The sequence below is a fragment of the Elgaria multicarinata genome, chromosome 1, assembly GCF_023053635.1.
Source record: "Elgaria multicarinata webbii isolate HBS135686 ecotype San Diego chromosome 1, rElgMul1.1.pri, whole genome shotgun sequence".
Classification (NCBI taxonomy): domain Eukaryota; kingdom Metazoa; phylum Chordata; class Lepidosauria; order Squamata; family Anguidae; genus Elgaria; species Elgaria multicarinata.
This window is the reverse complement of record NC_086171.1, coordinates 26668094-26740182: the sequence shown is the minus strand read 5'-3', so window position 1 is coordinate 26740182 and position 72089 is coordinate 26668094. Positions and strand designations below refer to the sequence as shown.

The 72089-nt window shown below is 44.4% G+C and overlaps 1 protein-coding gene across 1 annotated transcript; it reads right to left on the bottom strand.

The window, feature by feature from the left end:
* Positions 1–43841: 43841 nt before the first annotated feature.
* On the bottom strand, positions 43842–66126 carry MTPAP (mitochondrial poly(A) polymerase). Its single transcript, XM_063125375.1, has 9 exons — positions 65954–66126; positions 64419–64591; positions 63267–63500; positions 61985–62209; positions 56231–56442; positions 51166–51392; positions 48057–48149; positions 47897–47970; positions 43842–45808 (listed from the first exon to the last, which is right to left on the bottom strand). Exons 1-9 carry the CDS (start codon positions 66114–66116, stop codon positions 45458–45460), a joined length of 1752 nt encoding a protein of 583 aa, XP_062981445.1. The 5' UTR covers positions 66117–66126; the 3' UTR covers positions 43842–45457.
* Between the last annotated feature and the right edge of the window lie 5963 nt (positions 66127–72089).

Genomic DNA, 72089 nt, shown 5'->3' with positions numbered 1-72089 from the left:
CCCTTCCACAAGCCGTAGGGGCTGCTTGTGGAATGGAAGTGGTGGGACTGGCCAGGTGCACAAGGGTTGGATTCTGGAAGCAACGCGTGTGTGCGGAAGTAGTTTGGTGTAATTACTCAGCACTAGGTAGGGTGACCATATGAAAAGGAGGACAAGCCTCCTGTATCTTTAAGGGAATTTCAGCAGGTGTCATTTGTATATATGGGGAACCTGGTGAAATTCCCTCTTCAATCACAACAGTTAAAGCTGCAGGAGCCCTGCCCTCTTTTAAATCTGGTCACTCTAGTATAGCTTCTGTACCTTTAACTGTTGTGATGAAGAGGGAATTTCATCAGGTGCTGCATGCACACAAATGACACCTGCTGAAATTCCCTTTTCTATGCAACTGTTAAAGGTACAGGAGCCCTGTCCTCCTTTTCATATGGTCACCCTAGCACTAGGGATGTTGGTGGAATCCGTTTTGGGGGTGGAGATCAGTGAGTTTTTGCTGGCTCAGGCCCCGGGAGGCCAGTTCACAGATCCCTGAGCTGGCTCAACTCAGCATGCACCAAGTCGGGCAAGCTTGTAACTTTCGTGCAAAAACGTAGCCATAAATAGCACAATTTGTGCAAAAACTGCAGGCATAAATGGTCCTTTATGCCTGTATTTTTATGCACATTGTGTTATTTATGGCTGTGATTTTGTGCAAATCCTGATTTCCGTAAATATTCCCAGTGGATTTGTGCAAATTGTGGCTCACGGATGGGGAAAAAGGATGCAAGCTCATGCTGGGTGTCCACAGACCATCTGGCAGTTCACCCCACATGTATGCCAGCAGGTGTCCAACAAGCAGAGGGTGAACAGGACTCAGGGGGAGTTCACCCATCCTCAGGGCACTGGGAGAAAAACACTCTGTACGTGATAAAAGGCAGCTTTCTTTAGAGATACTTTGCAAGTTCTACAGCTAGGCCTGGAAACTGAGCATTGATACTCCTAAGACAGAGCAGCGCTCCAAAGTGCCTGCAGTTGCAAATCATTCAACCCTTGACTCTTTCCAGAGCCATGAAGGAAGTTAAATCACAAGAATGTGGTGCTTGTCCCTATCAGGCTGATGACAGAACACCAAGCTAAAGACCTGCTCATTGCTTATTCCCACCCCCACTTCTCATGACTCAGATGGGAGGAAGCATTCCTGAAAAACAGATTACTTATCCATAGTATTCCAGATAATTTAAAACAACTACAGCTGGAAATAATAAATGTGCCAAGAACCTTTAAAAAGCCCAACACTGTATAAAGATGAAGTTAAATTATAAAAGTTTCTTTCTAGGAGCCAGTTCATATGGTCACCTCTGATATGGTGAGTGTAGCATGCGGAGTTCAAACATGCTGCATAGGAGGCGCTAGAGAGAGGCAGGGCGGACTGGCGGCCCACCCCTGGTCTATCTAAGGCCTAGAGCTCAGTCAGTGTCCAGATGATCCTGGGATCAGGGAGAACATCTGGCCCGTTTCCGTGGCTTGACCCCGCTCTGCGCGATTACTCATGAAGAGCCGGGAGCTGCGCCCATTGGGGTTAGGGTGGGGGGAGTGGGGAAACCAAATTAAATTTTTAAAAAGACTTCCCTTTAGCGCATGAGCATTCATGCACTACATCCTCCCTTTTAAAAAAAATTAAAATGGCGGGTGCGACGCCTCTCTTCCTGAGGTCATCGCGCCTTACATGTAAATGAGGGAGAGATCTCACGTTAATCCCAATGCGAGATCTCCCCTCCTCTCTCCTGGAACAAAAGGTAGGTCTAGCTAAGGCCTCAGGCCCCCATTGAAGGAAATGTTTGTCCCCACATTGCCCTTCCGGTGACCCCTTCTTGTGTTTTGTTTTTTCTGGTGCTCTGGGGACTCACCCCTTTCCCCAGATCACTGACTGTCCAGTGGTTTCCTAAATTCTGCACCATTCCACCCCCCACCCCCCAGTTCTAAGGGAGCAATCCTATGTCTCCTAGGGCCTAATATATTGATGGTGCTATATAAATAAATAATAATAATAATAATAAGCAGGATATTGCACTATGAAAGCAGTCTATGGTGTGTGTCAATGGGCCCCAACAGTTGTTGGTGCACTTCAATACTGTTATAAAGCAGTCATGTGGCTCCTGCCTTTTTATATACCACTTTCATAGTGGAATATTGTGGTTGGTGCAGATCTGGCCCTAGACAGTATTTGAAGGGACATAGGATTGTTCGATTTCCTGGCTGTGAGCTTGTAGACAGAGCTCCAAGCTGGGAGCCAGGAGATGGCGCTCCTCACTCTCCCCCCCCCCCCCCATAGTTGGTGTAGGGAAAACTGCACCAGTTACCTCTCTGCACTAGCAAAACAGAGCATGGAGATTGGGAAGAGGAGGAGACTGGCTGACTACATCACGCTGTTTTGAAAGGCTGCCCAGACCTCCTTCCTTCCCTCTCCGAAGCACTGCTACTAAACGAACGAAATCGCCCATCTAGCAGATATGCAGGGCAAGCCGGAGTGCAGAGGCCAAATTCGCTCTGCATAGGAGTTTGGAGGCTGATGGGAATTGCCATGGGATGGCACCCTAAAAGGCTGAAATGCCTCTCCTAAGGCTTAGGGCCTTGCTAGACCTACCTGTTAATCCGGTGGGGAGTAGGGGCGAGGCTGTGCTGCAGCTAGCGTGGGCCGTCACCCCAGTCTACACGTGACACATGACGGGGTAAGGGAAAGCCTGTCGTGTCGGCCATTTAAAAAAAAACCTTAAAGGGGCCATGTGCGCAGGAGCACACCAATGATAACGCAAGTCTTTTTTTAAAAGGGTTCCCTGCTCCCCCTGCCCTCGATTCCCCCAAAGTCTGATGCCCCCCGCATGCTCGCCCATCCGCCCCCGCTCGCTTGCCCCCCCGCTCACTTGTCCACTCTCACGTCTGCCCCCCTGCTTGCTCGCTCGCCCATTCACCCCCCCTTGCCCATCCGCCCCCACTTGCTCGCTCGGCCAGCCTCCCTCGCTTGCCCACCCGTCCCACCCTGCTCGCCATGTCCGATGCCCCCTCCGCCCCCCCGGCTGCAATCTCCAATCCCCCCCGGCTGCGATCTCCCCACCCTGGCTCCGCTCTTCCCCCCCATCTCTCCTGCCGGGGCCGCTCTTCCCCCCTGGCCCCCATATCTCTCCCCCACGATTCCCCCCCTCCAGCCCGATGGAGCACTGTGCCCAGTGCGCAGCTTCTCCTGGCTACTCACGAGTAAGCCGCATAGCTAGCAAAAGCCGCAGAACTAGCTAGACTCCAGGCTCAGCCCGGAGCTGCGGAAATACCTGGCCACAAGCGGATCCGGTTATCTCGGGTCAAGGGAGGGTTTAGCCCAGACTGACCCTGGGATCCCCTGTGCGTCATCTGGATGCACAGGGGTGAGCCCAGGTATCAGCCCGGGCTAAACCCTCGTCTAGCAACGGACTTAGTTACTGGCAGCAAGAGCATTAAGTTCATATATGCTGGCATTTCTGTATAGCCCTGCCCACTTTTTCCTTTGGCCCTGCCCACCCACTGGAATGCGCCCCCCAAGAGCTTCTCGGGAATTCAGCCTTCGGGTGTAGACAACACTGGACTAGGTGGAGCAATATTCTAACTCAGCACAAGGCAGCTTCCCCAGTCCATATATTCCTAACTTTGGCCACACATTGCAAGGAGATATGGGTAATGGTGGGCAAGTGGTCATTCTGGGAAACCTGTCTGCCATTACTGCTCTTCTAAAAAAAAAGAACCTGATAAGTTTCTTGGCAGCCTCTGGCTTCCACAGAACATGATATGGAAACTACTGATCTATCTTCAAGTAAACAAGATGATAAGTCGTTGTTGGATGTAAGCCCTAAAAGATTCTTAGGGAACCGTGAAGAGGGTTGTTTTTCTTGAGCTCACTCTGACAGAGTTTGAGATCCTTATCTGATTCAACATAAAACTCAAGAGGGTGTTTCTCAAACTGCAGTTCTCTCTCTATTTCTTGCAAGCACACACACACACAATTCCTGGACATTAGCTTCCTCTCCTGGCCCATCAACAGTGGTTGCCATTGGTTTACGCAATTATTGGAGGAATGACACCATAGACTTGAGGCTCCTTATAAGAGCTGTTGTAAGTGCTCTGACCAATCAGAGAGGGGGCTTCCACACACAGTCTTTGGGGTGCCCCGAAAGTGCTTCAGGGCGCCCCGAAAGTCCTAGTGTAGCTACCTGGTCAGAAGAGGTGGTGGCGGCGGCGGCGAAAAGTTCCCAGGGCTCGGCGGCTTCCTTGCTGCCGAGCCCAACTCCCTGCCGGCCTTCTCCCGGGTGGCTCTTTTGCCGGCAGCAGGAGGCCTACGGGGAGTTGGGCTCGGCGGCAAGGAAGCTGCCAAGCCTTGGGAACTTTTTGCCGCCGCCGCCGCCGCCTCTTCCTCCGTCTCTTCTGACCAGGTAGCTACACTAGGACTTTCGGGGTGCCCTGAAGCGCTTTCGGGGCACCCCGAAGACTGTGTGTGGAAGCCCCCTCGGTGGACAGTACTATGGATCCTGGTGCATCTGGTGTTTCTCAGCACGAAACTGCCTGTTGGTGCTGTGTGGCTGTTGTATGGTCCCTGGGGGTGTTGAAGTCAGGGCACCGCACTGGTTGTGTGAGCATATCAGGGTTCGTAGATCATGCCCTACATTTCTAAACTTCTAATGCGACCTTGGTAGTGATCCTCTCCCAGTCTCTCTTCACAGTCTTGGATTGACTCACCCAGCTTCTAAGCCAAACTCGCCTCTACCACAGTGGCCCCCTTCCATGGGATATAATGCCACTTCCCCTCCAATATTTAACTACAAACTAATGTAAAACAACCACCATGAAATGAAATGAATACTAAACAAAAACATTCTGCCTTCTGGTCTTCTCAACCCACACTTACAGAATAAGAAACCACCCAGTGTGTTTTGCTTAATTTAGAGACAGGTTTCGGGTATCTGTTTTGATAAGTCTGCTATTAAATATCTCCCTTCCGCAGAATGAAAATATTTTTTTATTTTATGTGAGACCTTTAGAAAGGAATTTTGGACTCTGACATACAGTTTTTTAAAATTAATCACTAGGAAATTCAGGGGGGGGGGGAGAATGGGGAGGGGGGAGCCCTGGTCCGAGGTAGGCTGCAGTTTTCCATGCAGGTGAGTATCTGCTTTAAATATGTTTTTGACCTTATTAGTACCAACCTACTCCATAGTTCCACCTTTTAAAGTCACATTTCATCTGCAATTTCTGAAGTTTCACACATTAGGAAATGCTGATAAATAAGTGCTGCATTTATTTGGATGTATTTCAGAAATGCTCTATGTTTGATAGCCACCAACTTGAACAGCTTTAAAGGAGAACCAGACAAATTCATGGAGAATAAGATTACCAAAGGCTATTAATCATGATGGCTATATATCGAGCTTCTTCACACAAGCAAAATGAGGCACGCTTATGACTGGCTGCTCACAGAAGTTCGCGGGTCCTTTTGATGACGTCATTAACCTCCAGCACGTCACCTGCACCTTCCCCTGGTAATTTCATTCTATAAAGAAATGAATATCCTAATTCTGCTGAAATATCTCAGGATATCCTACCTTGTGCAGGGGCATATACAAAGCAAGGAATTCCTAAAATGACCAACTACTATGACCCCATGGACCTCAACAATATGCATGGGTCACATGAAAATAAAATTAATCTGCTTCTTCTCAGAGACGAGAGAATGTGAAATTTGTTTCTTTTGGCAGCTTTGATTTCACAGGTGACACTAGGCACATTTTGGAGGGCACCCTTGCACAATATGCACCAAAATAGGTCGTGTGAGTTACTCAAGCCTTTTCTTCATCTTTCCAGTGTGGGAGATGTCTAGCTTACAACAAAATTTAAACATCCAAAAATATAAAACAATCTAAAACAGCTAAAAACAATTATCAGTAAAATACCAAGACTCAATTTTTTGTCACTTCCTGTAACATATGAACAAGTCCTTAGTTTCATTTCTAGGGACAACTTACCAAACTCCTACAGTTGCGGAGGAACACCTGCTTCAGACAGGAGAATTCTCTTCCTCAGAAGGCTGTTGGTTGTTTCAAATGCTCTGCATTTCATAAATTGAAAACATGGCAGCCAACTTGAGTTCACAGAGTTTTTTCAGCCTTTTTCCTCCACAGAAGTGCTTTCTTCATAGTAAATGCATAACATTTGAAATAGCAAGGTTAAATCTGTGCATTTTTCAGAAGCAGCATAAGAACGTCTTATTTGCTCTTTGGTAAGCCGGATCAATCTTTTAGCACACATTGTTTTTGTGGGTTTTTTTAGGTTGATTGTTATCTGACATTGTTATTTAAAATTGTAACCCACTCTAAGCCCTAGGGATGGGACGGGTTAGAAACAGAACTACATAAATATATAAATTATTCTGTCTGCATAGCTAAAGGAACTTTATGGAACTTTATGAACCATAACCTAATTCCACAAAATAGTGGTGAAGACATACTTTGCCAGTCTGTGTACTTTGTTATCCTCAGTGGAAAAGCTCTGGTCATTACCGAACCACCAAGTTTATTAATACAGATGAACTTGCCAGAGTTCATGCCTGGTCCATCTCAAGACTGCGAGAAGAGCATTTCTTTACGTAGAATATTTATACCTACCCCAAATGAGTGCTCTCTTGGGCATATTCATGTGAAAGAGAAAAACATCACTCAATTTTTCATTTGGGAGAACCGTGTTAAAGTTTAACATTGTTAAGTATCTACAGGAAAAAGAAATGACTGAAGCTCATTATTTTAACTAATTAAAACAGTACCATATCCACAACTGCTTACACATGCAAAAGGAAAGTAAACACAAACCAAATACGCATACCCCTCAAAACACAGGGGTAACAATAAAGAGGGGTAGCAATCTAAAAAGGGGACATATAGCAATTTCATTGCTTCTTAACCCAATTATTGGTTTGTTTGGTCTAGACATAAAGAAAGAATTGATTAAAAAAAACAATGAACTTTGTGGTGATCAGCTCATCACTAACACATTTCAATTAATTGTTTGGGATGCTTATTGGCAAGGCTGTTATATGTACAGCAAGGCATCCCATAATAAATACATAAATTTACCTTCATATAACTAGTCTATCACATAATTATAATCACTATGTGAAGGCCTATAGTATGAATGAATGTACTTTTAGAAGGTGGTGCACTTAAAAAAATTATTGTGTCCCTACCAGAAATCTCACAAAAAATAGATAGCAAATCTCACACAAGCAAAATAAGATGTCAGGCCACCAATTTAAACTGTAAATTAAATATACTCCAATGATGCTAGTTATATGAGGTAAAATGTGTACATTTTGTGTTCATGAGACCAAGATTTAGGAACAGACCCCAGTGTTTTCAAACAAACTCAAGGTGCAATTCCATAGACTGCGCCCTCGCTGATCAGAAGCCAGCAGGGCAGGAGGAGAGGCGGAGATGATCTTTGGCTCCCTGTCCTCCATTCTGTGCTGTTTTTGCTAGATGGGCTTTTCAGCCTGTCTAGCAAAGGTGCTTTGGAAGAGGAGGAAAGGAGGCCTTAGGAGGCTCAGGATAAATTGCATCATGGCCTCTCCAATTTCCTCTCCTCCCTTCCCACTGGAACGTCCCCTTTTCCCAGGTCTGAGGTCAATTTTCCAACCTCAGAGAGACAGTTGACGTGGTTTTCCCCACACCATCCTTGAGGGGGAGCCACTGTGTAGATTGCTGAGTCCCCCTCTGAGGTCTGAGCAGTGCCTTCAACCTCAGAAGGAGTTTTTCAAGCCATCCTATGGTCCCGGGATACTCGCCAAGGGACCGTAGGATTGCTCTCTTTCTGACTTTCAGTACAGTAGATCAATATGAGAAAAAGAAGTGTTTCTCTGTCAAATCTACATGCCACCTTATGAAACCCCTGGAGACAAGAGCAAAAACATGCATCTGTCAGGGAATCATAGAATCATAGAATAGCAGAGTTGGAAGGGACCTACAAGGCCATCGAGTCCAACCCCCTTCTCAATGCAGGAATCCACCCTAAAGCATCCCTGACAGATACTTGTCCATCTGCCTCTTGAATGCCTCTATAGTGGGAGAGCCCACAACCTCCCTAGGTAACTAATTCCATTGTCATACTGCTCTAACAGTCAGGAAGTTTTTCCTGATGTCCAGCTGGAATCTGGCTTCCTTTAACTTGAGCCTGTTATTCCGTATCCTGCACTCTGCGAGGATCGAGAAGAGATCCTGGCCCTCCTCTGTGTGACAACCTTTTAAGTATTTGAAGAGTGCTATCATGTCTCCCCTCAATCTTCTCTTCTCCAGGTTAAACATGCCCAGTTCTTTCAGTCTCTCTTCATAGGGCTTTGTTTCCAGACCCCTGATCATCCTGGTTGCCCTCCTCTGAACATGCTACTGCTTGTCTGCATCCTTCTTGAATTGTGGAGCCCAGAACTGGGATATTCTCTCGTTTTTCTGCTGGTAAGATGTGCTGGCAATACAAATCCATTTCTAGCTCAGCACAGTGTGCAATCCTCTGAAATGCAGTATTTCCAAACGAAAAGCAACCTTGAAGAGAAGGTTTCAGGAGAGCTAAACTGCATCTCTATTTAGGCCACAAATCGAATGCAGAACTTTTCTACATAAGGCAGTTAATTGGCTGTTAATCCACTGTATCTACTTTCTGTTTTGTTGCAGAATTGAGATTCGAGCACTAAATGAGGAGCATTTTCTCCCTGCCTTTCTGCTACATAACCTCTAGAAAGCTTTAGATTAGGACACATGAAAAGTCACCCGGGAAATGTCTAATTCAGAATAGATTATACAGTACAATTTAACGGTAACCAGTTGACTAAGCTTTTGTATGAGAAGTCAACCTAAGTGGTGAACATACTGAATTTCAAAGCAGGCTCTCCAAAATACTGTACCTTTGCAAGTATGATAACTACAGTTGTGAAATACATGGAGAGAAGTTTAGAGTATATTTGAGACCATCAAGATTACCACAGGCATACAGAAAGTCCAGTAGAAATATAGTTGCGGTACTATAAAATAACACTGCCTTATTTTCATGCCCCCCGAAAATCGTGTGGAATTTTTGAAGAAATAATATACACCTCAGACATCCTCAGCCTTTGGATACAGTGGTCCATTTAACAACACCAAAGGAAGGCCCACAGATGTAATTTCAGCCTTCAAATTTCCTGAGTTTGGTGAGCTTCAGCCAGATGTTCGTTTGTTTTTGTGAGGTAGTAATATACAACATCTTTGATGCAGGAATGATTTTATAAGGGAACGGTATGTTCTTTGTATATAAAATACTGCCTTGTTACAGTTAGTGAATATAGGAGACTATGCAGAAAAGAGTCTTCAAGTATGATCTTGTAGGGATAGTATAAACTGGTGAACTGGTGTATAAACATCAACATTTTCATGGTGCCGTGTGGCATGGTGGATAGAGTTGGATTGGGCCACAGAAATACAAGTTCAAATCCGTGTTTAACCACAAAAGGCAGCCTTGGGCCTGTAGACAAAGTCAGGGTCCACCTGACAACCCTGCAAGGTAGGCTCCTGGACCAAACGTCCTGAACTCCCAGGTAACCCACCTCCCTGCCTTGTCCACAACCAGCACGAGCCAGATATTCAAGGGAATAAAACACAGACACACATTTAGGGACCAAAGCAATTTTATTGCAATCACTAAAATTAACACGTAAGGCCTTGGTCGGTAAAACAGCCCCTTTTAAAATGGGGAAGGGGAAAATAAGGGGGGGAAGGGGAATGTGGAAAAGGGGGAGTGAAGAAAGAAGGTGAGGGAAAGCTCTAATACTTAGCCATTACTCCAAGAAGCATTCATATATCTCCACACCCAGCCGAAGTCCGGCTGGCCTTCTCCAGAATACCCACACATGTTAAAACATAAAAAACCTTTCTAACTCCGGGCAACCTCCGTGGTTGCCAAGGACCTGACCTTCCCACTTGACATACGCACGCACCTTCAAGGAAGATGGAGGATCTTTTTCATAGATCTTTTTATCTCATTTTGGGACCCCCTGTCCCATGACTTAGGTAAACCAACCAGTGCCCTTCCTGGGCAATAGCCCACCCCGCTCCCATAGGGGCCAAGCCCCCTCTTTTTCCCACAGCTGAATCCCATTAGTTTGTCCACCGCCCTGATAATCTCCAGGTGCCGGTGGGAGTTGGACTGGTTCGAGGCAGGGATGACCTTGGCTGGCACCCACCAAAGCCTGGCACAGCCAGTTTGAACAATAGACCATAGATCATACCTAGGGGCAGATCTTACAAGCCTACAGCAACAGCAAAATTAAAGGTACAAGTTTGCACCCCTGTCCTTCACAGGGCCAATCACTATATCTCAGCCCAACCTATCTCACAGAGCTAGTGTGAGGATAGTATATATGCAACCCTCAGCTCTTTGGAATAAAAATGTAATAAAAATGTAATAAATATTTTCATGGCTTCTGCTTCATTGCCTCCCTCAGTCTTCTTTACAAAATTCTCTATGGGCTTTTCAAGATAAGGCATTTATCCTGCACTTGTCATTCCCTTCTCATGGTTGTTTACTGTTTCTTTAGATGACTTCATAACCCCCCAGTTTTGCTTCTGTGTCTTAAAGAACACTTTTGGTGATTTTTTTTTTTTTTTTGAGCAGGGAAAGTGTATGAAAGTGAAAGAAAATGCTTTTTTAAACTTGTGTATTTGTGCTATTCCATTATACCACAGTGCCACCTAGAGGTTATGTAGCATGAAAGCAGGAAAGGAAATGTTCTTCGTGTAGTGCTTGGATCTCAATTCTGTCATGAAACTGAAAATGGATACAGCAGATTAACCATCTTGTACAGAAAAGCTCTATAATGAAACAAGGAGTTTTGCTTTGAAGAGAAAATGTATTCCCCCCCCATGTTTAGTTTGGCCAAAAGTAAGTAATCTGAGAAAGGAATCACCGGTGCTTATTTTTAATACTAGGTCTCAGACCTTGAACTTGTGAAATAAGGGGAGAGGTGATCTGAGAACGTGCAGAGTTTCTTCCTCCCAGCACTGAGTAAGCACAACAACAAGTCATACCTAGGCAGGATCTACACTACTGCTTTAAAATGGTTTATAACAGTAGTGACAACTGCTGGGGCCCCAGACACACTCAACATGCAGTTTTTGAACCGTTTTCAAAGTGTCGTATCCTGCTTGGTGTAGATCTGGCCCTATTTAGGATAAGGTGAAATGCCCTGCCCACTTTCGTATCTGTTCAAGAAGACAGGGCTTCTGCAGCTTTAACTGTTGTGATGAAGAGGGAATTTCACCAGGTGCTGCATGCATACAAACAACCCCTGCTGAAATTCCCTTTTCTATACAACTGTTAAAGGTACAGGATGTCCTCCTTTCCATATGATCACCCTGCTTAGTTTCCCCCTTCTTTTCTGCATAGCCAAAACTTGATACAGTCATGCAATCTTTGAAAAAGTAATAGATGAGTATTGCAAAATTATCCAAACTCTACTTCACCCCAGGGTTTCTTTTACCATCTGCTTTTTTAAAATCCAAGTTCGTAAAAGTGTATTGTTGATGCTAACAAGCATCAGGGTTGCTTTAATGGAATTGATAATTACCCCTTACAAATGGGTGATGGTTTTAGTGCCTTCCTAGAGGAAAATGTGTCATAGTTTAATCAAGGCAAATTCCAGGCAGCAACAGAGTCAGAATTGGCTGGAGTAGAAACAGAAGGCAAACCTAAAACATTTTTCCCTATGTAAACAGAAGTCCTATTACAGCATAGCTGAACCTAACTTAGCAGGGGAGAGGTCTTTTTGACGGATAAATGTGTCACCAAGAGAGCTAAATGCAGAGGGTGCTTCCAGCAAGGCTCTTATGATGCTGTCTCCATGCCTTGTTCACAGAAGTTTACAGGGGGTCCAGATGACATCATCTTTGACTTGTAACCGTCCCGTGTTTTCCCACTGCTTCTTCTTTTTCCTTACTGAAGAAAAACTCTTGAGGGGAAAAAAAGATGGAATGACTGTACATTGCCTTCTGGTTAGGGATGTCTCGAATCCCCCACTTCATCTGGGCCCCTTGACCTAGTTGGGCTACTGCAGCATGAGCACAGACCTGTGCTTGAGCACTCACACGGCCCTGGCGGGTGCTTGGCAACCATCGGCCCTCGCTGTTGAAATTGTTCACTTCTCCCTGCTGCATCAATGGGACCTTCACAGCCGCCATTAATATGGTGCCGGGGGGGGGGGGGGGAGGAAAGAAGTGGGCAATTTCTGGAGCCTCCATTGTAATTCAAGCACCAGCTTATACATCAGAATAAGACTGCCAAAGGGGTGAAAGTTTGCGAAGAATTTCTAAACGAAACCATTTCTAAAGACAGGGGCATCCTTGAAAAATATGCTTCCTCCTGCCCAGTTGTTGAGCTCTTCTTCAGATGCTTCTTCCGATTCTGGGTTATGTCACTTTTGGGGGCGAGCGACTATCTGGAACAGGGCCCTTTTAGTGGTGGCATCTCATATCTCCTCATATCTATTCTACTGGCACCTGTGTGAATGGCTTCTGGGAGCTTTCCTCCTAGGGCTAAATAGAAGCTTTGGGATGGGGTGGATTTTTATCAGAATTCCAGGGGTGGGGGACTGACCGCCCCTGCATGTGTGCCTTCAAAAAGGATTAAATATAAGGAAAATCAGTTGCTACCAAACATGATGTGCAAATGTGCAAGCTCCATCTTTAGAGACAGTACACCTGTACCTGTAACAGCTGGATCTTCACTGAAAACCGATTGTAGGACATTTAGTTGGTCCTAGTTAAGAGGTTACATGCTGTGGACTATTGGTCCAGCTCACCATGGCAATCCTTATCAGTTCTGGGCAGATTTCCAGAAACGTTCATCCCATTGCATCAGTGAGGGGTTGGCTTTCTTGAAACTACGGTTCCAACAGCAGGAATGTCTGGCTCACTTCTTGCATCGTAGACTGTTGCCTCGTCATGGATTTGAGATATTATTATTATTATTATTATTATTATTATTTATTTATATAGCACCATCGATGTACATGGTGCTGTACAGATAACACAGTAAATAGCAAGACCCTGCCGCATAGGCTTACAATCTAATAAAGTTGTAGTAAACAATAAGGAGGGAAGAGAATGCAAACAGGCACAGGGAAGTGTAAACAGGCACCGGGAAGGGTGAAGCTAACAGTATAGAGTCAGAACAAACTCAAAGTTTAAAAGCTATAGGGAAAAGAAAAGTTTTTAGCTGTGTTTTAAAAGCTGTGATTGAGTTGGTAGTTCTCAAGTGTTCTGGAAGAGCATTCCAGGCATGAGGGGCAGCAGAGGAAAATGGACGAAGCCGAGTAAGGGAAGTGGAGGTCCTTGGGCAGGCGAGAAGCATGGCATCAGAGGAGCGAAGAGCACGAGCGGGGCAATAGTGTGAGATGAGAGAAGAGAGATAGGCAGGAGCTAGACCGTGAAAAGCTTTGAAGGTCAACAGGAGAAGTTTATATTGGATTCTGGAGTGAATTGGGAGCCAATGAAGAGATTTCAGAAGCGGAGTGACATGGTCAGAGCGGCGGGCCAGGAAGATGATCTTAGCGGCAGAGTGGTGGACAGAGACCAGCGGACTGATGTGAGATGAGGGGAGGCCAGAGAGAAGGAGGTTGCAGTAGTCCAACCGAGAGATAACCAGTGCGTGAACGAGAGTCTTGGCAGAAGAGACAGACAAAAATGGTTGAATCCTGGCAATATTATACAGGAAGAAACGACAAGATTTAGCTACTGCCTCGATATGAGGAATAAAGGAGAGCGAGGAATCAAATATAAAGCCAAGGCTACGAGTTTCCTTGACCGGAGTAAGCGTGACATCGTTGACAGTAAGAGAGAACGAGAGATGAGGAGAAGGTTTAGAAGGAAAAACAAGCAGTTCAGTTTTTGCCATATTGAGTTTCAAACGGCGATGAAGCAGCCAGGCTGAGATATCTGAAAGACATGCTGAGATACGATCGTGGACATCAGGAGAAAGTTCCGGAGATGAGAGATATAGTTGTGTGTCATCGGCATACAGGTGATATTGGAGGCCATGAGATTGAATAAGTTTACCCAAGGGCTGCCCGATGAGACGTTCCTGCGTAGCCGGGGTTTTTGTTATAGCAGGTAAAGACCGATGTGCTTCAGGGTGTTTTGGTGAACAAAGAGAAATCAACAGAAGGCAATTTCCTCAGCTGCAAGTGAGCACTAGAGGAAATGTGGTTTGGTGACTCAATGACTCATACAATGCTAGCCAAACAATTGGAGGAACTCTCTAAAGGAAGTGACCAAAATAGCCGTGCAGAGCCCTGCTCGAGACTGTATAAATAAATAGAAGGGTAAATAAAAAGCCAAATTCTGAAGGGGACGAAGTACAAATAAAGGTTTGAGACCTCTTTAGTGCAGCTTCCCTGTCAAGCACCCCCCAAACTTCCCTCAGGAGTCAGCAGGGAGCTTATTTCTTCTGCGTCGGAAGGGGTGTCCATGGAATGTTCAGGGCTCCGTGCTAGAAGGGTGAGCGGAGGCTGCTGGTACGGCATCGTAAGCTGCAGCAATGTGTTGACAGCCACAGAGGAAAAAGAAGAAACAGCAGGAGCTGCCCCGGACACCCTATCAAACAGGTGGAGGATGGGAGGCACAGAGCCTGCGCAGGCCAAGGTTTTGGGAGCAAATCGGTGTGACTGCTAGGCTCCAATGCCCCCTAGCACTCTAGTTCGGAAGCTATGGCTTCAGGCAGAGTTGCTTGAGGCAGTGCAAGCGGCTGGGGAGGCTGCAAGGGATGCATAATAACCAAGAAAATAGAGGATTATCTTCGTCATCCATTTTTCACTGGACCGCTGGGCACCTATTTCATTTATTTATTTATTTATTTATTTATTTATTTATTTATTTATTTATACATTTGTATCCTGCCCTATACCAAGAGGATCGCTGGGCAGCATGCAGATAAAATTATACAAACAATATAAAACAAGAAATATACACAGCCAAAACAAATTAAATCATTAATCGAGCTGGTTTAATTAATCAACCATTAATTGAACCAGTATAGAATTTAAAAGCAGTAAAAAACAATTTAAAACAGTTAAAACAATGTGCAAACTTGGTGGATTTAGCGTCAAAGGCTTTGTTAAAAAGCCGTGTCTTTACTGGGTGCTGAAATGGAGCCAGTGCTGACACCAGCCGGGACTCCAAGGGGAGGGCATTCCACAGTCGGGGTGCCACAACAGAGAAAGCCCTCTCCCATGTCCCACCATAGCGAATGTCTCACATTGGTGGGACGTGGAGGAGGGCTTCTCCAGCAGATCTCATGTCTCGAGCAGGCATATGTAGGGAGAGGTGCTCCCTTAAGTATCGAGGTCCCAAGCCATTTAGGGTTTTGAATGTCATTACCAACACCTTGAATTCCAACTGGAAGCAAATAGGCAGCCAGTGCAATTCCTTTAAGACCAGTGTTATATGGTCTTTGGGAGATGTATTGGTCAACAGTCTAGCTGCTGCATTTTGCACCAGCTGCAACTTCTGAGTCGTCTTCAAGGGCAGCCCCACGTAGAGTGCATTGCAGAAGTCTAATCTGGAAGTTACCAGTGCATGGACTACTGTGGCTTCGTTGTCCCTGTCCAGGAAAGGCCATAGCTGGTGGATCAGCTGAAGCTGACCCCAAGTACTCCAGGCTACTGAGTTCACCTGGGCCTCCGGTGACAAGGATGAATCTAGGAGTACTCCCAAGCTACGCACCTGCTCCTTCAGAGGGAGTTCAACCCCATCCAGAACAGGTCACTGGAAATGGACCATCAAGTGTGTATGTTGCTGTGTTCATACTCTCTCAGGTATCCTATAGTTCAAGGAGTAGAGCCTTCACAAACACATTATGATCATGATTATTCTACGCTGCAGGAAGGAGCACACAATCAGGGCACAGCATTCATTGGTATGATGCTGCTCCAACATGCATGTTCATCACTCTATGACTGGAACATTGGCTGTTAACTTTCCTGTGTGTATAATCCCGCAAGGATCGAAGGACCATGGAGAGGGCTTACCTATCACCTCCCACCCCCTTAGATATATAAATGCTTTTCAGTAAAGTTAGCTCACACATTCATCCAGTGTGTGTGTACCGTGTGCAAACCATCCCCATGATTAATCTTTGCAATGACTACATTGTGGCATTGTTTCTCAAGAAAATAAATCATCATGGTGTATGACACAGTGCGGCCACACCAGGAACCTCTTCATATGCGTGCCTCTCTAAGTTGCTACCTGTTACCAGTTGTCTCCTTACAAAAAGCTTTTCCCGGGCAGCAATTTGCTGTGTTAATCAGGTTGATGGTGGTGGTGGGGAGAGAGTGCCTTTATGACACTCCAGATGTTTGTGGAGCAAAAAAAATGAAAAGAGGGCCTTCTCAGTGTTGGGCCCCCTACCGTGGAATGAGTTCCCCACAGAGGCCTGCCTGGCGCCAACCTGAACTCCTTGGGGGAAGGTTGGGATTCAAATATAAGGAATGGATGTGGTGGCTATTTTGTGTGCAACTGTCCAAAGGATGAGAACTTTGTTGATAAGAATGTACTCGTTTTTATTATTGTGTTTTGCTCTCTTCTACAGCTAGTTGGCAGTATGGAAGTCATGCAAGGCTAGTATGAACATCCAAAGCACTTAATCAACGTATATTAATAATACCTATGCTAGTGGTTGGTCCATGTTTAAACTGAGAACAAAACAAAGTTCTTTCAACTCTCCTCCCGTTATGAGTGAAATGACCAGCTTCATAACCCCACTCTGATCAGAGTATCCATGTAAAAAGCAAAAAGCTCAGCTCGCGCCCTTTCGTTTAGCCAGGACACTGGCAGTTTAGATTTTATTCAGAAATCCACTTTCTGAATGGCAAAAGGGCTTTCAAGGAGTATTCAGTTAGGAAAACAATATATTTTTGAAGCATCATTTCTCTGATCATATCCTTTTCATCCCATGCTTCAAAGAAGCCAAGGATAATTACACAAAAGCACAAGAGTTCACTGAGTTTACTTTAACACATGTGCTGTCATAAACAGGGCTTCCAGTAAAAACAAAAGGATAGCATTGCTTCTTCCTTTGTTTCACTGGAGGTTCGTAATATAGTTCTTCCCTCCAGCTAGACTTTAAACATGCTCACTGCTCTCTCTCAAAGGTTTCCTATATATAAAGCATAAATATATGTTATTGCCTTTGATCTCCTCACTGGCAGCATTTGAATTTGATCCAGACCTCTGTATAGTTAAATGTTATCATATGCTATGTAGTATTTCCTGTGAAATGAATTAAAACAGAATGTGAAATTCAGATCTACACCTTGTGTCAAATCATTACAAATGTGGAATAGAAAGCAGGAAATAACACTATGGCCAGATCTACACCTTGTGTCAAATCATTACGAACGTGAAATAAAAAGCAGGATATAATACTATGAAAGCGGCATATGGTACAGGGAATGTGCCCCAACAATTATCAGTGCACTTCAATACTCCTATACAGCAGTAGTGTAGCAGCTCCATCAGATGTGTGTGTGTGTGTGGGGGGGAAATCATGCTTGCCTCCTGCGGCTTCTCCGCCCCCACTTTCATTGCTCGATTCTTCTTCTGTCTCTCAGGGAGAGGAAAGAGGAAGTAAAAAGTGCACGTGACCCATTCAGTGGGCCGTTTTGATTGCGCTGCTTCTCCTGCACACAGCAGGAGATAGCAGCAACTTACAACTTTAAAAATAAGTTGGGCTTACTGGGGTGTTTTATTGTGGTGTGAAGAAGGCTAGAAGGGTTGGGAGGTGCACAGGAGACATACAACATAGTGAGAGGGACCCGCGAAAATCCATGAGTGCCCAGCAACGAGCGTGCAATAAAACGCTTGTCTGATGGAGCTGTAGATCTAGCCAGCGGTATATGGAATGTGGATTGTGCCCCAACAGTTACCTCAATTCTTTATTACAGTCAGCAGACCAATAAAACATGTAAAAACGCATAATAAATATTTAAAATACATGGAATTAAAACTGAGTACATGGAATACATGGAATTATCACTGTACTTCAATATCGCTATAAAACAGTAGTGTAGATCCAGGGTTGCTGTAAAGTGCAGGGCGTGAGCTGCACCTTGCTTGAAGTTCTTTGAATCATAGAATAGTAGAGTTGGAAGGGGCCTATAAGGCCATCGAGTCCAACCCCCTGCTCAATGCAGGAGTCCAGCCTAAAGCATCCCTGACAGATGGTTGTCCAGCTTCCTCTTGAAGGCCTCTAGTTTAGTGTAGGACAGACCATGACCTCCCTAGGTCATTGGTTCCATTGTTGTACTGCTCTAACAGTCAGGAAGTTTTTCCTGATGTCCAGCCAGAATCTGGCTTCCTGTAACGTGATTCCATGTCCTGCACTCTAGGATGATCGAGAAGAGATTCAGCCACACCTTGCTCACATTGCAGTTGCCTGGTTCTGATCCGTAACCCAGTGCTGTGCTTTAAAGTGACATAGTAGCCCCCTTGATTGAAGTGGGGGCGGGGGGGAATCTACTTAAGTCTTAAGTCTTTCACATTTCAATAGGATGGTGAATGGGGCCCTACGGATGCCGATTATTGTTACCTCCAGTGACACTGAGACCTTTCAGCAGCAATGGAAAAAGCTGAACAAATACATCAGCCCCAATCAGCAGCAGCTATTAAAGTCTTTCTGATCCTTATTAATCCCTCGCCCGTTTGGTTACGTTTAGCTTACAAAAACTACGGAGGCTTAGAAAACAAAGACTGATTAAAAAGAGAACTGCAGCATTGTGTGAAAACCCTATTTCCGGCCGACCCTTCCAAATTCTGACATAATACCTAAGTCACATTCATAAGCTGAACCTAGTGATGGACAACTGGGGTGTGTGTGATCCATACGCCGCCGCTTTGCCAGCTGATTCCCCCCAAAACCTGCAGCGCCCCACGGCAGGAGGGAGCACAGGCTGTCCAGCCAGGAAAACCGCAGTGCCATTGTCAGATGGGGGGAATGGGGAGCAAATATTGAGGAACTGGAAAACCTCGAAAACTTTTTTTTCTGGCAACTGCACGACTTTGAAAGTCTGTCGCACTGCGACAGTTCATTTAATTTCTCTCTCTCTCTCTCTCTCTCTCTCTCTCTATATATGTATATATTAGCTGCCGTTCTTTTCATTCCCCAGAGTTTCACATCGCCATGGCAGCCATTCCTGGGCTTGTCAAGCCCGCCCCCTGCCCTGCATTCCTGCGCTTAACTTGCACCGGGATCCGCCCCTAGTTCTTAACCCGAACTGAAGCCACCACTGACAGATAAAGAAACAACATTCTTTCAGTCTCTTCTCATAGGGCTTTGTTTCCTTACCCCTGATCATCCTCGTTGCCTTCCTCCGAACACACTCCAGCTTGTCTGCATCCTTCTTGAATTGTGGAGCCCAGAACTGGACGCAATACTCAAGATGAGGCCCAACCTGCATTGAATAGAGGGGAACCAGTACCTCACATGATTTGGAAGCTATACTTCTATTAATGCATCCCAAAATAGCATTTGCTTTTTTTGCAGCCACATCACAGTGTTGGCTTATATTCAGCTTGTGATCTACAACAATTCCAAGATCCTTCTCATTTGTAATATTGCTGAGCCAAGTATCCCCCATCTTGTAACTGTGCATTTGGTTTCTTTTTCCTAGGTGTAGAACTTGGCATTTATCCCTATTAAATTTCATTCTGTAGTTTTCAGCCCAGCACTCCAGCCTATCAAGATCACTTTGAAGTTTGTTTCTGTCTTCGAGGGTATTAGCTATGCCACCCAATTTTGTGTCATCTGCAAATTTGATAAGTGTTCCCTGTACTTCCTCATCCAAATCATTAATAAAAATGTTGAAGAGCACTGGGCCCAGGACTGAGCCCTTCGGTACCCCACTTGTTACCTCCCCCAAGTTTGAGAAGGTACTGTTGATAAGTACTCAAAAACAACAACAATTTATTGCAGTCAATAGACCATATCAACAAAAGTTACATACAAAAGCACTTTAGCGTACAGTTAGCTATTAAAAAGACAAGTCATCATAGAGGATGTAATAGAAATGGCCAAGTTCAAAAACTTGGCCACTTGCTTGGTGATTGATTTGTCTGTGTTCCGAAGTAATAGGGACATTAAGAATTCTGTTGGGTGACCAGGAAAAGGTTGTAAAATGGGGTTCAGAAAATCATTCCTAGCCCCTTGATAAAATCACAGGACAGTAACCGTGTGTTATGGTTTCCACCTCGGTATTTTTACAGGGACAGTATCTGTTGAGCAGTGGGATTTTGTTGTATCTGCCATCTAAAAGTTTAGAGGGAAGGACGTTAAGTCTGGCTAGTAAGAATGCTGTCTTGTATTTGCGGATTGTTAACTGGTAGGCCTAGGGACTGGGGGACCATGGACCCCGACCAGCATTTTGAATGTCTTGCATGTCTATATCGAGCAGCCTGTTTCACAATTGATTTGGCACTAGCTAGATCCCTTTGAGTCCGATTCTGTAGCCAACTGTGGATCCACCTAATAGTTGTTCCATCTAGCCCACTTTTAGCTAGTTTGTTAATCACAATATCATGGGGCACTTTATCAAAAGCTTTGCTGAAGTCAAGATATATTATGTCCACAGCATTCCCACAGTCCACAAGGGAGGTTACCCGGTCAAAAAATGAGATCAGATTAGTCTGACTTTGCCTAACCTTGTAGAGGCACCACACGGCTCCTGAAGGTGGAAACACCATGCGGGCAGCATGCTGGGAAGGCAGGCACACACACAAAGAACAATCGGCCAGCTGGCAGCTAGGCTTGCGGGGCCAGCGAGCGGAGTGGAGCGAAAGGGGAGGTGTGGCATGGTGCAGCCGGTGAGGGAGGGAACAAATGAGCAGCTACTTTTTGGTCCTGCTGGCTGCCTGCATGGCCAGCTGTCTGGGTCAACATGCAGGTCGCCAGCAGGACGAAGAAGCGGGAAGAGAGCGCCACACTTCCCATACTCAACCGACTGCTGCACCAGCTTCATATCGCTTCGTGGGAGGGCTGGCCCTTCCCTTCCCCAGCTTAGTACCCTCCAGATGTGTTGACTACAAATCCCATCATCACTGATGCTGGCTAGTGCTGCTGGGAGTTTGGGTCCAAACCACCTGGAGGGCATCAAGTTGGGGAAAGCTGTTCTATAATTCCCAGAACACCAGACAATACCAGCTTACTTTCATAAACTGCACAAGCCACTCTGTAGGGAGTGGGAGCAGCAGCAGGGTAATGAGCGCATCAAGCCTGCAGTATGAGAAAAAGAACCTGACCCTTCTTGCCCTCCTCCTTGTTGTGTTGCTTGGCTCATACCTGCTCTGGTTTTACAGTGTGGGAATCCTTCAGATTCAACAGCACATGAAAAGAGAAACCAGCGGCAAAATAGACCTGCTTCTGTCTCACGAATGCTTTGGGCCTAGCGGTGACACATCTTGCTCTTGGGGAGTTAAGAACATTTCCTTCCCCTTGGCAGGCTTACAGGAGAGTTGGCAAAGTCGATACTCACCCGTGCCTCTCTCACCCTGGGAACAGCTGGGATTTCCCCTCTGGGCCGGGCCGGGCCGGGCCGGGCTGGCAGAAACGGCTTCCTTGGAATGGAATGGCTTCACTTTTTTGGCTTAAGCAGCGTTTTTGTTGTCCTGGTAGGAATTTGTCTTCCCTTTGAACATTTTCTGGAGGTTGCTTGGGGCTCCTTTTCTACACAGTAATTGTTTTCTAGGGAGGGCAGTTTTGACAAGCTCTAATTAGCATTGTCACGTCGTTAAATGTTTTTAAAGTTCACCAACTGTTCAGCTTTGAACCTCCTAACTGATTAATTAACTCCTTGAAGGGGGAGGAACAACCACAACCCAAAACAGTATTACAGATTTTGAGGGGGAAAGTAAATATTCCCTCCATTTTTTAACCAAACAATTAAAATAATTCATTGTCACACACATACACAAATCTTAATCCCACAACCCCTCTGTATTGAACAGACAAGTTTTAAACTTTATCCAATTACCATTTTAATCTGCTCAAATGTTACAGGACTTTCATGATACTTTTCTTCCATGTAGTTGTAGGGAATGATGTAGCCCAGTCTTTCCCAACCTGGCACCCTCCAGATGTTTTGAATTACAACTCCCATCATATTTGCCAATTGGCTGTGCTGGCTGGGGGTGATGGGAGTTGTAGTCCAAAGCATCTGGCAGGCACTAGGTTGGAAAAAGCTAATCTAGCCAAAGTTAAGCATGTTTCATTCCCATTGAGTTCAATGTACCAGAACCAAGTATGTGCTTATGTCTTCTACTGAAATCAATTGATCTTCAGTTTTTTAATGAGTATTTTTAGTGTTTGTAAGCCAACTTAATTTTTAATTCACAGACAGGTGAGATTAAATAAATAAATAAATAAATAAATAAATAAATAAATAAATAAATAGTATTGCAAGTGAATATCATTAGTATGTCTTGGACATGTAGATATTGTGATTGTAGCAAGTACACTAGTGAAACACCATCAGTGTGGCTAGTAAACGCTCTTTGATTAGGGACACACGACTTTATGGTAACCAGAATGCAGAGAGGCAAGTTTCTTTTCCATTCCAGAAAGGTGGAAAATCTCTATCTTGGCATTCATTCTCTTGCTGAGAGGAAATGTTTCCCCATTCTCCCAGATATCTCCTACTTCCCACCACCACAAACCAAGTCTGGAAAACAAACGGGAGGACAACACAGAAAACACTAGAATGCAATGGGCTGACAACAATAAAGGGTGTTTCCAGATGGAGGTTTCCTAAAAGTAAAAATTCAGTTATTTCATTCTCTCCCTCTCTGTCTCTCTCTCAAATTATTTCTAGTCTGCCTTTTCTTCCTTGATGGTTTCCCCCCCCCCCCCCGTAAGAAAAGTGATGTAAGAAGCAGTAGGAAAACATGCAAGGGCTATACATTGAAATTACCATCTGGACCCCTGATAAAATTCTGTGGAAGAGGCAGCATAATTGCAGCATTATTATTATTATTATTATTATTATTATTATTATTATTATTATTATTATTATTATTATTATTTATATGCCACCCCATAGTCAAAGCTCTCTGGGCGGTTTACAAATCATCATCATCATCATCATCATCATCATCATCATCATCATCATCTTCTGGACTCATCAGCCATTGCCTGCTCTGGATTCTTTAGGAAAAAGCAAGTTCAGAAAGGAGTGCAATTCCAGAGAAAAAGGCTAGAGTGGAAGCAACCAAAGAGATGTGAGAGTTTCAGTTTGTGGAATTCATGTGCTTTGCAGCTGTATTGGCTAGCTCTCTGGAAAGTTTCAGCCATTCAGTTTAAAAGACAAAACAGTCATCCAAAGTGTCTTCTTGCTGATCAAGTAGGAACCATTTATCTGTCTTTTGTCACCTAGCTCCAACTTTGATTTTTCTCTGTGTTTGGAATACTCATACTAATGGCTGAGAGGGGAATTAAGCTGTAGGAGAGAAGTTACGATTCTGGGATTGGTATTTGAAATCAAAATCAGCTTTAAAGTATCGAAGTTTCTCTGGACTCGTTAAAAGACATTGACATTCCCAATAAGGAAGGTCACCTTGTGGTTATTACTACAAATGTGTTGTTTTCCTGGCTGTTGAAAGCTGAAACTGAAGCCACCTGACTGTGCTGCAGACATGCAACAGGCAACTTCTGAAGAGCAGTTTATGAAACAAGAGTCTGTGCTGAAGCCCTGCCTTCGTAAGATAAAAGGCAGATTTGTTATTAATACTTATATGATGACCTGCTTGTTACCAGATGAAGAGATCACCAGAAAAACAGGAGAGGTTAGAAAGCACAAAGTGTTCCAAACTGCAAATAAACATGGCTTATTTATTTATTTATTTATTTATTTATTTATTTATTTATTTATTGTATTTCTATACCACCCAATAGCTGGAGCTCTCTGGGCACTTAATAAAAAATTAAAGAAAATGACCCTGTTCAGATGACACATTAAAAGCCATGATGATTAAGCATTTTGAGCTAAACATTAGGGCTTAGCATGTAGCGTGAACTATGGCTTAGTGTGTTGTGTGAACCATTCCCAGTCATGTTGGCTACATAAGCACATTTGCAGCAAAAGGGTTAGTGGGTTAACCATGGTTTAGCGGGCTAACCATGGTTTAGCGTGTGGTCTGAACTGGCCCATAATAAGCTGCATAGGAGAGAAGTTACTATGATAATTGCTGTGAGGTATCAGTGTTTCTACAGAGTTAACCTAAACTAGGTTAACTAGGTTGTTGGTATTTATTAATTTGCGTGTTTGTTTAACCTGTGTAGTACATCCTCATTTGTTCTTTGGTTAGTCCATGGTATCGTCAACATACATAAGTGTATCCACATTTTGAAAGCTTCAATTTTCCTCAAATTGTTCTTAGGGGTCCAAGCCTCCACTTCATAAAATAACATTGCAAAAATGTAACATCGTATGATTCGAATCCTTAGTGTAAGAATAAGGTCCCAATTACAGAGCAGTTGTTTCATTCTGACAAACGCTGTTCGTACCCTCTCAATTCTTGTGTTTGTTCATTACCTTCATTGAGCCAAGTTCCCAGGTATTTATATTTTATGACCTGCTTGATCAGCACATTGTTTATTGCAATCTTTGGATACAGTAGAAAACTGTGCATTCCATGTTCATATAAAATAAAGCAGGAAAATATTGCAAAATCAGACGAAAACAAAGCATACAGGTCAAGGTTATCTGAAAATTGTAGTGTTTTTTTTTTTTTACAGATTACACTGAACGAATGGGGGAGGGGAGTGAGAATATGTGTGTGATCCCTGCTCCTGACCTCTGTGCACTCAGTTAATGTGGGCATTGACTCTATGCACTGTATGATCATAGGCCTTTTTTCTATGTAATTGAGAACTCTGGCCTGGGCATGTACAGCAGTATCATAGAATCATAGAATAATAGAGTTGGAAGGTGCCTATATAGGCCATCTAGTCCAACCCCCTGCTCAATGCAGGAATCTACCCTAAAGCATCCCTGACAGATGGTAGTAGGTATATGGTATCAATGCATCCATTATGATGTACAACATGTGTGGATAACTGCGTGATCTTTCTTTATCCCAGCCCACTCTGCATTCATTCACTGTAACGGACAAAAAGTGCAGGACATTTCAAGCCTTTTCCTAACACCTGGATTATATTGGAGTGGTGCTGATGACAGGCTTCACACTCTCAGTCCCAACTAGCACAGCAGCACTGATGTGGCTTTTGTTGCATTTCAGCAGGCGTCACAACAGTGTGCCAGGGTGCCTTTCTAGTACCTTCCTTCAGTGGAGGCTGGTGTCTCCGGTGTCAGTGGGGCTGAAAATCCACCAAAACCCAATCCCCAAAATGGGTTCAGCACCTCGGATAGCTGCTTTAGAGTTCTGACTAAAGCCCAGAGCTGATTCACAGCTCCACTGACATCGGGGACACCAGCCTACACTGTCTTCCTTAATCACTGTGGTGACTTTGACGGGTCATCTCATCCCCCTTGAGAAACATAACGGATTGCTGCTCTAAACTTCCTGTCAGGTTTCAGGTCACGGGGAGGGTGGTGGTGAGGCAAGGCCCTCCTTTCTCTGCTCTCTGAACCTCATTGGGACATACTTTGTCATCCAGTATCTTGACATGCCAGGATGTGGCCTTACTGGTGGCTCTTGGTTTTAACCGTGCAAAACTGCTTGTCTCTACCGTTTGTTTTCTGCCAGGAATACAAAGAAACAACTCATCGTTTCCTGCATTTTATTCCCCCAGGGGAAGGGGTCATCATTATGGGGAAACATTGATTCAGGCCTGCTGCATGAGGAGGAAATGTGTATGCTAAAATAGCAACGGCAACAAAAAATCAAAGTGAGGCATATCCAATATAAACCATAGTGCCGCTAAATAGCAACTGTTGGCCTTAACACGTTAGCACAGCCAGTCTTCTAGTTTGGATTGCTGGGTCAAACATTTACAAGATCTAGATGTTCTGGAAGGGGGGAGCATTTTTCCTCCAAGGAGGGGGGAGGCTTACTAGGGGAAATAACTTGTGGAAAATATATCCAGCAGGAACTAGAGCAGGCAGAGGGAAACTCTGGCCTGTAGAGGATTTCCCATCCACCCCCACTCCCCACCCCGGCTTCTTACCCTGGCCCTCTCCCCAGGCCAAAGGTCTTATCTCTGATGAGTAGATAGTCTGGGACAACGGTCTTCAACTGGTCCAGACCCAAGACCCACCTCAGACTCCCAACCTGCAACATGGGACCCACTTTCACAGTTTCACAATTGGCCAACACGGCGGCAACAGTTTTGCTGTAACCTAGGCCACAGCTAGACCTAAGGTTTATTCCAGGATTGTCCTGGGGTCAAACCTGTTCATCTAAGTGCCACGCAGGGCATCCAGCGCTCAGGCAGGGATGAACCAGGGATGATCCTGGGATAAACCTTGGGTCTAGCTACAGCCCTAGTTTTGGGTCACGAACCACTGGTTGAAGACCACTGGTCTGGGCTATGCACGTGTGGAAATTCTATGGATGATGTGAGAGTGTGTGAGAGAGAAAACAGGGGTGACCTGGTCATTCTTCTCCGCATTGGCAATATGCTTCTATTTGAATTATAGTAATTATTTCCAAATGTGCATTTAGACATATAAATCAGCAGATGGAAATGCGACGCCAAACTGCATCCTCTGTTGTCCCCTCTTTGGTGATGCTTTCCCCTCTTTTTTGGCGATGCATAAGAGTGGCCACCCGGCCCGTTTCCCTACTTTGTCTCTCTCCCACTCACCTAGCAGGAAGCAACTGCAGTTTCTAGCAGACGTTCTTTGTATTCAACAAACCTTCCTCTCACCAACAGCTGGAAATTGATCTTTTTTTGCGTAGGATCATTTGCCGGGAGGGATACTAATATTCCTCTTGGGCCTGCCTCGCTTTTGCCTGGCTACATCATTAGGCAGGTCGAGACTTTGATCTTTTGGGCTTTGTACTTCTGTTTCACTGGGATTAGATGCTTGTAAAAGGAGAGGCCTATAAAATGGTCAAAATATCTGCTCTGACTTAGCGTCTATTTTAATACTCCTGTGCTAATATTCACTGCAGAAGCTTTAAGGAACTTGTGAGGAAACATAAGGAGAGTTAACCCACTAGCAAAACACTCTGAAATCCACATATTACCCTGTAGCATTTCCAGGTGTTCCAGGTGTATTGTTATTTTAATCATCCTTACAACAGCAACAACCCTAACATCAGTATTTTTATTTATTTGTTACATTTATAGTCCGCCTTTCCTCCAAGGACACATGATCCTTTCCATTTTGCCGTCACAACAACCCTGCGAGGTAGGTTAGCCTGAGAGACAGTGACTGGGCCAAAGTCATCCAGTGAGCTTCATGGCTGAGTGGGGGTTGGAACCACCCACGTCTACCTAGTTCCAATCCAACATGCCTACCACTACACCACACTGGCTCAGTAATATCCTATATCACTGATGGGAGACTGAAGCCAAGAGACTAGTGATGGCTTGCTAAGGCTTCCTAATAAGAGATCATTAGGTGGTGAGGTGTCCTACTTTACAGAAGTCAGTCCTCCAATGAAAGATGCCCTCTATTTGAAGGGCGGTCCAGTCAAGGATAAGACGGAAGAGCAGCAGGGGCTTTGAAGTTGTCCATCCACAGGTAGCACCTGGACAGCAGACTATGCAGCCACATAGCTCCCCTGGTCACTGTCTTCCGCACTATAGTGAGATGTATAGTATTTCTATTAAATTATAGTTTTTTTAAAAAAAAAATATGCATCTAACCTATACATTAGCATATGCAGATCTTATGCAAATTGATGAGGCCGTTCCTCTTTTCGGCCAACACATAGGCGACCACCCTAGAGGTCATTGGTGATGAGCCAAGATGTGACCTTCCTACTTCATACCTTGGTCAGTCAGCCGCTACTCTACCTTGAAGATGAACGCCTTGAGTTCTTCATAACCTTCTAAAGATGGTTGAAAAGGGAAACTCTGTGCACAGCTGCAGAAAGGGCGCGTACAAAATGAAAATACACGCCTCAATAACAAGTGTGCAATGAAACAGAATTGTCCATCCTCAGGGCTGTTTGGCTTCAGATGAACTCCTGCTCCATTTGTTTGAGTTTGTGGGCGTGCAGGAGGCTATTTTGCTGGCCCGGGCTCTTGTTTTGCCTCCGAGAGCAGCCGGATACTTGCCAAGTGCAACCCTGCCTGCTCATAAACATGTCCAAAAGGGTACAGAGGGAGGGAGGACAAACACGCCGGTGGTTGCACATAAATAAATAAAATCCCACTCTCCGGCCTTTGTTAGCATAGGGTCTCCAGGGAGATCCCTTCCCATTTTATGTTTCTCAACTTTCAAAGCTTTTGTTTTTCTTTTCGGTTTTTACTCTCTCGTTTTCAAGGGAAGATTTTGCTTGGCGAGGTGGGGCTGCGGTGGTTTTGAAACACATGAGGCCTGTGGGAAGTTTTGAGACAGAGCCAACGTGGCCCAGTGGAATCTAGGTGCCGCCCTTCTGCATCAGATGAAGGTCCCTCAAACGTTAGCGTTCAGTTTCCAATAGCAGCTTGCCTCTGAGCATTCACAAGCAGGGCATGGAGGTAATGGCCTTCTCCCATTGTTTGCCATCCCATTAGCATCCAATAGAGCAGGGCCACAGAACCTCAGGCCTGGGGGCCCAAATCCAGCCCATTGGGGGTTCCCTAAAAGACTCCACTCCTCTCCCCAACCCCAATCATTGGGGGGTTTCCTGTCTTTTGTGCAATGTTTCCCCCATTCTAACAGGTTGAAATGCCTCTCCTAGGTTACTGGCAGTACAATCTGCTGGTATTTCTGGTATTTGGGCCCCATCCCTTTTGCCTTCAGCCTTGCCCATCCCTGGAATGTGGCCCCTGAGAGCTTTGGTCCTCAGGCTGAAAGAGGTTCTGCACCTCTGCAATAGCGATAGATCACGTGCCGCTGCGGGGCTATGGAAGCGTTTTGTCGCATGCAAGATACAGCATACAATTTTCACCAGTTGCAGCCCTCTGCCTCTCACCCCATGGATGGGGGTGATGGGAGTTGAAGTCCAACACATCTGTGGCAAGTTGGGAAAGGATGGGCTATGGCATTTAGTTGTTGTTGTTGTTGTTGATTACATTTATATCCCACCTTTTTTCCTCCAAGAATCCTAAGGTGGTGTACATAATCCTCCTTCTCTCCATGTTATCCTCACAACAACAATCCTGTGAGGTAGGTTGGGCTGAGAGCCTGTGACTGGCCCAAAGTCACCCAGTGGGTTTCCATGGCCGAGTGGGGACTAGAACCCAAATCTCCTGACTCCCAGTCCAACACGTTAGCCACTACACCACACTGGCTCTCTTAGTTATCATAGCTAATAGGTATAGATGCTTAGGCTACATGAATGGGTCTAAAGTGCTGTGATTCCAAACCCTCCTGCTGAGATGTGAGACAATAGAGAGGTCTGCTGTGCAATCTACAAAGCTTTATTCAGTAAATAGACACCTCTTCACACCTAAAGGGAGTGTGAAGCTTAGGAGCTATCCTCTAAGCTTAATTATCCTAATAAAGCAAGGCAGTTGCTTATCAACTAAATGAATGGTTTCCCACTATGCCCGACAGACTTTTACCAGACCCCTCCTTCAGGGAGGGTCTTCAAGTTGTAACCCCTGTTGTGTGCTTAGTTAAATTATGGAACTCACTATCACAAGACATAGTGATGGTCACCAATTTGGATGGCTTTAAAAGGGGGGTTGGATAAATTCCCGGAGGAGAAAGCTATCAATGGCTACTAGTCCTGACAGCTATGTGCTACCTCCAGTATCAGAGGCAGTTAAGCCTATATGCGCCTGTTGCTGGGGAACGTGGGCGGGAGGATGCTGCTGCACCGTGTCCTGCTTGTGGGTCCCTGGTCGATAGCTGGTTGGTGTCTGTGTGAACAGAGTGCTGGACTAGATGGACCCTCGGTCTGATCCAGCATGGCTCTTCCTACATTTTCTAGGCAGCTGCACGTCTCTTTTCTTCTGAGATAGCCAACTGTGGAGGAGGAGACCCAAGAGTGGAGGCTCTTCCTGTTTGTTGTGACTTTGGGAGGGGAGGAAATCAAAATTTGGGGGATGGGACAGTGGGCAGGGAGAGAAGACGACATGGGTCTGTTGGATCCACAAGTCTTTCAGCACCTGTCCCAGCCCACAACAAGGTAAGAGAATTAGAGGGACTCCCTTAAGGTACATTTAAGGAGGAAAGGGAGGCAAAACCCCTCTGTTGTTCTCTCCCACCTTGCAAGGCCCTTACTGGCAGGGCACAGGATGCATGGAGGGCTCGAAGATCATGTGAGACCATCACAGTATCTGATGAAACCACCAACACCCCCAACACAACACCCTGGATTACTTAAACATAAGTGTGACGGTGAACTTGAAACAGCCACCTTAAGCCAGGATAAATCTTGGGCAGCTGAGGTGGGTAGATTTTGGAGCACCAACATTTTGGGTGAGCACCAATCACCACTGAATTATTTATAGCCAGAAATGTTCCTCTTCAAAAAGCAAGATTTCATTTTTCAAATGGAAGCTGTCATGTCAGAAAATGTGAAATCAATAAAAGGGGGGGGATCTTAAGTGGGGCTCTGTCAAGCATTCACCCCTTTCCATTTTCTGGTCAAAAATACGTTTTTTGTGGCTTTGGTGTTAAGTGTGTTTAAGCTGTTCACTGTAGCTGTTTACTGTAACTCAGGCACAGACAAAGTGTGGCTCTCCTGATACTTTGCCCTTTAACTCCAATCATCCCTCATCATTGGCTATACCAGCTATGGCGGCTGTGAATTGCAGCCCAAAAGAAGTTGCTCACTCCTGCTCTATCTGCTGTTGCATGGGAGAAAAAAAACTTTTCTTTTCTTTTTCTTCCCTTGCTTGGGCTACATTCTCATCCTAGAGTGCTCCCAACCAATCTGTCACTTTACTCAGCAATTTTTGGAAATACAGCCAGAAGCATGTCTCTTGATGCTGATGAAAACATTAAAAAAAAACCTGCACACATACCCACACACACCAGTTTTGATTCAGTCGTATTAGCGTGCCCCAGTTTGGGAATTATGAGTCTAGGTGGAGAGATTTGTATTGTTCTAACAACGAACAAACAACAATGAAATATGCATGAAATAGTGGGCTCAGATTGATCTGATGCTGCTGCATTAAACTACTGAAGGTATGTTGAAATCAGACTGCAAACTAATCCTTACTCTACATGTTCTTTTGTAGGTGAGTCAATCGACCCTCGTGTCCACTGGGGGCTTTGCTGTTAATTACACACAGGATAAAAATACTGGACTTGATGCCCTCTCTTGACCACTCTGGGTAACAACAACACTCTTCTTCCTAAGTGGCTGAAATCTTCTCCTCTCCCAGCAACCACCCAAGACAGCAGAAATGGCTCAACCTGGACAATTGTGAGAAAGCATGCCACATGGCCAGCCTGCTGCCACTGTGCCGAGAAAGGCTGCCAACTCAGGTGGCAAATGCTGGCAGGTGTAGGGGCAAGGGTAGCAGTACCCCCTCCACTGTTCCTCCTGCCTTGGGACATCCCTCTCTGTTGAAGGCAAGGAAGTACAGCTTTTGTTAAAAACTGTTTCATCTGCATTTAATGGATTGTCGGGAGGCTTTCGTTTCATTGTCCACTCATAGAGGAAATCCGATTTTTCCCATTTCACCAATTTGTGCAAATTCACACTTGTGTAAATCCACATTCACACAAATTCACAAATTCTTATCTGCGCAAATTTGCACTTGCTAAAATGCACAAATCTCCCCCTTCCCCAAATATACGTTTTTGTGCTTTTGCCTTTGGGGAAAATATGCATTTTGAGCCAGTTTTTTTTAAAAAAATGTTCTTTTCTACGACTAAATTTACATAAAACTCCAGAAAGTAAAAACCTCTGCAAGTACATGGAATTGTTGTTACTCGGGTAAAGCTGGTCCTCTGTGGAACCCATTGGGTCAGATTCCTAGAAAGCTTAACTCATTTGATGCCATTGCAGGTTTCTCCAGTGTCCATAGTTGAAGGACAGAGCTGTGGGGCCATGTAGGCTGCTCTGTGCCCCTAAGGGGACCTGTTGCTCTCAGCTACCAGGGTTGACCTTAACGTTCTACTGCAAGTGCAGTCAGCTTCTACATGTGGAATAGGGCATACACAGTGGCAGCTCTGAGTCTGGGGGCAATGGCGGCAGCCGTGGGGGTGTGGGGGCTTGGGGAAGAGGCCCCTGCCCAGAACCATTCTTTGGAACACACAGTTTTCCACTCTAACTTCCCGTCCACAGACGCCAAAGCTCAGAGACAAGGAACTTGCCCAAGAAACTGAATTCAAGGCAGAGATAGGATCTGAGCCCCAAATGCCAAATCACATATTTATCCCTGCAAAACACAACACCTCTTTCACAAAATTGGTAAAGCTCAGAGAAACACAAACCCCTCCAACCACACACACACCTGGCAAAACAGACACCATGCTCAAACCAAAACCCCCCCCCCACACACACATACACACATGCAAAACACATACAGCTCATAGGCAAAACATCCTCCCTCACTTCCCACTGCACTATTGTGTCCCAGGGTGCTGCCTACCACCCCACTTTTTCTTTTATTCTCTGCAGCCACCCACATTTTTATTGCCTCTGGGGCCCATGTGGGGCCCAAATGCTTTGCAGCATGCCAGCCTCCCACTTATTCATTTTTTACAATTAAAAAGATGTTAACAATAAAATAAAAAGCAGGAAGGGAATCTGGTCACCAACAGAGATGTCTGTGGATACATTGGTGCCATGTTGGGGACCCCAGGAAGAGCTGCAGAGCCATAGTAGCTTCTTCTCACAGTATATGGATTAGGAGCTTAATGTTTCAAAAAGGAAACTCAGTGACATGATTCCTTACTTACATAGATGGCATCTTGCTAGAGCCTAAAAATGACTTCACATAGCCCTTTCATGTGGCAATAATCTCTGGGTGGCAAAATCTATCAGTACTATTGTATGTGAAATGTGGTGTGAACCATGAGAATACACATTATCGTCATTACACTCTTTATGGAAAACAATATGCCATTTTCCAATGCAGCTATTATGCAGTAAAACTGGAGTGTAAAATAGCCCCCAGTGATTGCTTGCCTGCATTGCTTGAGCAATTGGGCCAACCCAATGCCTGGGAAAATGCCTGCATGGATTGAAAATTCAAACAAGGGGAAGGCAATAGTAAAAGGAATCTAATATATACAAAAGTGCCCAAGGCACGCAACTATGCAATATACATATAGTGATAGACAGTAGTAATAAACCTTATTTATTTACAAATATACAAATATATATAATTGGTGCACTACTGGTTCCTAACAAAACCGTGCATAAAAAGTACTCCTGATATAATAATCATTTTACAATAATAATTTCCAATGTATAATATACCTAAACCACAGTCACAGTTTTTTTGACACAATATAACACCTTTCAAACATATATTTATATGACACGATACAGTGTTGGTAATGACACCTTTTTTTACATATATTTTATATTTATAACAGTTCTTAACAGCTGTTTTTTTCACAGTTTTGTTAGGAACCAGTAGTGCACCAATTATATATATTTGTATATTTGTAAATAAATAAGGTTTATTACTACTATCACTATATGTATATCGCATAGTTGCATGCCTTGGGCACTTTTGTATGCATGGATTGAAAAACAGGAAGTGTTGGGCATAAAATGAACTATTTTGCAATCATAACTTGGCATGCCCAACTTTGCCTATTCCCCTATCCCTCATTCAAGCCTGTTTTCAGGGTAATTTGAATCACCCATTGTCTATTGAATAAAAATTAGTAGTAGTAGTAGTATTTCTATGCTCTCATAACTAAAGTTCTCTCATCAGCATATATTAGAATGGTTAAAATAAAATTTAAACAATAAAAGGTGAACAATCTCCTGGTCTCAAGCAGAAATTCCCTCCTTATTAGATATTATTAACTATACAGGTGGTTGGCCTGATTTGTCCAAGCATTTAATTTTTATTAATTTTCTTCTATATTTAGACTGCTTAGTAACCAAAGTTCTCTCATTGTTTACAGGTAAATTTTTTAAAAATCAGATAATGATAAAATAATGTTAATAAAGCAGCCCATGAGAAAATGAAGATAAAAACAATGCACACCATAAAACCCAAAATAAAAGCAGCAATAAAGATAAAACAGTGCAGAGATCTAAAAGCACTTCAATAGTTCTTAAGATGCCTGGGAAAATAAAAAGTTCTTCACTTGGAGCCCAAAGGACCATTATGGAGGCACCAGGCAAATCTCTCCGGGCAGCTTCACCACTGAAAAGGTCTTTGCTTTTGTAACATCTAGTCCACGTCCTCAGGCGTTTTTCCAAACAGGGAAAAGTCTCACAGAGAGCCCAAACTCAAAGGTAAATCAAAGGTGTTGAATTTTTCTTTTCTTTTCACAAACTGCTCTAATTTACACCTAGCCCAACTAGTGTAAGATTAACATATAAACACAACCTGTTCTCAGGCATGCTACATTTTCCCATGCTGAGATTTTGGCTGATAGTAGTAATAGCTCCATTTAAGAAGCAGGTGAATTAAGATTTGTGTATTATGATATGAGTACCCCAAAGCTCTGACTGCCTTTCTTAAAGCACACTTTGAAGTATAGCTGCCTCAGAGCAAAACAACTTTCTCATAATGTTTAATTAAAAGTGCCACGGAAAGCAGACATGTTACACAACCGCACATCCCAACCACCAAGATGTATATTCAGTCATCAGTCATCTTTTTCAAGCCCACTTAAGTTAGGGTGACAGTTGGTCAGGATTTCCCCGGATTTGTCCTGGTTTTTGTTCTTTCCATGGTGTCAGGGGGGATTTTCTATAATTTTCAATAATGTCCTGGAATGACACACCTTCCTCTTTAAGGTTGCCATTAGCATGGCAGGAGGGAATGACATGCTTTCTTGAGGCACGTCATTCCCCCACCCCGAGCTCCAATTGAGGTCTTAAAGGGGAAAGTGGGTCATTCGTGGACATTATAGAAAAGGCCCCAATTGGAGTGGATGGTGGTGGTGCAGAATGAAATCCTTTCCCCTCCTCCACTCCAATCGGGTTCTTTAAGGTGGCTGGGGAATAACGTACTTTCTGCAGGACTCAGAAAGCTGCTTTCCCCCCACACACACACACACACTAGGTGTCCTCTTTTTTGGTTTCCCAAATATGGTCACCCTAACTTAAGTGAGTGGCCAGGACCACATCACAGCTGGGGGCAGCAAACTCCATCCATTGCGCCTCATGTAAAAAAAGTATTTTTGTCTGTCCTGTTGCCTCATGCTCTCCCAGCCCATTTCATTGGGGCGACCCAGAATTCTGGTGCTGAAAGAGAGAGAGGAAAAGATTTCTATCCAATTCCTCGACAGCATCTATAGGGGGTTAGCCAAGGTCTTTGTAACACCATGTGAGAGATTTTTATCATGTCCCCCCTTATTCATCTTTTCCTACAATTTAAATAAAACAGCAAGTGTCCTTAGGGGAAGATGCTCCAATCCCCCGCTTATTTTTTGTGGCAGTTTTCTGCACCTTTTCACAAGCTCTAGCACATGGGTGTTGAGCCTTTGGCCCACAGGCCAAATCCGTCTGTCCAGCAATTTCTCATATAACAATGCCTCTTTCTCCGGCTCCACCCCCTTTTCCCCAATCACCAATCATTTGATAGTTCCTAGCTTTGTACTGGTTTCCCCTCATTCTAAAAACTGAAATGTCTCTCCAAAGGTTTGGTTACTGACAAAAAGAACCAGATGCTGGCACATTTTGTATTTCGGGCCCACCCCTTTTTGGCTGTGGGCCCACCCACCTCTTGAAAGTTGTCCCTGAGAGATCTTTGAAATTGAATCCCGGACTCAACACTTTTCGGCATGGACAATCACAAACACTCACAATGTGCTAGACATGCTAATAAAGTTTGAGAGTTAAGCAAAAGGTAAAAATCGAGCAAGACAGGTTGGAAGGGGGTGCAGAGGATGGAGGGGAACAGATGGGAGTGCAGACCAGTAAACAGAAGCAGCAGAGCCCCGTCATGCTGAGGGGATTGCTCATCTGTGTGCATGTGCGCACACACACACACACACACACACACACACAAACACACAGGTCCCAGAAACTTGCGTCTTCTGCTGCTGCTTTTCCTCCACATGGCAGTTATTCCCCTCCCCCTACAACATTTTGAGCACTGCATTATGAACTCCCGTAGATTTTCATTATAAAATAAAATTATTTTTTAAAATAATAATAATAATAATAATAATAATAATAATAATAATAATAATAAATTCCATTACACCAACTACAAAAGAAATGGAATAGGAAAACATATATAGTTTTCTTGGATAGCTTATCATTTTTTTCACAAATGATATGCACAAAAGATTGCCAACATATATTTTCAGAAACACTTTTGCATGACTGAAGGCTGTCTGTCTGTCTGTCTGTCTGTCTGTCTGGCTTACTTTTTCTTTTGTAAACTGCCCTTTCTCCTTCAGACTTTATCCAATTTTCCTGACATGTTCAAGTTATATAAAACAGACATTTCTTTCTGACATGTACAAATGTCAGGAAGATTGGTAAAACAACTGTGGCTCCAATAATTTACTTTGCCCAAGAGGAAAAAAAAAACAAGTCAGTGGTTAACTTGACACAGGAAGACTGCCTGTAATTTCCTTGTCTCAAATCAGAAGAATTTGTGAGAAGAGTAAAATAGGCACACAATGTAGTTTCATATGGCCAACATAACTAACTTTGCTTTTAATATAGTGTACATTACTGTAATGCACAAGGAATAAAAAGAGGGTAGTAAAGGCAGAAACTCTTTTGTCAACCATATTTATGAGAAGCATAAGCTGAGTTCACCTGGCAGGCAGCCAAACCCCTGAGGCCAGAACAGCTTAACCTTCCTTACAAGGTTGTTGTGAAAACAAAATGGGATGACTTCATATGCATCAGGGTGGGATACACAAATATGATAAAGACAAATAAGCTGATTTGCTCACACAGGGTCATTTTTTTAAAAAATTACATGTAAAAAGACCCATGAAATGGCCAAGTAGAAGAGAACAGTTGAAATCAGTATTTTTCTTTCATGGATCTTTATAAATACATGAATTTTCCAGCACCTGCAAGATATGTAAATGCACACTTACAGTTCTCACACACTTTACAGAAGCCCACTTCTTCTATGATTAGATCACCACCACCCATCCTTGGCCCTTTTAGTTAGTGTGTTGGTTGCTTGGCATACAAATAGGTTTGAGATGAGGGTGGAGATTGGTCTAATAGCTACTGATTTCACAAATGAATTAATGGCTCCCTAAAGCATGGGAAAGCAGTGATGTTCATTATGCAGTTCTTAGGAGAAAAGGGGCCATTTGTACGGGTCTCTCTCAGGTGAAAGATTGCGGCAACAGCATTACTCATCTCCCTCACTCAGTTATCTGATGTAACTTCTCCAGGGCACCTTGGCAAAAGAGTTCAGGAAGAGTCGGCAAGCAGGCTCACAGATATGTTGGGTTTTAATTAGAGAACATAATGCTTGCTGGAGGTTTTCCTCCATTACAACAAGCCCTGGATCTGCACTTTAAAAGGGCTTCCAATATTTGAAGTCTGAGCTGATGCCCATTAATTTGAGCCACAAAATGTCACGTAATGCCATGTGCACATGAGAAAAGAGCACATTTTCTTCTCATGGGAGTTAATGACTGATGAGCCAGCCAGCGCACTAAAAAAAAAAAAATCCAAAACCAACTTGGCATTAATAAACAAAACAAGCCAGCACCTTTCCCTTTCAACCTAAAAAAAAAAAAAGTTCTTGCCAATGCTAACTATAGGTATATACCAGAGAGAAAAACTGGTAGACTTAACAACTGGTTAATATTGATGGATTTGTGCTGCGATGAGAGGAAGAGTTTTAAGCAATCCAAGTGTCTTTGAATCAAGTCAGCTCTGGCCTATGTGATTTGAAGCATCTCCTTCCGGTATTTGGAGCATAAAATCCTATCATTTCTGCCTAACTGTCACATCCAAGTAACCCTGTGCAAGTAAAAGAGAACTCAAGTAGTACACAGCAAGGGGCTGGTATCCTCCTTCCGCAAATCAATATCATGATGCATATTAATGCATAGTGGTGCAATGGTTCCTTGCCAAGAAGACAACAGAAATTTGGTCCTTTGTTTAGACAAATAAAGTGTAAATAATCTTACAATATGATAGGAAGTGGGAAACCAGAACCTGAGGCCATGACAGTTGTCACTTTCTAGATGATATGCATCTTTGGGGACATAAACTAAATCTACTATGGATTTTGATTTTTAAGACCAATCCCTAAGTGCCTTTTTTAAAAATTTATTTATTTATTTATTTATTTATTACATTTTTATACCACCCAATAGCCGAAGCTCTCTGGGCGGTTCACAGATTGTAGTTCTGCAAAGGAGCATACATTTTGCATGCAGAAGGTCCCATCCTCAGCATCTCATTAGAGGTGGAGACTGTGTGGTCCTCCAGATCTTCTTGAACTACAACTGGCCATGGAGTTCAGCAACATCTGAAAGGCCACAGTTCTTCATTCCTGAGCTCAAAGGACCTCAGGTAGCAGGGCTTCCCCAACCCGGAGCTCTCTAGATGTGTTGGACTGCAACTCCCATAATTCCAAATCAGCACGGCTTTTGACCATGCTGGTTTGGAATTATGGGAGGTGGAAGGCTGCTCTGGAGAGTATTGTCAAGGTAGAGAGCATCAGGCTGGATGGACCAGTGGTGTCACTCAGTTATAAGGGAGCTTCGTTGGTTCATGGGGCAGGAAGAGTAATTTGCACGCCTGCACACCAGGAAGAAAACTTACTATGTAAAGTTTTGCATCAAGAACGCACAGTTATCTAGAGGCAGACCTGAGATAAAACGCACGTGACTTCACATGCCACATCCTCGTCCACATCCAGCAGGTAGGCAAATAATTGCACGAATTCCAAAAGAAGTTCAAATTAACTCTTTGCAGGATGTGGAGGAAGGAATCTGGGGATTAATATTTTAATATTTACCTAAGCATTTTAAGACACCCTGATGCTTATTTTAATATTGTATTGATTTTATATGCTCTTTTAATCACGTTTATGCATTTGATTTATATTGTATTGTTGTACTTAATGCTTCCTTTGGATTGAGGCAGGTAAGAAATTATTATTATTATTATTATTATTATTATTATTATTATTATTATTATTGCAAAACAAACAAACCACACACTCCAAAGTGGATCGCACAAGACTGACATCTGCCTGCTGCTGTCCTATGGGATGACTGTGAATGTTAAATGCAGCAGCAAGGATTGGAACCCAGGCTACCATTTTTAAATTCAACATGTTACACCACAGCGTTGAACAGGTTGTTGTCACACTAGTTGCTGTATGGAGATGTGCCTGCTCCCTCCACTCCACCCCCTTTTCTTTAGCCTGTAGAATGGCTTAGAGAAGTAGGCAGACTGGACATCTTGGCGAAGGCATAATGTCTTCATGGATAAAGGACCCATAATCATTCCAATGCAATTCAAAGACATACACACCACAAAGCTAGTTGAAAAGGTCATGCACCACTATCACCAGCTGGATCCCGCAAGCCTCTTCTTTTTAATCTTGGGAGTATGTGGCTGCATGTGGGAGATGAAAATAACAGGATTGCCCTGTCATGACATTTCCTTCTTCCAAAGAAAGGCATTGTGACCTGAGTTACTGACCCAAGCAAGGACACGTGGCTGAAAAGGTCAGGAAGAATCCAGGAATTCCGGAATAAGCAAATCCAAGTATGGATTGTGTTGGGGGAACCTAGGCTGAGTCACCAGTCTGTCTATTAACCATGGTTACATATTCCACGAAGTCAAGGACTTACTGACATTCACACCCACACCCCGGTGTAGGAGGCTCTGCAGAGTGGCGTTATCTGAGAGAAATGGCAAAAGTGGAGGCCTCCTGCTGCCCAGCCCTTCGGGAATGAGGGTCCCATATTTATTCTTCACTGTGCAACTATTCCAGGAAGATTTTACTCTCTTTCCCCTCTTGCTGACGTCCCACAGCCTAGCTTGCCTTACTGGCCACAAACTACAAAAGCGAGCTTCACTAAACTGGAACAGAAATATAGGGGCCAGGGACCCGAAAGTGAGAGGTTGGCACATTGGCAAGGGCACATGCCTGGAAGCCAGAATTAGCGTGGAGTCCACCGCCTCGATCATGGGGAGAAGGGCCCTGGGTGTGATGTGGTACAGAGGTCTGTAAAGTGTCTTGGAGGAGCTGAACACTCAAGTCTTCTAGACGACAACTATCTTTGAAATTAGCATGATTTCTCCCTGTGCCAAAATAGGTTCAATTTAGGGGATTTATTTATCAATGGTTGCATTTTTATACCACCCAATAGCTGAAGCTCTCTGAGACAAGCTTTCAAAGCAGTGGTACTTGAATCTGTGAGCACCTGGATTAAATGGCTGGAAGCAGAATGGAGGAGCACAGTTTAGCCCCAGCAGCCCCCTGCCCCAGTTTTCCTCACCCCACTTCCCCCCAGTCCCCTCCCTCTTTGGATGCTTTTTCAGTCCCCTCCCCCTTGGTGGCAAATGACCCACAGGTGGACCATCAGTTCCTGCAAGGCATCCTTGTGCAACTCCCAGCTGCTTGGCAAGAAAAGGCAGCTCTCGGTAGCCTGTTTTTTCTGCTGGTAACGGTTTATTTGCTTGGAGATGGATAAGGAGACGGCAGCTGGACCATGGGGCTTTCCAAGTGTTCAGTGGGAACATTCATAAAGTTCTGACCACAGCAGAGCAGCTGGTTGAGCTTAACCCAACAGACGCTACAACCCTACACATACGTACCTGGAGAAAAATCCCATCAAATTCAGTGGGCCTCCTTTCTCAGTTAGGCAAGTAAAGGCTTGTGCTGTAAGTCTTCCATCTCCTCCTAAACCCCATTTTAAGATTGTGACTAAATGCAGAATCTGTCAAGCCAGCACATCCCAACCTCATAAAGTGTCCAGGAGATCTCAAAAGCTTGTCTGCTATTTTGTGACCTTAGTTCTAGATTTTTCAGATTTTCTTCCCCCCCTTATGGACCAACATGGCTTGCTTTGCTTTTTAAAAATGTGTGTATTGTACTACCTAAACATTCACAGGTGTGAACATTTTAAGCACAGCCTTCAAATCTGAGTCATTAAAAACCCCTGTTAGTACAGGCCCACAAGAGCTGGATAGCAGTTCACTAAACCCTACAGCCAGCAGCTCTGTCATCTGCACACACACACCCATTGTACTTTTACGAGGCGCACTGAATGTGTCATACATGATGGCTCAAAAGCTGAAGAAAGTAGCGCAGTTAAGTGACCTGACAAGATGGACATCCCAAAGGGTTTTGCAGATTTATTTACTGCTTTACAGAATGGCAGGGCCTAGAATCCCAGGGGTTTTGGGGACGAGACGTAGCTCAAACCAAATGTAGCTAAAACAATGAGATGATTCAGTGTGTTCAGAGGAGGGCAACCAGGATGATCAGGGGTCTGGAAACAAAGCCCTATGAGGCAAGACTGAAAGAACTGAGCATGTTTAGCCTGGAGAAGAGAAGATTGAGGGGAGACAAATACTTAAAAGGTTGTCACACAGAGGAGTGTGACAACCTTTTCTCAATCCTCCCAGAGTGCAGGACACAGAATAACGGGCTCAAGTTACAGGAAGCCAGATTCCAGCTGGACATCAGGAAAAACTTGCTGATTTTTAGAGCAATGAGGCAATGCAACCAGTTACCTAGGGAGGTTGTGGGCTCTCCCACACTAGAGGCATTCAAGAGGCAGCTGGACAACCATCTGTCAAGTATCCTTTAGGGCGGATGCCTGCATTGAGCAGGGGGTTGGACTCGATGGCCTTGTAGGCAGGCCCCTTTCAACTCTGCTATTCTATGATTCTATGATTTCAGGAGGTGCCCTTCTTCCTCCATACTTGATTGATATACGTTCAGGTTCTGAGGTGAGATGGGGGCTTGCATGCCAACCCTCTCTTACTAATAAATCTTTGGAAGAGATCTCTGTGCTGCCACCCCAACCCCCATAAACTCTTTGGGGATAACAGATGATACAGGAGGTTTTGGAAACATATGCCAGCATCAAACAAGTGACACTTTGGAGTAAGGTGCTGCACACACAGGTGTCTTGTGTATCAGCTGTCCCTCACACAGGTAAGCCAAGAAAAGTTCACATTTGCTGTGCCAAACTGGTCCAGCTACAATGCAATCTGTAAAGAAGTGAATGTGCAAAGAAGCCAAATACTTATGTGATGTGGCTCTTCAGAATAAAGAGCGCAGTTCATTAAAAAAAGAAGGTAGAAACTAGCACTTTATTGGTGCCTGGACAGCTAAGATGAAAGTCTGGGGATGCTAAGAATAGCTATGGTGATGAGAGACAAACAAGACACACACATGAGCCTGTAAAAAATCATTATTAGGCAGGCAAGACCAGGACACCCCTCTGCTACCAGATATCAAGGACCTCCCATCCCCTTTACGCAACCCCCATCGTATTAGTTCAGGTTATCAGATGCAAATTCTCATCCTTAAGGACATTACGTAATTTCTTTAAAAGATGGTCTTACCTAATTGTTAGTTTGAAAATGCTGCTGGCAATCTTGAAATTCAAAGATTGTATGGACAAGCCCTTCAAATGAAAATTAGGCCATTTCCAATGTTCTTGGAGGTGTATCTCTGCCTCAGCTGGAGAAAGAAGGGCCAAGGTAGTTATGATAGTCTACTCCATTAAATAGAACAGCACACATAGGCTCTGTTCACACACTTTTCTTAATGGTGGTGTAACAACTCCATTGTGAAGAAAATGGAGTTGAGAAAAGTGTGTCTAGAGGGAAAATTCCACTGCACGTTGGAGGTTTTTTTGTTTTGGAAAACACTCCATCCTGAATCTCCACGCTGTGCAGAGGAGAGTTCCTGCACAACTGTTGTGTTCCTCGTTGTTTGGAGGGCTCCGTGGAGTTTCCTATTGAGTGGAGTGGAGTTTCCCAGTAGCTATAGAGTTCCCTGGCAACAGCAGTGAAAGGAATGAGTGCCACTCTAGGAGAGCAACTGGGATTGTTGTTGTTTTTTGAAGCGATGGCTGATGGGATACTATTGGGAGGACTGGGGAGGAGAGAGGATGGAAGAACTGTCAAAAGCTGAGTTGACTTTTACTCCACTTCACGGGAGGCCACACCCACACAACAGTGGAGTTGGAACATGTTGTGCGGTGAATATCCGCTACAAACACAACTATTGAGTGGAGTTTTCCCAATGAGTAAAGTGTTGCGTGAACTGAGCCGTACTTGTATGGTATTCACTACCATAAATGGCCATAGACTCAACGGCTTTAAAATGGCATTAGACCGATCCTCCATATATTTGCCTATCAATCTGAATACCAGTTGCTGGAGTGGAGAAAGTGGACAGCAGGAGAAGACTGTTGCCTTTATACCCTCCTGTGAGATTCTCAGAAGCAGCTGTTTGGCCACGGTTGGAAGCAGGATGCTTGACTAGATAGGAAGGCTCTTCTTACATAGCAAGTAGCAAACTGAGTCAGCCTCCCTACCCACCCCCATCACTCTGCACCAGCCTTCTCCCCCACCCCAACCCCCGAGCCATTCCAGCTCTTTTGGACTACAACTTCCATCATAACTGATATGGGCCATGCTGACTGGGGCTGATGGGAGTTGGAGCTCAACAACTTCTATAAGGACCTGGGTTGGGGACGGCTGCTCTGTACGAAGAGTGCCAGCACCCCGTCCTCTGCATAGGTCGAGGAGAAGTCCACCCTACAGCACCTATACAATCGTACACAGGTTTGGGAAACAGAGCAGGATAACTCTGAACCTGAGGACATGAAGACCATGTGATCGGCATTGCACACTAGACTGTGTTGCCACGTGCTGTTTGGTTTAAGTGTTGCAGGATTAAAATAAGAAGCCTGTGACATGTTCAAAGAAATACCAGGCACTTGTTTTAGAAAAGGAGTTAAAATTATATTTTATGTACTATTTCACACAAAGGAATTTGCCATCATTTGTTTGACAAGCTGCCTACTACAGTCTGAAAGGCCAAGCAGTCATCCCTCCATTTATTTCAGGCTGGCAAGAATGAAATGAATCTCTCCGTTACCCTGCGACGGCTTCCTACTCGAACAGCGAAAGGCAAAGTGACAGGTCTCCAAAGGAAAAGGAAGGAATATGGCACTGGAGAGGGTAGCATCAGAATTAAGGATGGCACTGAGCTACTGTTTGCACGCTACGTACAAAAATAGGAAGCCAAACAAAACCCCAAAGGGTACAAAAACATGACGTTTTTTGCACAGGTACAGTAACAAACCCAGTGGTATGTTCTTGGATCTGCTCTGGCCTGTAACACTGACATCAATAGAGAAGCTCTTTCATTTGCAGGATGCGTGTGTGTTGCAGGTTGGGTTCCAGCACCTGTAAGGAGTTCCTGGATCACCAGAGTTGAAAAGACCACGATCGCACAGGAAGCTTGGTCATAACCTACATTAAAGGCTTTGAATTAATTCCAGGTAGTGTCAATAATACAGACTGCCACTGTTATTATTTCAAACTTCCCAAATCTTTTTCAAAGTGTAATTAAATTAAGATCTCAAAATACAGGTGTGCCACGATCAGCAAGGTAACGTTATCTTTAAAACACACACACACACACACACACACACACACACACTCCTTTCCTGGAAGCCTGGAGGCAGAAACGAAAACGTGGCTTGTAATATTCATTCTCATTCTGAAACTAGAGAAACCATTTCTTGTACAATTAAACTACTGGGATGTTTCATGACAGCAGTACTACATGAAACTACTCCGCTTTGCTCACTTCATTTCACCTTGCAATATTTTATGGATGTGGAAAAGAGTTACAGAAACAAATTAAAATGGTTTCAGCTCATCAGTGGCTGTAAGGACGTTGGCGTGCATTATGTTCCTCTTAGTTAACCGATAATATTCCTAGTTTCCTTCCTTCCTTGGATCCATCATTCCTTCCTTTCTGGCTTATACCAAATATAAACTCATCCATAAAAATCTGGATATTTTCCCATCCCAAAGAGCGAATTGAAAATTCAAAGTAGGCAGTGAGACCAACACATTGACCTGCCCAGTTGGAGAAGGCCTGAAGGCTGCTCTACTACTCCACCTCATGCCAGGCAGAAGCCAGGCTACCCGAGAGATGTTGAGCCAGCCCGTCACTTCCGTGGGCTTCAAGGATGCTGTTACAACGACCGCACCTGAGTACCAAAGAGTTTTTTCTGAATGGTGCCATTAATCTTCAAAGAATCCAGCAAGCCTTTGATTCTCTCACTGGCTGGCCCCCTCTTCCTTCTGGCACTCTTGCTGGCATTCGTGGCTGTGGACGACTGAAGCAGGGCTGCCAGCCCCCAGGGCTGAGAACGGCTTGACGATTGGTCTTTCCCCTCCTGCTGCAAAAGCCAGGCGCTCTCTCGGGCCAAATGGACAAACTTTTCGAGCTGCGTTGCGTTGACGTTCTTGCTGATATTAAGGTTTTGTTCGAAAGGATTCTGTATATGGAGAGAAGACGCTTCTGGCTTGTTTTGCTCTTTCCCCTGCGGGTTTCAAAAGCGGAAACAAAAAACATTTCACATGTTCACTATGCATGATTCACTGCCACAACCAGAACCCTTGAAAGCCCAAAATGAGCAATTGCTATTGCAACCCATTTTACTTCATCACTAGGCGTGGGTCAGAACGCAGAAGTCATGCTGTCAGGATCACTTAGAGGAGAGGGAGAGGCAATGAACCAAGAGTCCATTGGTAGTCAGAGAGAAGGAAGGCGGCAGCTTCCAAACACACACACACAAACACAGACCAAAATAGACATTGGCTTGTCTATTACAATAGCTGATGGGTGGAGACTTTAGAGTTGGGATGTCGGAGAAATCCACAACATAACCAAATAAGTTCAGATTTTCATGAATCCAACCTGCAGATTCCTCAGCGGTCTGGCTTTCCCCCTGTTGGGTGGAGTCTGTGGACTATGAGGAGAGACTGAAAGAACTGGGCATGTTTAGCCTGAGAAGAGAAGATTGAGGGGAGACATGATAGCACTCTTCAAATACTTAAAAGGTTGTCACACAGAGGAGGGCCAGGATCTCTTCTCGCTCCTCTCAGAGTGCAGGACACGGACTAATCGGCACAAGTTACAGGAAGCCAGATTCCAGCTGGACATCAGGAAAAACTTCCTGACAGAGCAGTACGACAATGGAACCAGTTACCTAGGGAGGTTGTGGGCTCTCCCACACTAGAGGCCTTCAAGAGGCAGCTGGACAACCATCTGTCAGGGATGCTTTAAGGTGGATTCCTGCACTGAGCAGGGGTGCAGGATGGCCTTGTAGGCCCCTTCCAACTCTGCTATTCTATGGCTTGCAGACCATTTCCCTAACCTTCAGGAATCTTGTGCAAATTTCATCATAGAAAAATACGCCAAAATAAAATGGCTAACTAGAGCCCAAGAGCCATATACTATTTCAGAGAAGCTCTCAGGGACCACATTCCAGTGGTGGGAGGGGCCAAAGGAAACAGAGATGGGGCCAATACCAAGAGGGACGAGCAGATTTTAGCTTAAAGCTCTTACTGCCAATAACTACATCTTAGGAGGCATTTCAGCCTCTTAGAAAGGGGAAAAATCTGTACAAAAGCTAGGGAACCACCAGACAATTGGTGGTTGTGGGAAAGGGGTTGGGGTCATCTGAGGAAGCCTGGAAGAAAGGATTAAGCTTCCTGCCCCCCTGCCTGCATTCCTTCCTCCTCCAGATAGGAAGCTGCCTTATACTGAGTCAGACCATCGGTCCGTCTAGCCCAGTACTGTCAGCACTGATGGACAGTGGCTCTCTGGGTTTTCAGGCAGGAGTTTTCCTAGTCCTACCTGGAGATGCCAGGGATTGGACCTGGGACCTTCCACATGCAAATTAGGTCCTCTACCACTGAGCTATGGGCCCTCCCTATGTCAAGAAGCCCATTGGGATTCTTAGCCAGAGCAGCAATACCAGTAGGTTTCAGAAGAAACAGCACAAAAGCTGAAAATCCAAATCGAAGAGACAGCTGCCCTGGTTATATTCTCCACGCGTTTCGACACAGGGTCTTTATCAAGGGAATTACAAACCCTTCAAGTCTTTTCAGGAGGACAGCCTCTCCCTTTCTGCATCCTCCTGAAAAGCCTTTAAGAGTTTGTAATTCCCTTGATAAAGACCCTGTGTTGAAATGTGTTGGGACCACAGTGCAGCTGGCCCTTTGTTGACTCTTAGCTAGAGCCCCCAAATCAGTAACATAACATACAGGACACAACAAGCATTTGCCTTAGATGCTTTGATTGAAGAAAATAATCCGACGGGCCATTTAGATCTAACAGGTGAGGGAGCGAGCAAAAGTACTAGAACGTTCTTCATACATGACCGGCACACACCATCCACGCACACGCAGCAAATAGCCTCTCTCACACAAACAATACATTTGCGATAGTGCATAAATAGGTGCCGCACCACGGCATCTGCTATGCCACCTCAGTGTATGGTACAGTCATAGCAACAGGGCTTCTCGCTCAAAGTGGGCAGAGTCATAGAAGCCAATTTCACCTTCCCCAGCTCCAAAATTCAGGCATTTTCAAACAGCAGCTTAGAGAGCTAAAGGCTTTTTACCTTCCGGATATTCAGCGAATATTTATTGAAAGCAAAATTCCCAAAGTATTCAAAGAAGTCACCCAGTAGGACATCTGAAAAACAAAAAAGGAAGTACAGTTAGGAGAGAGACCAGAATTCTTCTTGGATGAGTGAAACTATTTACAATGAGCCATCTTACCCAACGTTTCCGTGTTTTCCGTGGGCTTAATTTTGTTCAAGTTACTAACAAAGGTACAGTCAAAACCTTCAATTATTTGCTTGTCTTTTGCATCTGAAAAAGATATACAAAACAAGCTGTTCTGAAGCACTGTGTGTATAAATGCAGTAGAATTTTACAAGCTTCATGTGTAGCTGCTTCACGTAAGGATAATTCAGTGGATACAGAAAGACGCGATACATTCACGTGATAGATTGCAGTAGTCACAATACAAGCACCGTTTAAAATAGAAACAAAAATGGATATGAGGATGATGATTTATTTCATTTCTATACCGCCCAATAGCCAAAGCTCTCTGGGCAATTCACAGCAATTAAATTAAATGCCTGAACAAGTAAGTGTAGCCTTAGCCAACACACCGCCTGCTGCCAGATGTTTTGGACTACAACTCCCATCATCTCTAACCATGGCCCTGCTGGCTGGGTTTATGTAATCCAAAATATCTGGATGGTATCAGGCAGGGGAATGACAACAGGCCCTCCTTCGGAAACATAGCGACAGAAAGTTGCGCTGAATCTGAACGCATCTTCCGACTTGAAAGGCAAAATCACAGCCAGGACTTTTACACGGCCTCCATCGTTTTTAGTCAAGTGAAGCATAAATAACATGACCAACTTTCTGAAGTCCAGAATTTTGAGACTTTTCTACAGGAAACTATTATACTTTAAAATGTGCGGAGAATTTTACAGCCAATTGACTGGCAAGGGTGAGGCTTTTGAAAAGAGCTGCTGTTAAAAGCGAAAGAAACAGCACAGCTACTGTGTCTGTCTATTGACACTGCAACAGTCATTGTTGTTACTTGGACTTTTCTTCCAAGATGCCAATTAAATCAAGATATATATATATTAAAAAAAAACACTTCTGGCCAATTCAGGAATAATTTAACTCAAAAATTTTGGAAGATGGTGTTTTTGGAGATTGAAGAAATTGTGGAAATGAAGATAGAACGAACACCAAAAGTTGCATTACTGTCACTATTTGAAGATTTTAAATGTAAAAAGGAAATCAAGGAATTGATATCGAATTTGCTGACTGCAGCAAGATTGATTGTAGCTAGGAACTGGAAGATTCAAGGGGAATATTCTATTGAAGAATGGTATAAAGGAGTATGGGATATAGCTATTAATGATAAATTGACAAGTAATATTAAATGGAGAAGAGGTATAGCTAAATCAAATGATCTTGAAGGAATTTGGAAACAGTTCCTAGTGTTTGTGTTTTCTAAGGGAAGTGTGAAACCACCAGCAGAAGAAGGTATGAGATTCTGGAATCAGGAATGAGATCCCGAGGTGGGGGGTGCACTTCTATGTTAAGAATGATTATGTATTTAGATAAGATATTATGTATTCAACGTTTCAATATTATGTAGTATGTTGTTGTTTTTTCTTTATGAGAGGATGTAATGTGTATGTTTAAGTATTGTAGAAAAATAAAATTATTTTTTTAAAAAAGGAATAATTTAACTATTTAACTAATTTATCCCGCCTTTTTTTCCTCCAAGGAACCCAAGGTGGTGTACATAATCCTCTCCATTTTATGCTCACAACAACCCTGTGAGGTAGGTTGGGCTGAGAGTTGGTGACTGGCCCAAAGTCACCCAGTGGGTTTCCATGGCCGAGAGCAGACTAGAACCTGGATCTCCCCAATTCCCAGTCCAACACCTTAACCACTACACCACACTGGCTCAGACAAATGGATTCTGTGGCTTGCAGGTTCTTTCCTCAGGGGAATTAAACATGTTCCTAGTCCTTAAAGCTACTGGAAGCTCCACTGAGGCAGGCGAGAAGCCAGGGAGGGAAACCTAATCAATCTCTACGTCCGTTTTCAAGCCTAATCTCATGATTGTGAAGTAGCGATTGATGAGGCAAAATCTCTGGGGGTGGAAACATGAGGGCTCTTGTTCAGCCCAGCTGCCGTGTTTTTTTATGCCAGAAATTTTTGTCATCCCTGACAGCCGAGACTCTCTGGACACAGGTGGCATCAGAGAGGCACCCAGGGAGCTCTTGCGACGTGTATGCAAGCCCCGTGCAAAGTAAGCCAACTGTGCATATGGGGACAAAATGCCTTGCTCCAAGTGTTTCACATGCACTCGTGGTAATCCTTAAACAGCCTGGTAACATGGGCCAGTATTGTGAGGCAGGTGGCTACTAGGAGGAGGGCTTTCTCCGCTGTGGCACCCCGGTTGTGGAACGAGCTCCCCAGAGAGGTCTGCCTGGCGCCTACACTGTACTGCTTTCGTTGCCAGCTGAAGACCTTTTTATTCACTCAGTATTTTAACACTTAATTTTAACTTAAATTTAAATTTTACTGTTTTAACTCTGTATTTTAATCTTATATCAACTTTGCTGTGTGGTTTTATCCTGGTTGCGCTTTTTATATTGTATTTCATAATTGTGTTTTAACCTGTTGGGTGTTTTACTGTGGTTTTAATTTTTGTGAACCGCCCAGAGAGCTTCGGCTATTGGGCGGTATAAAAATGTAATAAATAAATAAATAAATAAATAATAAATAAATATTGTGGCCGATGTACTACAAATGGAGCAACTGAGGCTGGGAGAACAGGGTCCACAGAAGGCCACCCGGAGAGCTCATGTCTGAGGCGAGCTTTGAACCCAAGACTTCCCATCCAAGGAGAGTGCTCACTCCTTCAGCTCTTGCATGGCAACAGCTCCCATGTAACAGGCAACAGAAGTGTGATCCTCCAGGCCGCGATCATTTTCTTAGAGCATCCTAAACAGGTACCCCAATTCTAAGAGAGATTAGAGCCAATTCCCGCTTTATATTTTGTGCCCTGGTCTGGAGACCTGTAAACAAAATACATATGATTTCCGTCAAGGGTGATGATGTGCAAATTTGCAACTCCCTCTATGATTTCCCGGAAAGGAGACAGACAGACGATGGAGTCCCTGTTTCAGTGGTCTTTAAGAGACATGCGTGAGGATTTTTACACACACTTGCACCTTCAGACGCGACGAGGGTGTCACGCGTTCTGTGTTCCGGCAGCTGCAGCCAAGTGGGTAACGTCAAGGAAGAATCAGCCACGCCCAACCTAGCGCTCGCTCTCTCTTACCGGCCAGCGCCTTCAGTTGATCCAAGGTTGGAACAATGGGAGGCTTTCTCTTTTGAAGGAAAAACAAGACCATCATTGTGAGAGAGAAATTGGTAATCCAGGCCCCGGGGATGCTACTGGTGATGCCGTGGGTGCGCGCCCAGCACCGCACGCTGAACACGAGAGCTCTCACACGGGGGTCGAGGTTGCCGTAGATATAAAGGAGTTCTGAACTTCTCATGGCAATTCTGTTGGAGCAGAAGAGAGGAAGGGGAAGTATTACAGAGCAGCAGCAGCAGCAACTGAGACTTATTGCAAGAGAACACTGTACAATATTCTTAGGCCCATTTAGCTTTTGTATGGAGGCCGGAAGCAGTCAGAGCCAAGACCCGCACACATTAAAGTGTAACTTCCGAAAAGCTCTGCGGTACAAGCCTGAAAGACTGTGTTTGCAGCTTGGAGATGATTCTGGGTCCGTTGCTGCAAATGACAGCTCAGATAGATGCGACGGCCAGGAGTGACTACTATCAGCTTCGGCTACTACACCAGCTGCGCCCCTTCCTAAAGTTGGAAGTCCTAAAGACGGTAGTGCACGTGCTGGTAACTTCGAGGCTCGACTTCTGCAATGTGCTCTACATAGGGCTGCTTTTGTGCCTAGTCTAGAAACTTCCAATTAGTTCAAAATACGGCCACCAGGTTGGTCACCGGTACACCTAGGGGGGGACCACATTACACAAGTTTTAAAATCTCTTCATTGGCTGCCAATTAGTTTCTGGGCGAAGTATAAAGCGTTGGTTATCACCTTTAAAGCCCTACATGGTTTGGGTCCAGGCTACCTGCAGGATCGCCTTCTCCCGTACAATCCGCCCCACACACTCAGGTCTTCTGGGAAGAATTTCCTTCAGCCAGCCAAAACTAGGCTGACTGGTATTACGCAGAGGACCTTCTCTTCTGCTGCTCCCAGACTGTGGAATGGCCTGCCGGAGGAGACTCGTCAACTTAACAGTCTTTTAGCATTTAAGAAAGCTCTAAAGACTGATCTCTTCCAGCAGGCCTATCCAGTGGAATTTTAGGATTCTTTTAGGATGTGGTTTTTTAGGAAGTTTTAACAACGTATACTATGTTTTTAATCAGTATTTTATGTATTTTATACTTGCTGCTGTTCCCCACCTTGATCAAAATGGAGAGGCGGGTAAGAAATATTATTATTATTACATGTGATAATAATGCAAAATAAATAAATGAAAGGACATTCAAGACTAATTACAAAGAAAATCTAGGTGATCACAGAATGGCCAACATTTTCTTAAAAAGCAATGGCCATGTCTGGGTACAGATGACGGCTAGAGGCAACGGGAATGAACGCAGCTTGGAGACCAAGGGTGTGAAACATCTCTCTCTATTATATGTATGTATGCACACACGCGCACACACAGAGGCAGCTCCTTCCATCTGGCGGAGACTTAACTTCCTCTAGGAATTGTTCACAATAAGCTGATGTGAACAGACTTAAGGGTCAGGCAGTCATACTACAAAAACAAGGGGGGTCTTGTTGGGAGGCTTCCTAGAAGCCCAGCAGAGAATTCATGCAGAAAGCAAGCAAGTTGTGCTCTCACGCCTACAGCCGCCTCCTTCGGGTCAAAGTTGTGAGGGACCCAGCCGAGGTCAATTTCGGTGGGTGAGGCTGGTTTTGTGAATCATTTCAGGCAGTCAATTCCATGCACATCATATGGGTGAAGGGTCTCAAATGCGGCCTCTCAAGAATGTCGAGGTAACAAGTTGCTTTGAAGGAACTGAAGACTCTGCAACTGGAGCGTTTGCTGGTTTGTGACTGAAGAAACAAAGCTTGCACACACGTTCATCGACTCCAAAGCCAACACTGAGTTCCCTTGCAATCCACAGCGTTCTTTTCTATGTGAGCAGCAGACCAAAGTCCACTGAAGTGCTTTCTGTAAGGCTGCCTACCTGTTCCGGACACAGACATTAGGCACAACCCACTCTGGAACTATAGGTGACAACTGGGACCTGCAACAAAATGTTGCAGCGTGGAGAGGTCCATTCCACTGTTCCAGTCAGCCAAGCCCTCCTCTACAATACAACATTACATTTCCCCTCTTACCCACTTTTCCCTTTTTTGCTCCCCATCAAATCAGTCAGCATCCTGCAGGTGCTGAGCACATTCAGCCCTCATCGGGCTGTTTGGGGGTGGGGTGGGGGCTTCCCCCTCTTAGGGTTTCTTTTTTCTAAAGATTTCTGTGAACTTGTGCAAACTTTTAAGGTTCCCTCCAGCCTCCTGATTCTTTCCTCTTGGGAATGGATGGCGCTGTTTTGGCTACATGAGCAACAGCCCTCACACCTGAACATCGTAGCAGGGGAGATGCAGGATCCACAATAGGCAGACGGCATCGTGCCCCCGAGCCGAACAGGGAGCCCAGGAAGAGATGCTATTTCTTGTCTTGCATACCAGCGCAAGACTCTCTTGCTGGTGGTGGAGTGAAGAGGAACACAGGCACCTGCCTGACACGGCAGTCAGACCACTGGTCCAGCTAAGCCCAGTACTATAGACAAACGAGAAGGATCTTGGAATTGTTGTAGATTGCAAGCTGAATATGAGCCAACAGTGCGATATGGCTGCAAGAAAGGCCAATGCTATTTTGGGCTGCATTAATAGAAGTATAGCTTCCAAATCACGTGAGGTACTGGTTCCTCTCTATTCGGCCCTGGTTACGCCTCATCTAGAGTATTGCGTCCAGTTCTGGGCTCCACGATTCAAGAAGGATGCAGACAAGCTGGAGCGGATTCAGAGGAGGGCAACCAGGATGATCAGGGGTCTGGAAACAAAGCCCTATGAAGACAGACTGAAAGAACTGGGCAGGTTTAGCCTGGAGAAGAGAAGATTGAGGGGAGACATGATAGCACTCTTCAAGTACTTAAAAGGTTGTCACACAGAGGAGGGCCAGGATCTCTTCTCGATCCTCCCAGAGTGCAGGACACGGAATAACGGGCTCAAGTTAAAGGAAGCCAGATTCCAGCTGGACATCAGGAAAAACTTCCTAACTGTTAGAGCAGTACGACAATGGAACCAGTTACCTAGGGAGGTTGTGGGCTCTCCCACACTAGAGGCCTTCAAGAGGCAGCTGGAGAACCATCTGTCAGGATGCTTTAGGGTGGATTCCTGCATTGAGTAGGGGGTTGGACTCGATGGCCTTGTAGGCCCCTTCCAAGTCTGCTATTCTATGATTCTATGACACGGACTGGCAGCAGCTTTCCAAGGATTCAGGGAGGAGTTTTTCCAGCCCTACCTGGAGATGCCGCCGGCGATCGAACCTGGGACCTTCCGCAGGCAAAGCAGCAGCTCCCCGCCTGAGACGTGGCCCTTCCCTAAGAGGGAAGCCGCAAAGGACCCCTGAAACCGGGCCAGGAGCAAGAGAACGCTTCATGGAGGACTGAAAGAGAGGCCCGACGTGGCTGCTAACAGAGAAACACGGCTCTGTCCGGAGAGGGCAAAACAACAGCTGTGACAACGTCTGTGGATCCTTGGCTGAGAGCACGCCAGGCCTAGTAGGTCCAACAAACACCAAGGCTTTATAATCCCCAAGGTGATTCATTGGAAAGGCAATACTAAAATATTCAAACTATTGGTATTTCCCCCTGTACGTGCAATAGAGAAACAAAGGTTGGAAAAGTAAAATTATGTTCCGGGAGAAAACAAGGCTGCTATTCCTAAGAAAACTGCTCCCCCTACTGGTCATTCTCGTGAAAAATAAACTTTCCCTTGATATCCCAGCCCTATAGTTCAATTACGCACATTATTGTAAACGAAAATGCAGGGGTACGCAACTTGGTGCCATCTAGGTATTTCGGACTACAACTCCCATAATTCATGACCACGGACCATGCTAGCTGGGGTTCATGGGAGCTGCAGGCCTAAACATTTGGAAGGCAGGTGGCCTACTCTTGACTAGATGGCAAACAGTTAATTCAATACCCATTAGGTTTAGTTTAACACAAAGATCAAAGGTGCATAAATTGGGAGACTGAGAACAAAGAAATATAACGGAGTACAAGTTAGGGTTCAGAGTCTGTCACTAACTGCTTCCATTGCTTAATGAACCCCTTAAATTATACATTTCAAAGCAAAATCTGCCCGGATTTATGGACTTAAGGGAGGAAAGCTCAGAACGGTGCCATGATGAAACATCAGCATACTAAACCGTTCTAGTGCTCTCTGGGCCAAAAATGAACAGATCAGGTTTGCAGGATCTACTTTTTTTCCCCTTTTACTAGAACCCCAACTGAAGTTACATGCCGTGCGCATGGGCAGGGGAGAATCAGAAGCAAAACAATGGCTCAGGTGGCACAGGAAATGGCCCCGCTCTACCCCATAAGCCACACACTGGGATGCCGTGCATATACAAAATTACATGAGACTTACAACCGGTCAGTGGCTCTAACGGCTTAGTTCGCCAGGGGTGGATGGGGGAGTTTTACCTGTAGCTAATAAACAGCTGCCGCCTAGCTGCAAATCCTCCAGCAAAACTTGGCCTACCTTTCGCCCACTCCTGCCCCAGAATCCCAAAGGACATTGTTACTCAGTAACCGCTGATGCAGCCATGCCCCAAAACAGCATGGTGTGTGTGTTGCAGTGCGATGGATACAGTGTTGGGCTGGGGAGACGTGGGTTCAAACCACTAGCCCAGCCACTAAACTTACTGGATTAGGCTGGTGACCATCTCTCAGCCCAGCCCATCACAGAGGGCCATGTCCTGGCCCGTAGCTCCTTAGAGGGATATATGACTTATTTTATTTATTTATTTATTTATTCATTGCATTTTTATATGGCCCAATAGCCGAAGCTCTCTGGGCGGTTTACGAAAATTAAAACCACAAATGCCGTTCAAAATATAAAACCACCAGTAAAAAAGCATAATATAAAATACAATGTAAAAGCACAACAAGGATAAAATCAAGCCGCAATGCAGAAATTAATACAGATTTAAAATACAAATTTAAAACAGCAAAGTTAAATTTAAGTTACTAGGCTGTTAAAAGTGTTAACAAAACAACACTTCTGAGAAAAGCTTACCTATTGTTAGCTGTCAAGTCGCACTGAAATCCCGAAGGCTGATGGGAAAATCTCACCAACGGACAGCGAGCGTTAAGTATCTTTTGCACACTAACACACCCCGGGCCGAAGTGATCGATAAATTCACCAATCACGTAAAGGATCCTCTGCGTTGCTATCCGTTGAGATGGTACTCTCTTCATTTGATACTCTATGTGAAAGGGACCTGTTTTCTAACACAAAAGAGAGAGGCATAAATCACTGAACCGAAGGAGCTTTCCAACGAGGCTTTTATGGTGCAATCGCCCAGAAGATGACGTCTTCAATTTATAACCTGCCTGCCTTTGCCCACAGCTTCTTCTGCCTCTTTTCTTATCAGAAAAGAATGGTTAAGGAGGAAATGACAGAATAGCTATGCAACATCTTTTGATCAGTAGTGTTAGGAGCCTTCCATGGGGAAGCAAGCCAAGAGCAAACCCAGAGAGCTTCAGCTATTGAGCGGTATAGAAATGATGATGATGATGATGATGATGATGATGATGATGATGATGATGATGATGATGATATATGGACAGACACAATACAGCTGCAAAAATAATTCACCAACAACTGGCCATCAAATTCAACCTTATCAAACAACTTACACTGTACTATACATACTCACTCAAAACAATCTTGGAAAATGCAGATCATAAAATATACTGGGACAGAACAATTCATACTGACAAAACAATACCTTGCAACCGACCAGACATAATGGTCATAGAAAAAAAGGAAAACACACATACCTCATCAACATAGCAATACTGAATGACAAAAATGTTGTTGAAAAGGAAGAGGAAAAGAGAGAAAAATATACACCACTGGCCATGGAAGTCAAAGAACTATGGCAACAGGAAAAGGTCACAATTATTCCGTGAGTCACAATAGTCACCGGCATCACATCAAAAAACTATACCAAAAACCTTCAGAAACTGGGCCTACCAAAGTACATCCACACCAACATCCAGAAAGCAGTCATACTTAAAACATGCTCAATTGTCAGGAAATTCCTGAATCTGTAAAAGACAGCCTGACCTGGCAAAGCCCACCATGTCCATCTAGAAAAACCAAGAGGAAGGAAAGGTGAAATCCTTAACAAACAAGAATACAATGCTCAACAAAATGTTAAGGATATATATACAATGAAACCATAATGTTTAATATACAAAAATATAAAATAAAGATTAACAATGATATTGCATTAAAAGTACAATAACATATTGCACAGACCAATGTGTAGCTAAAACCACGTAGAAAGAGGCCAAATGTGTTTCGACAAAGGGTCTTCGTCAGTGGCCAATACAGACTGCTGTGTATTCCCTGGAGATTTACTGGGGCTAACTTTACAATTCCCACAATTGTGTGGTGTCACTCCCCTTTGAAAATACGTTGGGCTTCAGCCTTTCCGAACAGCCTAGGTCATGGTCTTCAGAAGAATGGCGTTCTTCTAAATGCTCAATTGACAGGAAATTCCTGAATCTGTAAAAGACAGCATGACTTGGCAATGCCCATCATATCCATCTAGAAAAACCACCATGAGCGAGAAAGAGATAATAATAATAATAATAACAACAACAACAACAACAACAACAACAACAACAACAACCTCACTCTGTGCAGGGTTTCCCCAGAAAATGAATTGAGGTGGTGTTGGAATTTTTAGGGACATGGGGGATGGGCCTTCTTCAGCCTGGGCAACACGTGGACTCAGGCTGTTCAGCACCTTAGTGAAAAATATTACATGACCATGACCGTTCTTATCAGATTTACCTGATGTTTTCTCTAAAATGCAAATTAAAGTTAACTGCGTCTACACACTTCTTGGTTTCTTATATTTTGGTACAACTCCCTTACTGAGATGCTGGAATTTATTTATTTATTTATTTATTACATTTCTATACCGCCCAATAGCCGGAGCTCTCTGGGCGGTTCACAAAAATTGCAATGCATTCACCAGTCCTTCCATGTAGATGCTTATTAATTCCGCCTTGCCCAACCATCTGCCCTCTGGATGTGTGGGGGCTACAACTTCCACCATCTTTTACTTGCTGGCCAGGGAATGCTGGCAGGCCAGGCTTTTTCTCAAGAGATGGAGCTCATGTAGTTCCATGACAAGATCAGCAGCAGCATCTCTGAGACACAAGTAGATTTACATTGTTCACAAGGCACATGCTAATAAATATTAATTTCAATGAGAATCTCCAGCCATTAACTAAATGGGAGGTCTTTAGTCAACTAAAAAAATGACAGCACTCATGTGACTACTGACTGCAAGGAGCGTTGGAGAATTCAGGGAGAAGGGAAGGAATATTTCAGGTTTCAATATGCCCCACATTCCTACTGCCCCGATATTTCAGGTTTTTACAATCGCTCTTAACGATAGCTTAAAACAGAGATACAATTTTTAAAATTATTATTATTATTATTACTACTTGCCTCTCCCTCTGGATCAAGGTGGGGAACAAAATTGAATACAAAAATATAAAATACATAAAACTGATTAAAAACATAAAACCAATACATTAAAATCTCAAAATATTTTAAGACGTTTTAAAATTCAACAGGGTAGGCCTGATGGGAGAGCTCCATCTTTGTCTGACCTGTGCATTAGCTCTGCAGGTACACTGTAAGCTCCCTGGGGCAGAGACCTGTCAGACCTGTTCTTTGTAAGCGCCATGTATATCGATGGCGCTACAGAAACAAAAGTGTATCTAAGATCGATATCCACGTGTGAGTCCTTCGATGGCAGCTGTGACAGACAGAGCATCACGAAGAAAGCCATGAGCCACCTTGCCTAATCACAGCTGACTCACAGCTGACACACAGGGAGGCCCAGTATTCCTGGACCTACGCCAGGAGCTGCAATCTGGTGCTTTATCAATGCCAGCTACAAGGTAGTGGGCACTTGTGCATCTTTGCTTTTTCAGAATGAAAATAGGACACACTTGCCTGCACTGTGTGTTACACTGCAGCCAGAAGCCACGTTAAAAAAAGATGGTATATATACATAACAGATGTCAGGTACAATGTCCGCCCAGGGATATGCATACTAAGCAGGTGTCATCCAGGCAGCCACAAAGCCTTGTACATTTCCTGTGTATAATCAAGACAATCTCATCACAAAAGGCAACGCACACAGAACGCGGTGCTGCGGTTCGTGTTTACACTTTCTTACGACAATCCAACAAAAGCTGTGGCTCAAAGCACACCAGCAGAAAGGTGTCCGACTATACCACTTCCTCCCTTCGTGCAATTGAAGCCAAGCGTGTTGGCCAACAGTGTTGTTTCAGCCAAGCAAACAGAGGCTAGATGCTGGAAGCGATTTCCTCTTCACCTGTGGGAAACCCCGAGCTTTCATCACTTCCTTCCCCCCCCCCCCCTCCATCAATAATGGCTCAGTGGATGCCTGCCTTAAGGTAGCTTTCCTAGACAAGAGCGCTGATGGGGCAGGTGTTTACAACACCGGAGCATGTCTTTACCAGCAGTGCTGGTAAAGAAGGCTCTGAAATGCCTATTAGGGCTGGAGATCACGGCTTGGATGCAAAGAACTGCCTCTGCTCCTACACTCAGCCCTTCCCTCCAAAGCAACTCTTGAAGATTGAGGGACCCTCTGAAACAGCATCCAATGCAGGGCAAGGGGCTTGCAGCAGGGAAGGCCACACCAGCAGAAGCGAGGCACAAACTCATTTATTTATTATTATATTTATATCACGCCTTTTGTCCTGCAAGGAACCCCAAGGGTGGCTTTACATAACCCTCCTCCTCTCCCTTGTTTCCTCTCAACAACCCTGCAAGGTAGGTTAGGTTGAGAGTCAGTAACTGGCACAAAGTCACCCAGTGGACTTCATGGCCCGAGTGGGGACTAGAACCCAGATCTCACGACTCCCACTCCAACACTCTAGCCACTACGCCACACTGGCTCTCAAATGAGGTGCTTTAGATCCTGGCCATTTATTTTAGGACTATGCAGCTCTTTCCTGCTGCATATCTTTTAGAACGTTTTTAAAAAGCAGTGCGGAGGGGCAGGACCTAGAAAGCAAGACTAGAAAGAGGTGGAACAGAATGGCCACAAAGCTCTCAGGAGATGCCCCTGACACCAGAGTGACACACTTTGGCCCTTTCTACACCTAAGGGTCTACAGGGAAGGAGGGGGGAGGATCGCGGACTTGCCTGCTTCCGCGATCATCCCTGGGCATCCAAACGGAAGCACAACATCCCAGAAGTGAAGAGGGACGTCGCACCCACCATATATATTTTTTAAAAAGGCAGGAGCCGCGAGTGCAATTGCACTCCAGTGAAATGGGAGTAAAAAAAAAAAAAGCCCCGACCCCGCTCCTCCCACCCTCAAGGTCCCTGGACTCCCCCTGGTCCGGCTCCTTCCTTCTGCTGAGCCCCGCTACCCGTGGGGAGGAGGGAAGAAGCCGGGATGGGCACTGTGGTGTTACACCCCACAAGTCAATTCCAAATGTATGTCTGCAGTTCGTAAGTCTGTGGTTTGTAGAATGTTGGCCTGAGTGGGCGGAGTTAGAATGTCTTGGGAGGGGGAGGAGTGATATATAAGGGAAGGACTGAGGGCATTGAGAGTTCTTTCCAGGGAGACTTGTTAGGGACTCTTAGAGTCTGTAGTGCTCTCTGTATTTATGGTACTTAAGTTCTGGGAAATTTGAGAGTCAGTGTAGTGAGTGGTGTCTTTAGAGTGTGGTGTGCACGTAGTGGAAGTATATTAATCAATACTGATAATAAAGAAAGTTCAAGAGTGATTGTGTGAGAAAAAGGAAAGCGCGAATGTGAGAGTGACAGGATTGTATGGAAGGTTTCAAAAAGGTTTTTAAATGTTGTTATTTGAAACAAAGCTTATGAACTTTTAAAAATAAATTTTGATTGTTTGTTTTAAAACTACCACAAAAATCCCACGTGTCTGTTTGGCGTTTATCATCTTAAGTTTACACATTCAGCACCCACTCTGACAATCATTCACCTAAGCAGATATAACTCACAGCGCATTATTATATAAATTAAAATCCATTCTCCATTTTAAACCCCTTTCTCCACATAGTTTGGAGGAAGGTGGGCTTTATCCCTTGCCTCAGGCGTATCAAGTGGAGGTGCTTGGCTTGAGCAGGGAGTAGCCTCGGCCGGGTCTGGTGTTCAGAGCCTGTGTCGTGGCAGGCACCCACACCACCCGTGGCCTTTGGGATTGTCCTGGGACCGCAGGGGCCATCCCTGCCTGCTCCCAGGAACCCCTGTGTGTCATTTGGACGCACAGGGAGGGCCCAGGGATGACCCTGGGAAAAACCCACCACATAGAAAGGGCCTATGGCTGCACATTGTTTTTTTGGTGCTCATTATCTTGTAATTCTATAGCAAGGCTGTAGAACTTCAGGCCTGGGGGACAAATACAGCCCCCTCCAGACTTCTCCAGTGTGAACAGGCCTCCCACTGCCCAGCCACGCTCCCATTTTCTCTTGATCACACATCATTTCTTTGTTTCCTAGTTTTTGTGCAGTTTTTTTTAAAAAAAAATCCACTCCAAATGGCATTAATGCCTCTCTTACGGCTCAGGTCTTGGCAGGAAGAGCTGTAAGCTAAATTATGGTGGGAGTTTTAGGATTTCGTTCCCCACCTACCGCTTCTGACCTTGGCCCCACCCACCAAGAGCTTCTCCGAAATGGAATTCGACCCCACCCACCCAAAAGAGGTTCAGTGGAGGATGTTATTAGAGAAAGACTTTACCCTTCCAGTGGTATTTTTCCTGATTTCATCCAGGTCCAAAAACATGTCTAAGTCACATCCCAGTTTACCAAAGGAGTTCACAGACGAGCCAAAGGGCTTCACGGTGCAGTCCGGAAAATAAGCACCTGCAATGTCTTGAATTAAAGAACAAGCCAAAAACCGGAGCTTAGTGTTTTCTTCTGTCAGCTGGTAATTCTTTGTGAGCATCTGCAACTGGTCACTCACCTGGACAGGAAAAGAGATGGGGTAGGGAGAATCATTCTCAAATTATATGGGGTTTAAGCAACTAGCAGGATTCCCCAATAGGGTGCCTGCCAAATGTTTTGGAATACAACTTCCATCAGCTCCAGTCAGGGATAATAGGAGTTATAGTCCAACACATCTGGAGGGGCACCAGGTTGAGGAAGACCAATCTCAGATGTGATCACCTTTAAGGCGTGTCTACAAGCTATAAATTTACAACATAAAGGGCCTGTTCAGAAGACACCTTAAACCTTGCTGGTTAAGGCTTTTGGTTAAGCAGCAGGATTTAAGGTGTCTTGTGTGAGGCGTTTTGCTAAACCCTGCTCACTCACTAACCCCAGTCGGACCATCTGCAGTAGGGTTAGCAGCTCTAACTGTGGCTTAAAGTGTTGTGTACGACAGCAAGGTTTGTGGCTAGTGCTAACCCCAGAGAACCACAGTTTCGCTAACCACAGAGCCTGAAGTGTCATCTAAACAGGCCCATAGTAAGTCAAGGCTAACCTTTCTAGCAACGTTAGTTTTAAAATCCAAGCATCTTAGAAAACCTAGCTGAAAGCTTGAACATATAGAACAAGTAGAGTTAAGACAGAGCCTAACGGAAACATTCTCTCTCTCTCTGCACTGAAGACATTGGATATTGGTTGAGCAGACCATTAGATTCAGAAAAGCTGGAAATAAATTTATATACAGCAGTTTCTACACATTGATTTTTTTAAAAAAATATATCTTGGTAGTCCTGTTAGCACAATATTTTTCCTGTAGTTTGGTATTTGCTGCAAATATTGTGCCCTTTTGAAGGCAAAAGGACAGGAATTTGTAATCCACCCCAATCCACTGGCATTTCCATCCTAATACAAATCCTCACAATTTCTCCAGGTCTGACATCTGTAGGTATCTGACTGAACCAACTGAGACATTGTACAAATATGTACAGATTGCACCAGGGACAACCACTAAATAACTTCACAGTCAGTTACATATTCAATGCAAAAATAAAGCTGCTTAATTCTAACAAGAAGAACTATATACAGGAACTTACGCTGTCAGCGTTGCAAAGTTTCTTCACCAGCTCTTGAACTGGAATGGTAGTTTGTTTATGACAGTAAATCAGTGTGTGTTCAGAAGCTTGGCTTGGTGGATTTTTCAGTGTCAAGGTAAACATTCTAGATTTAAACGGAACAGGGCATTCATCCACAAACTGTGGGGTTCCAGTGGCATCCTGCAGTGAAGCTATACTGTCCATCTCAGAAAATTCTATGACTGCATATGTACCCTGAAACAATGGGGGGGGGGGGAGTCAGTAACATTTACATTATATATGAAACATAACAGTTTGCATCTGAAAATATAAGTGAAATAACAAACTCATGCTTTGCTGGATACAAATACACAGCCTCTTATATTTTTTAAAGCCTGTTAGATTATTACACCACTATGGGGAGAGAGGTAAGGCGCAACTAATTTTGGACAGTTATTGTCTATCTACACGAACACTGAATAAAAATTAAACTGATGGTTAAATTAAGAAAATGAAAAGATCACCATTAAGGTAGCACTGAACGCCCTTCAAGCCTTTTGGCACTTCATTTGGTTGCCACGTTGAAACTAAGACAAGAAAACATGACTAAAGGCACAATCCTATCCATGTTTGGACAGAGAATATTTGATACCTTGTAGAATAGTTGATACATCTGCATTTTAAATCAAAGATAAACCAAGAAACTGTGCTAATCCAAACAGTATAATCCAACTACCTTGCCTTTAAATAGTATAAATGTCCCCTGAACTTTACAAAAAAAGTTTTCTCTGCTGAACTAGTACGTCTTGCCTTCCCTGACATTGAACTGCATGTTAGACACAGCCTGGATTAAAAGAGATTTGCAAATCATTATCGTAACAGACAGCTTTACAGTTAAGTAACTTACCTACAACAACGTTTTGTAGGACAGATGTTTGACAGATAAGACAATCAAACTGACCTGTGATACAGGCAGGCAAGTCAAAAACTTTGTTTGTACTTACCTGGTTTCAGCAAAAAAGTAGAATTTATCAAAAAGAAATTTCTGTGCCATCCATATGAACACAAAATACAGAATAGAGGTGGTTTCTCTTACACCCATCCATTCAGCATTCTTTCGATTTGAATTATCACAGAGTTTAGAATTCAGTTGCTAATGCTCCCAATACTTACATAACTTTCATAAAAGTAGTGATTCTTAATGTTTCCATGAGATGACAAGTATTTGAGAAATTTTTTCTCACTGATTTTGGATGGGCAGTTAATTAATACTGTCCTTTGTGCTTCCTCTTGTCTTTCTGCTAGTACTTCACTGAATGTCTTCTTTCTGGAGCCAATTTCAGTATCTAGATGGAAGGAGGAAAAAGACATTGATGTGAACGTTTAGATTGTATTGCAGGTTTTTGCAGCCTGGCATTAGTATATACAATTCATTTTAAAAAGTAAAAGGTAAATACTAGCTGACATGTCTCTCCCTTCTGTACATTTTTCAGTAAGCCTGTGTCTTGACCAATTTTTACATCTTCGGACATGCCCAGGAACATAACAATTTTGCATATAGTATTGCTGAATGACACCAGAGACAACAAATTCACAATAAATGTGCCCCATTCTGAAGGAGAGCATGTATTTGTTAACCATTTTGAACACACAATAAGAGAAAACTGTGGTTCTATTAAGTTGTTCTAACTTATTATTATAGTATGGTGATTGGGGACAAGTCCATTGGTGTCACCCTTTCCTGAACATCCCTATCACAGCCCCAGCTTTTTCTACTCAAATAGACTCACTGGGGTTCTAAATCACATGGGAAACCTAAACAAGTAGAAAAGGCTCTGTGCTGCAGAGATTAAGCCCCAATGAACGAACGTATGTGCAAGAATGGCAATGGGGATTTGCAGGAGAGGGCACTATCACCCTCACATGATGGTAACTGATGGGTGGGGTGGAGAGAGAATGCTGGAGTAGCTGAGTAGGCCTAATGAATATTTCCCCAGATGTGTACTTCTGTATCACTCACAGCTAATTTGACATTGATCAGAAGTAATGGCAACATAATTGACCTGCTTAATTCAAACACACCATGAAGAACTGCTTAAAATAGCCAAATCAAGATACTAACACTAATATGGAAGTAAAATATTGTTAACTAAAACAAAACATCCCAAGACTTCTCATTCTCTACATAACAGTGCATTAATATCTAAAAGGAGGGAAATTTTGGGATGGGTGAGGGCAGGTGGACCTGGGGGGGGGGGGCAAAGTTCCAATTTCTGAGGCTTAATAGCCTCATCTCAAATCCTCACACAGCAAAAGCCAGAGGCCTTTTAGTTCTCACAGCCTCCTTCCCCCAGGCCTTTCCTTCACCCTCTCCCAATTTGATCTACTATCTCCAGAACTCCATTGGCCATACTTGTTGATTCCCAGCCTGTAGCTATCAATGGAGAGAATGAAGGCGAAAATCTCAATTTTGAAAATCTCAAAATTTTCTACCAAAATGTGTCTACCAATCTGCCCATACCTCGTGTCCTCCAGATGTATTTGGACTGCAATTCCCAGCATGCCGCAGCTAGCTGGGGATGCTGGGTGTTGTAGTCCAACCCGTCTGGAGGGCACCAGCTTGAGGAAGGCTGATCAATGCTTAATAGATTCCCCACTCACCCCCTTAAGAGTCAGTATTGTATAGAGGATCAAGCGCCCTCTCTTACCCGCTGCCACCGCCTCGTTGCCCGGGGCCTGATGGTCGCTCGGAGCAGCTGCGGCGGCCTCCGTGGAGCTGAATCGGGCCCGCAGCTTTGCCTCAGCCCGGCGGAGAAAGCGCCATCCCCGGCATGGAAGCAACAGAGGCAACCGCCCCATGGGCGCCGCCATTGCTGGAGCACGCGAAGGGGCCGTAGTGCGCCTGCGTCGCGGGACGCAAAGCGCACGGAACGGCGCGGTGCGAGGGTCAATATTCCTCAGCGAACCGCGAGCGCTCTTTTGGAATGAATGCATCTCTGTGCTGAGCGGGCGGGGAAAAGCGGTTTCCTGGTTCAGGCGAAAGGGAGTTCTTGACCGCGGCGGAATAGAGGAATCCAGTGGAGGCTGGTGGCTCCGATTTCGTTGGGGCTGTAGATCCATTCTGGGCTTTAGTCAGAACCAGCCAGAACAATAAAGGAGCTATCCAACATGCTGAACCCTTGGGTTCAGTACCTTGGCTAGCTCCTTTAGGGTTCTGGCTGGTTCTGACTAAAACCCAGAATGGATTCGCAGCCCGACCAAAATCAGAGCCACCAGCTTCCGGTTTAGGGATTTCTTCGCCAGATCCCGCGAAAAGTTCGGCCATTTTTCTCCAGAGCAGAGCCTGATGGAAATACCCACTATCCCAGCCTTCTTCAACCCGGTGCCCTCCAGACGTTGGACTACATCTCCCAGCAGCATAAATCCTCTGTAGTTTTACATCCCAGTTCTGTGAATCAGAGATATCTTGCCTTCGAACATGGAGGTTCCATCCTTACCCATTATTTGGCTCATAGTCTTTGGAACTCGACGAGACCATATCACGCCAGTCCTCTTTCAGCTTCCGGGCCCGATTCAAAGTGCTGGTATTAACATTTCAAGCCCTAAACGGCTTGGGGCCAGGATCGCCTCCTCCCATATATACCTGCCCGGACCCTAAGGTAGTGAGGCAGGTGGCTACCAGGAGGAGGGCCTTCTCTGCTGTGGCACCCCGGCTGTGGAATGAGCTCCCTAAGGAGGTTTGCCTGGCACCTGCGCTATATTCTTTTAGATGCCAGGTGAAGACCTTTTTATTCTCCCAGTATTTTAACAGTCTATAAGTTAATTTTAAATTTGTTGTTTTAAATTTGTATTTTAAATTGTATTTTTGCATTGCTGCTGATTTTATCTTGGTTGTGCTTTTATATTGTATTTTATATTATGGTTTTATACTGTTGTTTTATACTTTGAATGGTCTTAATTTTGTGAACCGCCCAGAGCTATTGGGCAGTATAGAAATGCATAAATAACGACCATGAATTTGTCTGAACCTAGTAATGACCACAAGACAATTTTTAAAGTGCATTTCTCACCCGTTTGCCCAGTAATTATTGCTGGCAGCCCTGCTGTGGCTGTGAGCTTCATAATACGAACAGAGGGCTTCATAATACGAACAGAGGGCTGTGGCATGGTGCCTTACCATCCTATGAATTCATGTCTGAGCTAAGACTTGAACATGGCAGCTCAAAGCCCATGTTCCAGGGATCTTAGAACACGTCCTCCCCGCTTGTGACAATGAGTTCTGTAGGGCGCAATTCTATGCATGTTTAGACAGAAAAAAGCCAGCAATTCCCAGCATTTCTCAGCCAGCTATATTGTAGGATTTTTTTCTGTCTAAACATGCATATGATTGCGCCCATAAGCTAGTTTATGTTCCTAGACAACACGCTAAGCCATGGTTAGGCTGCTAACCCTTTTGCAGCAAATGGTTAGTGAGCGTGTTTAAATCGTGGTTATGAAGCCACCATGGTTAGGAATGGTTCACATGACACACTAAGCCATAATGTTTAACTCAAGCTTAATCACCATGGCTTAGTGTGTGGGTCACTTAAGGATCCAGTGAAGCTGCTGTTAATGGTATTTAGTTGTGCTCCTATGGGGCTAATGCAGCAATCCTAAACATAGAGACTTTCTGAGCTGGTCGTTGGCTTGTGTATTTGTGCACAAGTTTCCTAGAGCAATTATGCATGCTGTGGAGAAACAGTACTTTCATGAAATAATCATGAAAGGGCTGGAGACTGTGGTATAAATGATTAAAGCTACACCTGTAGAACAACTCCCTGGCTGGTGCCTGGTTATTTATTTATTTATTGCATTTTTATAACGCCCAATAGCCGAAGCTCTCTGAGCGGTTCAGGTTATGCCTGGCTTGTCTTTTACAGTGTCCCTGCTCAAATTCTCCCATGGGGCCACTTGAGTTGAATGTGGCAGATCCCCTTATCCGTGAAACGTAGAACTTGAGTTGCAGATAAAGGGTTGTCCTACTTAAAGTAGACCCATCGAAAGGAATGTGATTTGAATTAGTTAGACTAACATTGGATAGAAGCCACTGGATACAACCCAAATCAATGGAATGCAAGATGCAAGCACATCGGAGAATGCCCCCAGAGCAGTTCAGGAGACAAAACACATGAGGGTGTGGTGTAGTGGACATCATCATGTTGGACTGGGGAGACCTTGTTGAAATCCCCACTCCATCGTGACATTCACTGGGTGATCTTTGGCCAATGGCTGTGTCTGTGCCTAATCTACCTGGCAAGGTTGTTGGGATGAGAAAACTGGAATAAAACTCTAAAAGATAAATGGGATACAAATGTGACAACAAAAACAACAACAATGTCCCCAAGCTCCATTGTAAGTTAAATATGTGTGTGTGTGGTGTTGTTGATGATGCTTTTTTCAAGAAAAACTTGCAGCAGTAAATAGAATTGTCCTGCATTTCAGACCGATCAAATCCTTGGCATGTTGTAGGGAAGGGTCACAGTTCAGTATCAGAGTTCATGGAGCATTGTACATTGAATGCAGGCTTTCTCAGACGGCCTGCATTCAAATGCACCCATGCAATGTGGTTTATGAGCATTCTGTCAAAATCACAAGCCAGCCTGAAGCCATGAACACAGTGGCTGCACACCTGAGGCTCCCATGAATCATCTCTGCCTTTTATCAGGCAAATCTCATCACGAGGTACCATTAAAAAAGAAGAAACATGACGTAGTGGGACGGGAACTAAGCCCTTATCCAAATGCACCTTTCTTAGGTCGATTAGATGAAGATGATAGCCACAGAAATATGTTCCACCAGACATCTTCCCCTCCCTGAGCTGCCCCTAATGCACTTGGGAAGTGCTGGGCCACTTGGGGACTCTTTCAACGGTTGTTTATGGCATCATTCTATGCATCTGCTCAGGAGTAAGCCACAGAATAAGATATAGGGGGGAATTATGGGTTGTTGTTGTTTAAAAAACCACAAGCATCCGATTTCCACATGCTTTTCTTGTGAAGCTGGTTTAAATACCCTGCCCTTGAAATTTCTTTAAAATCTAAAGGAACTAAAAGAGCAGCTGGGTATTTAAAGTCCAAATGCCTTTTAATCGCTCTGATCACTGTTTGGGGATAAGAACGGGGTTTTGTTGCTTAGTGCGAAAGAAAAGCTTCCTCCTCCCCACTCACGCCAAGTGACCCCCAACCTAGGTCGTTAATCAGTCGGGCTGTGGGGGGAAGGGGGGGCATGCAAATCACAGACACTTGCAGGCCCCAGGTTCATATCATCCGATCTCTGCAATCAAGATAGAGGAGGTTGCTAAATCAAATTCTGTGCCTACGCTGCCAGTTTGGGGATGTTTCAGCCACACCCACGTGCTATCTTGGCCCAATCCCCAGTCACAACAGTGTCTCTGTAGCACTGGGAACTCCGTCTGTCTGAGATAAGAGCCCAAACCATGATGAATCAAGGACCTGTGATCATGCCAAGAGTTATTGACTCACTTCACCCTTTGATTCACACCTAGGAACGTAAGAAGAGCCCTGCTGGATCAGACCAAGGGTCCATCTAGTCCAGCACTCTGTTCACACAGTGGCCAATCAACTGTCAACCCAAGTAGGACACAGTGATAGCCTTCTCCTCCAGGAATTTTTCCACCCCCCTTTTAAAGCCATCCAAACTGGTGGCCATCGCTACATCTTGTAGCGAATTCCAGAGTTTAACTATGTGCTCTGTGAAGAAGTCCTTCCTTTTATCTGTCCTGAATCTCCCAATCCCAGTTGTAACCTTCCCTCATAGGGGAGATGCTCCAGTCCCTTGATCATTTTAGTTGCCCTTTTCTGCACTTTTCCCAGCTCTACTATATATATTTTTATTTGCGTTCACCAGAACTGCACACAGTATTCTAAATGTGGTCGCACCATAGATTTGTATAAAGGCAGTATGTAACTAGCAGTAAACCGATTGCTTGCAGCGAGTTTTGAGAGTTGCTGTCCTAGGATAACAAATATTATTACAATCTCTGAACAGGCAAAAATAACCCAATATCCCGGGACTTCCAAGATGATACCCAGAAACACCTCTCTTGGTGCTTGCGGGGCTCCTCACGCCTCCTGATTTTAATTTTATTTCTTAAGATTCCTTCTAACAGGGAGGCTGGCATATTACAAAGCCAAGTGCTGCCCTCCAAGGTTTGGGTTCAAGAGTCGTCTTCTGTTTTGGAGCTTAGAGTTCACCTCTGCTGTCTGCTTAGTTTGTTAGACAGGTTGCTTTTCTTTTAGTCTCACCATCGTGTATTCCAGGAAGTGAGTGTTTGTGACCCACTATGCCCATCATGGTAGCCATTTTATGAATGGCCAAACCCATCTCGCAAGGTAGCCATTTTGTCCTCTTTGTAAAAATTCCAAACATGCCCACTGACCCAAAAAGTTCAAGGACCCCTTGCTATCAAAGATCGTAGCTGGAGACTTCCAGAAAGTCTCTGGAAAAAGACTTCCAATCGTTACAAGTGGAACTGACAAACTTGTGCCTTTTATGTTTCACTGGGGAGGTCAATAGTCGGTGGAGGCTGGTGCTTCTGATGTCAGTGGGGCGGTGGATCTGCTCCGGTTCTCAAAACAGCCAGTCCTTTAGAGTTCTGGCTGGCTCTGGCTGAAACCCAGAGCAGATCCACCGCCCCACTGACATCAGAGCCACCAGCCTCCAGTGACTATTGACCTCCCCAGTGAAACATAAAAGGCACAAGTTTGTCAGTTCCACTTGTAACGGTTTGAAGACTTTTTCCAGAGACTTTCTGCTTGCAGGACTAGAAGCTTGGGACCGGACTACATGACGCCTAATTCAGCCTCCACCCACTGCTTTGATGCATGTGGAGTCAAGCCGTTGGTATTTAGGTGAGCAATCAAGTGATACCAGTGTCCACTATGTTGTTGCAGTAGGAATTCAGCCAGCGTCTTCCACAGTTTAAGTGCTTACACCCACAGATAGGCTACCCGGTGCTCTCCAGCTGTGTCCCATAACCCCTATCATTTGCCATACTGACTTGGGATGATGGGAGCTGTAGTCCAACACATCTGGAAAGTGCCAGGCTGCCTGCCCCTGGTATACACAGTGTAGTTGTTGCTAAAGCGTCTGATGTTTAGAGATATTCACAAGTGTTTCCAGATGGAGAGCTCCTAGCACTACCAATGAGAAGGCACCGTACGGCTAGTCTGTCTATTTTTCCTTAACAAATTTTCTGCAGTATGAAAAAGGGTGGACGAAGCCATGGGAAAACATGGGAGGGTTACTAGTGAAGGCTGCCATCTCAATCCTCTGTAAAATTGCATGAACAAGGCAGGGTGATGGCTTGATAAAACCCTTGTCTGGAAGCACCCCACATCTAAATTGGGTGTTTCCACCAGCTCAAGGTAACATAAAAATGAGCAAGTCTAGCAGCAGATAAAACATGACACATGCAAATGAACTTGATTCTCCTTTGTCAAATATATTATCTTACTATGAATCCTCTGGAAAGGCAAAGTACAATTAGAAGTATGACAAAATTTGAAGGGATATTATTGGAGCATATGGTCAATATACGCAAGGATTAGTCTCACCTCTTATTGAAATAGACACAAATACGTCAGATGGGTTGAAACTAATATGGGGAAATGATATTGGGATAACAATAAAGCAAGATCTATGTGATAAATTATGGAGTACTCGATTAAAGAAAACTGTATCAATAAACCTTAGACAGAAGTTGTTTAAATTGTTACACTGATGGTATATGACACCAATGCATTTGTCAAGAATAACAAACACAAACAATATAAAATGTTGGAG

Bases quoted from the DNA above. Each gene is read 5' to 3' on its own strand.
- MTPAP (XM_063125375.1), bottom strand. From the start codon at position 66,116: ATGGCGGCGCCCATGGGGCGGTTGCCTCTGTTGCTTCCATGCCGGGGA. The intron at 63,501-64,418 runs GTAAGTATTGGG...CCATTGTTTCAG, and splicing joins ACTACTTTTATGAAAGTTAT to GGTACATATGCAGTCATAGA. The intron at 48,150-51,165 runs GTAAGAGAGAGC...TATCTTTTTCAG, and splicing joins TCAACTGAAGGCGCTGGCCG to ATGCAAAAGACAAGCAAATA.